Consider the following 72,089-nt stretch of genomic DNA (forward strand, 5'->3'; position numbering starts at 1 on the left):
TAGACCAGGTAAGCTTCTAACTCAGAGATCCTCCTGCTTCTGCCTCTTGAATGCTGAGATTAAAGGCATGAACCATTTTTTTTGGTGGGGGAGTCTGAAAAAACAAACAAACAAACAAAAACAACAACCCAAGCAGTCACAAGAGTCAAGCAAAGCAAGATCTTTATTTGAATTAGGCAGCAAAAAACTGACCAGCCTGAACAGCACAGATTCAGGAACTGACTCTTTAAATGTTCATTTTAGGATTTAAGCAGATGACAAAATCTTATTGTACTCAGATCACTACTGGATGATCAGGGCCATAGAACAGACCCAGGAGCTGAACTGTGACCCTGAAGAGAAATTGTACAGCATTTTTAAAGGATGGAACCCCAAAGTGAGGGGAAACAGGGTGGGCTGTAGCACTGTCCAATCATATTTTGATAGAAGGGGTTGAGTAAGTGTTGATGACTGGGCCTTATCTGGGTCACCTGTTTCAGGGTCCTTGATTCAGCTTTTGTAGTCAGGTCCCCTCCTGGACTCCTGGCCCAGAATTCAAAATGATAAGGGAACAAGCTGCATAGAGTCAATTTATGTCACGACGAGCAATACATTTATGACTTGTGTGCCTTGGTTTAGATAATCAGCAACTTCCCTCTTTACATCCTTTACTGGTTACCAAACAAACATGAAATGCTTGAAGAAGCAGGAAGGGACTTGGTTCTGGGGCCTGGGAATATGAACTCAGTTTTGACCTTATCAGGAAGATGGAGGTTGTTCCTGAGATGGCTGGACTCTGGTAACTCTCCTAACAGTTATCGCTGACTTCTTGACAGTGATTCTCCCTGGTTTTAGGCCCCTGAGCTTTTTGTGCCTTCTTTTTATCAGCAGTTAATCGTGTCACTAGGACCAGCCAAGTATCTGAACCACAATACCCTGACCACACTGATTGGTTTAGAGACAGTTATCTGGCCTAATTCCATCATTCATTCATTCATTCATTCATTCATTCATTCATTTAATTAACTTATTTGAGAAGCCATCTGTAACTGAACCTGTGGAATTAAGTCATCTTTCTGCATGAGCCTCCAGAATAGGTGTTGTGATTTGAATGAGATGTTCCCCCCACAAATCTCAGGAATTTGAATATTTAGTCCCCAGGTGGTGGGTATATTGGGTATTTTTTAGGAGGTGTGGCCTTGCTGAGCAGGTATGTCACTAGGGCCCAGCTTTGAGGTTTCCAAACTATGCTAGTATACCAGCTTTCAGTTTTTAGTTCAAGATGCGAGCTCTAAGCTGCTGTGGCAGCTGCCTGCAGCCTGCTACCATCTATCACCATTGTGGACCATTATCCCTCTGAAACCTTAAGCCCCAAGTAAGACCTTCATTCTATAAGTTGCCTTGGCTATGGTGTTTTATCACAGCAATAGAAAAGCAACTAATACAGTAGGTTGGACTGTCAGTGTGATGAGAACAGGAGACAGGATCTGGCTGGGCTGTTGGGGGAGTGCTGGGAAAGGAGTAGTTCTGCCCCTGTGCTTGATAATCAGCTCTGTCTTGGCCAGAAGCCTAGAATGTTCTTGTTTCTATGAGAAGTTGTGCCCCAGTCACAGGTCAGAAATTCCAATAATGTTTAAATGCACTGGTTTGTTTTCTGGTTTCCTGTTTTTATCAGGAACTTAATGAGCACAGCTGCCTGGAAGGTCTGTGTGGTCAGATCTTCATTATCTCTTGAAGCTTCCAAACTCGATGCAGACACTAGGATGGAGAGGCACACGAACACCTCCTGGTGGGTCAATTAGACTGACCAGGTCATCCACCAGACCTCTACCCAGGAAGTCCCTCAAGTTAATAAAACCCTTAGATAAAAACCATCTTTTAATGAAAGCTCTGGCCAACCCATCCATGCAGTCAATGAATAAAAATGTAATAAATTCAAATTCTAACTCGATAGTGGAGAAATGAATAATGTTTTCCCTCGGTGAAAGGGGAACCCCAGACATGTTAATCATAGGATACACCATCTCAGGTAGGTAGAAGGGACACAGCCCAAAATCTAATGTGAAATTGGTAATTGTAGTTAAAAAGAGTTAATGCTATACTTGCCAAAAGTCTGGATTTTAAGTGTTTTCCCTGAAACAGGCACTTAGAAGCTTCTTTTGCTAAAAAAGTCCCCACCTGGGCCCTGTCTTAGTTATTGTTCTATTGCTATGAAGAGACACCATGACCAAGGCAACTCTTATGAAAGAAAGCATTTAACTGGAGGCAAAGAGAGAGTAAGCTTTGGCCTGGCATGGGCTTTTGAAACCTCAAAGCTATCCCCCCACTGACATGCTTTCTTCAGTGAAGTCACACCTCCTAGTCTTTCCTAAACAGTCCACCAATTTAGAAACAAACATTCAAATTTTCATTCAAACTACTACAAACACCAAATGCACAGAGGCTTAAGTTATTTAGATAAAACGGGATAGTATTTGCATATAGCTTACCCATATCCTCCCATGTAGGTTGTGTGTATGTGTGGTGTGACAAGGTTTATAGCCTAGGCAGGTCTTGGGCTTCTTATGTAGAGGAGAATGACTTTGAACTTCTGGTCCTTCTGTCTCCACCCCCAAGGAATAGGATTATAGTTGTGTACTGTCATATCCAGTTCATGTAAGCTGAGGGAGGCTGTAGGCATGGCTCAGCAGTTAAGCGCTTGTACTGGTTTTGCAGAGGACCAGAGTTTGCTTCTCAGCACCCATGATGGATGGCTCACAACTCTTCCCTGCCTTCTTCTGGACTCCAAGGGCACATGCACTCACACTTGCACTCACCTACCACATATGTAATTAGAAATAAAGTAGGCTTCAAATATAAAATAATCAAGTTGATGGCTGAGGACGTGACTCAGTAGTAGAGACTGCCTGTCTCGATTGCCCAGCAATGCAGAAAGCAGTAATGCAAACTACAGAAGCTGTGCTATAACAGACCAGAAGGGGGTCGGAGCACTTAAGACAATGTCATTGTTCACTCAGGTACTGAAGGCACATGTGGAGACAGTCATCTCCACATGCTGAACACACAGGAATATATGCTTTTACTGTCAGGTGTTTTAGTAACAGCCCAAATTAGGTAGCACCATCTGACTAAACTGAAATGTTGCTTTACAGATTTTCAACCTTCCTAATGCTGTGACTCTTTAATACAGTTCCTCATGTTGTGGTGATCCCCAGCCATAAAATTATTTTTGTTGCTATTTCATAACTGTAAGTTTGTTGCTGTTATGAATCATGGTGTAAATATTTTTGGAGGTTTGCCAAAGGGGTCTAGACCTACAAGCTGAGAACCACTGCTTTAGAGAAAGTGCAGTAACTGCTACTTTCTCTTGTTTCTACCTGATCTTTAGGAGGGTGCAGGGAGATGGCTCACAGCGTCACCAGGAGTCATAGGTGGCAATCTCCACCCAACCTGTATGGCCCATTGTCTTACTTTTCCTGTTGATGTGATAAAATATTGTGACAGGGGCTGGAGAGATGGCTCAGAAGTTAAGAGCACTGGCTGTTCTTCGGGAGGTCATGAGTTCAATTCCCAGCAACCACCTGGTGGCTCACAACCATTTCTAATGAGATCTGGTGCCCTCTTCCGGCCTGCAGGTGTACTTGCAGGCAGAATACTGTATACATAATGAATAAATTAAAAAAAATATTGTGACAACAGCAACTTAAGAGAGAGAGTGCATGTTGGCTCTTAGCATATGGTGGGGCTGCTGCATCCGAATTCCAGAAACAGAGGAAAGTGAATGCTGCCACTCCCTCTTTTTTTTTTTCTCCTCAAAAACGTTTAGGTGTGTTTATTTTTTTTTAACTTTTTATTGATTCTTTGTGAGTTTCACATCACCCCGATCTCACTCATCTCCCCACTCCTTTGTATCAGCCCTCTGCCCTTGCAACCCCCCTCAAAATAAACAAAGCATAGAAAATAATTCATTCTGGAAGCTGTACCATGTTGCTGTGTGCCACGTACACACAGGCTTTTGTCTATACAGCTTACTTGCAAATGTTCATTGCAATGAGTCATTGGTCTGGTTTGTCACCTCTGGCTTCTGGTACACCAGCAATACTGGATCCTCACTGGGACTCCTGTCAGGTAGTTATTGCCTTGTGTCATGGAGATCCTGCAGCTTTGGATCTACAGGACCATCCTTGCCACATGTTCCAGCAGTTCACGGATGGGGTACATGTTGGGGTGGGTCGGGTCAAAGCCTTAGATCTGGGCCTGGGTGGGAGCTGAGCTGGTCAGCCCACCAGCTTTCCTGATCTCACAGCACCAGAGCAAGCTCTCCAGCACTGCTCCAGTTAGCTCACCCAATGCTGCAGCCAAGGGGCAGGGGCAGCACTCTAGCTCAATGGCACCCTTGCCACCCTCCCTGCAGCTAGTGAGGGGCAGGATCAGCCTCTTGTTCTCTTGACCTGGGCCAGCTCTCCCAACTGCTCCAAGTGGTGAGGGGCAGAAAAAGCTCTCCTAACTGCCACAGGTGGTGAGGAGTGAAGCAGAAGGCATTATCCCCATGCTCCATGCCACCTAACAGCAGAAGTATTCCTTCTTTTTAAACAGTTACAACCCTAGAATAGGAAATGGTGCCACCTTCCCTTAGGTACTACTTTTAGGAGGGCTTTTCCCATCTCAATGAACATAACCAAGGCAATTCTCACAGGCACCCAGTGGTTCACCTGCTAATCCCTCACAGGCATGCCTGAAGGCATGTCTCCTAGGTGATTGTAATATAATCAAATTCACAATCAATAATCACCATCACTCCTATAATACATATAAAAAGTCTACAAGAGGGCAGCTAGAGAGAGGGCTTAGCAATTACTAACAGAGCACTTACTGTTCTATTAGAGGAGCAGAGTTCAGATCCCAGCAGCCAAATCAGGTAGCTTAAAAATGCCTGTAACTCCTGCTCCAAGGGATCTAGTGCCCTCCCTGGCCTCCGCGCATACCTGCTTTAACATACTTTCATATAAATGAAGAGACACATAGTTACATAAATACACTAAAACAAATCTTTTTTAAAGATTTATTTATTTATACATATGAGCATTCTATTTGCACATAGGACTGCATGACAGAATAGAGCATCAGATTCCATTATAGATAGTTGTGAGCCACCATGTGGTTGCTGGGAATTGAACTCAGGACCTCTGGAAGAGCAGACAGAGCTCTTAACCACGGAGCCATCTCTCCAGCCTAAAATAAACCTTAAAAGGAAAGAAAAAAGGCCAAAAGAGAGGCCTGGTGTGGTGGCTTATGCTTCCAATTCTCACACTTAGGAGTATGAGGCAGGAGGATGGTTGAGACTTTAGTCTGTGCTGCATATCAAGGGCTAGCCTGGAATATGAGTGAGAGTTGTCAAAGAAAAAGAAAGGAAGGAAGGAAAAAAGAAAGGAAGGAAGGAAGAAAGGAGAGGAGGAGGGAGGGAGGAAAGGAAGGAAGGAGGGAGAGAAGGAAGGAGGGAGGGAAGGAAGGAAGAAGGGAAGGAAGGAAGGAGGGAAGGAAGGAAGGAAAGAAAGAGGGAGGAGGACATCTAGGGAGCAGTAGATAGAAGAGCTAGACCTTAGTCCTCTCTCATGGCAGAGCGGGCCTGAACCAACCCACACTCACTTTTAGTTGTTTGTTAGACTTCAAGGCCTGAAGCAGCTTGTGAAAAAGCTGTTCTGCATGCTGTTGAGGGGAGGCTTGGCTATGGAAAGTCTCATGTTAATACTTCATTAGAGATTTAAATTTATCTCTGTCCCCATGGGCCTTGTTTGTTCTCTCCTCCTCCTGCCTCCACCTCCCAAGTGTTGGGACATCTGAATGGTTTTATGGCTGGGGATGGAACCCAGAGCTTGCTGCAAGGCAAGCAAGCATTTCATTTAGCTCATTTGTTCTCAACAGCAAATTATCTTTAATGTTCAGATTCTAATCACAAAGTTAAGAGCCATAGCATATTGCATTTAGGCTAAAAGATATCAAATTGTGAATGTAATCAGATTGTATGCAGTCTTACTTTAGTAATTGGAATGATTCTTGGATTTGAACATTGCTGTTGTTCTGCTCATGATTAGAAGCTTATATTTTAATAGTGGATACTATTGTCAAGCACACCTTTCCCCCTTTAATTGTATGAAAAAAATTCAAATTTACTTAATTTAAAAACAATTTAGGGAACAAAATATTCACTGAAAAGCTGTCTACTAAAGTCAAACTCTAAGGGCAATAAGCATTATATTTTGTGAAATATATCCTATAGACATGCTTTATCACTTATCTGTTACACTGGATGCTTACTTTTATATATTATATGAGTAATACATATTTCATTGTAGCAGTGGCATCAGATAATAAATTTTTTTCACTTACAAGATGTATTTATTTATTATAATAATGCAGCATTCTACCTTCATGTGTGCCTGTGCACCAGAAAAGGGCACCAGTATCACTATAGATGGAAATAAATCACCATGTGGTTGGTGGGAGTTGAACTCAGGACCTTTGGAAGAACAACCAGTGTTCTTAACCTCTGAGCCATCTCTCCAGCGCCAGTTAATAAAATTTATACAACAAGAGAATCACTGTGTATACCACATTTTTGAATCAGTAAGCCTCAGGGACAATATTATATACATGTTAGGTGAGTCCAAGGGCTTGAATGCAGGTCATCTAGCAGGCACCTTTAGGTGCTGAGCCATCTTGCTAGCTCAATGACCAAATACTAAACTTGTAAACAGTAGATATCAACAATGCGGACTTGAGTTTAAGTAGTAACATATGTAACAAAGCTGAATTTGAAAACTTTTGCCAGTAAGATTAGGTAGGGTATCTTTTATATTCTAGAAGCTTAAGGGAGCGGTAGGCCTAAAATTTAATTAAATAAAACACATTATCATCTTGCAATTTATATTGTGTAAGATGATGGAGCCTTGACAGGAGGAAATTAAAACAGCAAAAGCTTCACAAATGCTTATTTAATACTGAGTACCACCACCTGCTTGTCTGTGCACATAACAAGCCGGGTCTTAGAACATGGGCAATCACAAAGGAGACACATAAAGATTACAGATAAAGAGAACCACATGCTCAGGAGCGCTCATTTAATACTAAATAGCTACCACTGAGCTGATGCTTGCTCTCTGCATAGAATCCTCACGACCACCTGAGCATTTAGAGGCTTTTATCCCCTCTTCTGTCCAGAACAGAATCAAAAGTTGTGCAGGACATGATGGTGCATGCCTTTAATCCCAGGACTGGGGAGACAGAGGCAGGCAATTGGAGGACAGTGTGCTCTACACATTGAGCTCCAGGTCAGCCAAGTGTGAGACTGAAACAGGAACAACACACCTTGCAAGTTAAGGTTTCTGTTTGCAGTAAGATAGTTAAGAATATGTTCTTGTTGGTCCTGTGTTAAGTCCTTCCAAGTTAAGTTTCTACACCAAGCTTGGGATTCACATGACACACATCCTTACCCTTGTTCCTTCCCTTTCATTGTATCTGACAACGTGTAACAGCCAGTTCTCTGGACCCTGAGAACAACTTATCTCTCCTATAAAAGGAATTTCAAGAGACTGGCAGGGGCTGCTCTCTCAAACCCTGAGTTAGCGTGAGGCAGCTGGCCAACCAGTCCCTGTGCACCCCAAAATAAACCTTGCTCTTACTGAACAATCATGGATTCTCAGGTTTAACACAAGATTAGACAGTGAGACCCTGTCTCAGAAAACAAAACAAAATTAAAGTTAATGAATGTGTTGTGCGTGTCCAAGACAGGATTTCTTTGTGTAGCCTTGGCTGTCCCATCAGTAGTTTAGGCTGGCTTGGAATTTACAGAGATTCGCCTCCTTTTACTTGTGTGCTGGGATTAAAGACGAGTGTACCACTGCCCTTCTCTTTCTTTCTTTCTTTCTTTCTTTCTTTCTTTCTTTCTTTCTTTCTTTCTTTCTTTCTTTCCTTTCTTTCTCTTCCTTCCTTTTTTCCTTTCTTCCTTCCTTCTCTCTCTCTCTCTCTCTCTCTCTCTCTCTCTCTCTCTCTGTCAGGGTCTTGCTTTATAGCTCTGGCTGGTCTGGAAACTCGCAATGAAGACCAGGTAGTTAGTTCTGCCTGCTTTTGCCTCGAGTGCTGGGATGAAAGTCACCATCCCCGGCCTGGAGTTGTCTGATTTAGCACTTATCCTTGTTTCTAAGAGACGTTACGGAGGATCTCAAATTTGAGGCCAGCGAGTCGTAACAATATAGCGAGTTCCTTTTTGAGAATAGAAAAGAGGGAAGTGGTGAATGAAAGAGAAACGAAAGCATCCCGCCGGGCTTCTGGGGCTGCAACTGGACACACGGAATAAAGGGGAGATTTGAAACAGGTGTAGGTGTATCTAAGGCCTAGGAGCAATGACAAATCAAGCCTCGGCACCTCCAGGTGGCTTTCGGTCTTCGCTTCCGGCTGCCCCACCCCTCCCCACTGCCATACAACCGCACACCCGCCGGCCTTCACCTGCAGGCCACTACAACAGCCGTCCCGGCCGCGCCCTAGGTCCGGAGACACCTGGGACAGAGGCACCGCCCAGCACCCCTTGCGTAGCGCCGGATGCAGAGCGGGCGAGAGGGCGTGTCCACGCAGGCCAAATCTCATTGGCCTTCTCGGCTGCCAGTCGCATTCGCCTTTTCCTCTGCGCCCTCCTGCTTGGCTCGGCTGCCGGGCGGGGACTTCCGGCTTGGGAGGAGCGACGGTCCGAGGGCGGGGCCGTGTGGAGGAGGAAGCAGGCCAGGCCGGGCGGCGGCTCTCCGGGGCGAAACCATGGACAGCCAGGGCAGGAAAGTGGTGGTGTGCGACAACGGCACTGGGGTAAGACCCCGCGGGCCAGCCGCGTGTGTGTGAGGGGTGCGCGCGGACCCTCGGCTGAGGGGCTGGGCTGCGGGGGCTCGGACAGGCGCGCGGGCGGGCTCTCGGGGGATGCGGGCAGGCGCGCGGGAGGGCGCTCGGGGGCGCGGGCCGGCGCCGAGTCGGTGGCTCGGAGCTAGGTTGCCGGGAGTGCACCCGAAGGCGGCGAAACCTGTCCCCACGCGCCCCCGACCATCCGCCCACGCTCCGCGTCCCGAAAACCGTGGCCCGGTGTGGGTCTAGGTTGGCAAGAGGCCCCGTTCCTGGGTGGTGAGGAGGTCTCCATTTCCGAGCCTCGCCCGTGTCCATCCAGGACCCAGCGGCCTTCCTTTTCCTGTGTAGCTGAAGATGCCGAGTGCGAGGCAGGAAACGGGTTCCGCAGAGAAAAGGGGAAGTGCTGTCAGGCCCTGGGCCGCGGCCCCAGCTCTCGGCTTCGCGTCTGCTTCAGGAGAGTGTGTGGGCCGTCAGTGTTGCCTGTGGTTTTGAGAGAGGGGGATGGTCGGCGGCTCCTGGTTCACCTTTTGCTTTGCTTGCATAGACCTTCTCTGTGGGAAGACTGAGGAGACCTAGGACCTCTCCTGTTGTTACTTCTAGTGGGAAGTAGGTCAGTTCTGGTTCCTCCTCTCTGCCTCTTTATTCTGTTTAAGTGCAGGATACAGACGTTGGTCTTGAAGATCCTAAAATTTTCAAAATCAGACTAAAGAGCTGATTTAGAAACTCTTTGCAAGTGGTTTCTATCCCCATTCAAAATGTGTTAGGGGCATTAAAGTCCCAGTTTTGAAGATGAAAATGTTTCTTTAGAGTGAATTCTTTAGTGATACCTATGTATGCGAGTGCTGCAACATTTGTGACTTTTCTCATCACTACCACAAAAATGACACACAAATTAAAATAGATTTTCCTTGAACTACCTCTTTGGAGCCTGATTGTTGAGGGGGGGGGAAAGCAGCTGATATTCACTGCCATTCTACTGCCCTTGATTGAATTTATTACGAATTTTGACAATTATTGTACTAGCTTTATTTAAACTAAGTTAAAACTGGACTAGAATAGGATAAGTGTCAATACAAAGGGACATCCATGCCATTGTGTGTAGTAACATGCCAAAGATTTAGTAACTTAAAGTTCTTTTGTTTGAGCGTTTGTTTGTTTGTTCCTCTGTGTAGCCTTGGCTGTCCTGGGGTCACTTTGTAGACCAGGCTGGCCTCGAACTCACAGAGATCCACCTACCTCAGCCTCCCAGAGTGCTGGGATTACAGGCATGCACCACCATGTTTATTTAAACAACAACAACAAAACCACTACCTTACTACCAAAGAAATGTGTCAGCAGTTAAGAGCACTTGTGCTCTTGCAGAGGACTTAAGTTTGATTCCTAGCATCAGTGTGGCAGTTCAAAACCATCTGTAGCTCTAGTTCCAGGGTGTCCAATGCCCTCTTCTGGCCTTTATGGGTACTAGGCACACCCATGATACACATACAAACATGCAAGTAAAATACAAATCACCTAAAATAGCAGTAAGTCGTAAAAAGGACCGAAGTGGTGGCATACTCCTTTTAGGCCAGCACTTGAGAGGCAGACACATGGCTACGTAGTGAGACTCATGTTTTTTTTTTTGTTTTGTTTTGTTTTTTAAAATTCTATTTCTTAGGCCAAAAAGATTAGTCACTATGGCGTAAATGAAAGGAGCTAATTCAAACAAAAAGTTTTGTATTTGGTATTATTCTTGTAGTTGCTTATAAATGTTATCCACTTTTTCTGTAGCCATGATTGGCTTGTGAATGAAATAGTTCGTTCATTCATTCATACACACACATGCACATATATATTCATAGATATCTGTGACTTATATCACAGGAATATTGTGATGTTTCTAAAAAATTTTGAGACTAATAGCTGTTTTGTTTCTTAACTACTTACTGTTCTGTAGTCATCTTGGTTTTATTTGGGTACTTAAAGTTATAATGATGTTTTTACAATTAAATATTTAAAAAGACAGCAAGATTGAATTTTTTTTTTTTAATAATGGAAAAAGGGTTAGAGAGATGAGTCAGTGGTTAAGTACCCGACCTTGAATCCCCAGAACCCATATGAATCTTGGACTGCAACACCAGTGCTTCCCCCACAAGGTAGGAGACAGACAAAGCTTTTGAGCTAGCTGGCACTGTGTGTATGCAGAAGTGGACAGGAAAAGAGACACCATGTCTCAAACAGGGTGAAAGGTGAGGACCACCACTTGATATTGGCCTCTCATTTCTATATGTACACCATAGCATGCATTCACCTACCCTTTTCACCCATGAGCCTTCACACCCATACACTCACACACTCATGGAACTCATTTCCTAGAGTGCTTGTCTGATGTTTGAGAAACCAGAGCGTCTATCCGCAGCACTAAACAACCAAATGTGCTATATACCTGTAATTCTTGCACATGGGAGCTAGATGCAGAAGTATCTTAAATCGCTAGTCAATAGTGGTTTCATTTACCTTTTGTATACTAGATTTTAAAGTGTGGGCTATTTGAGAAGTTTTTTAGGTATGGTGCTGGGGATAAAATCCAAGGATTTGGACATGGGAGGTAAATGTACTTTCTGAGGTGTATCCCCAGCACTGAGAAGTTAAATTAAAAAAAAAAAAAAGCTTTGTTATATTTATGTGTATAGGTATTTTGCCTACATGTATGTATGTGCACCATCTGTATTGCCTGGTGCCTGTGAGGGTTCAATCTCTGGTAACTGACTTATGGATGGTTATAAGGCACCATGTGGGTATTGGGATTGGCAAGAGCAAGTGCTCTTCATCCGCATCTCTCCATCCCCAAGAAGTCAAGTTATTTTTTTTTGTTTTGTTTTTTTTTAAGATTGTGTGTGTGTGTGTGTGTGTGTGTGTGTGTGTTCTGCCTGCATGTACACCTTCACACCAGAAGAGGGCACCAGATTTCATTATAGATGGATGTGAGCCACCATGTGGTTGCTGGGGATTGAACCCAGGACCTCTGAAAGAGCAAGCAGTGCTCTTAACCTCTGAGCCATCTCTCCAGCCCCAAAGTTAAGTTTTTAAATCTGACATTCTCATAATTGGATACTGGAAGTATAGGTATGTCCTTTTTATCAACTAGATGTTACATTTGCACTATTTTCCCATTACCCACCACTAGACCCTTGTTTCAGCAGCCCAGAGAAAGAAACCTGCTTTTCAGAATAGGCTTCTGAAAGTAGCCATTTGGGCAAAAGTCTGGATACCTCTTAGCTGGGAATTTTGATTCCTTTCAAATTGGTTTTATCAAACATCAATAAGACCCTGACATGAACTCAGTGGTTGGTTCTTTGATCACCTCCCCCCTGAGGGGGGAGCAGCCTTACTAGGCCACAGAGGAAGACAGTGTAGCCAGTTCTGATGAGACCTGATATGCTAGGGTCAAATGGAAGGGGAGGAGAACCTCCCCTATCAGTGGACTGGGGGAGGGTCATAGGAGGAGATGAGGGAGGGAGTGAAGGTGGGATTGGGAGGGGATGAAGAAGGGGGCTATAGCTGGGATACAAAGTGAACAAACTGGAATCAATAAAAAATAAATTAAAAAAAATCAATATGAACTCACCAGCAGTGACTTCATTCACCAACAAAGTGTAGCTTTCCCAATGTTAAATATATTTATAATGCTAAATGAATGTTTCACTTAAAATTCCTCACTTAAAATTCACAATTATAGTTGATTGTAGTCTATTTTATCATGCTTCTGCCAGCTTATATGTTAAATTTAGTAGTGTTTTAAGTAAAAACACAACTTCATTTTCACCTTGTGAAAGGCATAGGTCTAATAGAATAACCATTGGCTTCAAATAACGGTCAGTGAAGTTGAAATACAAGTACCACAAATTATTAAGGGAAAGGATACAAAGCAAATGAGCTCAAATGGGAGTTTAAAGATCTCAGTGAGTGTGATGGAGCATGTCTGTAATTCCAGTGCTTGGGGCCGGAGGCAGAAGGATCAGAAATTTGAGACTGGCTGAGGCCTTGTCTCAAAAGACAAGAAAATCCTGCTTGGTGCTACTTCTAGCACTTGAGACTAAAGCAGAAGAATCACCACATTCAAGAGTAGCCTGGTCTACATTGGGACATCCTGTCTCCAGAGGCCCAGGGATGATTGCACAAGAGGTGGTAGAGAGCATGTTAGAGCCCAAAGCTGTGGGTGAGCACAAAGAAACGGTGCTGCTGTACTCTTAGGATCTCAGTGTTTGTGACAGCAAGCACACAATCAAGTTCCAGCCTGGAGGGGAGTTGGGCAAGAAGCTCCATCCTAGCCAAAGGGCTATTGGGAATTCTTTTTTTGTTTGTTTTTTAAATTTTATTTATTTATTTATTTATTATTTTTATCAATTATACTTTATTCACTTTGTATCCCCCCCATAAGCCCCTCCCACCCCCTTCTTCACGGATGCACCTCCCCAAGTCCACTGGTAGGGGAGGTCCTCCTCTCCTTCCTTCTGATCTTAGTCTATCAGATCTCATCAGGAGTGGCTGCATTGTCATATTCTGTAGCCTGGTAAGGCTGCTCCCCCTTCAGGGGGAGGTGATCAAAGAGCAGGGGAATCAGATTATGTCAGAGGCAGTCAGTCCCTCTTCCCATAACTATGTAACCCACTTGGACACTAAACTGCCATGCGCTACATCTGTGCAGGGGTTCTAGGTTATCTCCATGCCTGGTACATGGTTGGAGTATGAGTCTCTGGGAAGACCCCTGGGTTCAAATTTCTGGTTCTGTTGCTCTCCTTGTGGAGTTCCTGTCTTCTCCAGATCTTGCTATTGGGAATTCTTAACTGCTGGGAGTTGGAGGAGAGAGACAGGCACAGAGAGACAGAGAGAGCATTTCCTCTACTAATGTAGCCCCTGATAAGTCTGCATACCACACTCCTGTGGAAAGCTGCATTCCCCAGAAATTTTGGCCATACTGGCCTTGATGGGAAAAAAAGATATTTGAGTGGGAAGGGAAGGGGATGGATCCCCAGATCCCCAGAGTTAGGGCAGGAGGGTGAATATGATCAAAACATATTGTACAAAACTCTCAAAAAACTAATATAAATATTTTAAAAATAAAACGAAAGTCTTTGGATCTTTATTTAAGGAAAAAGTTGCCATAATATCCAATATAGACAGGTCTTTTGTTCCTTTTTGCCTTAAGGAACATTGTACCTCTTACCATTTGATGACTCAGTAGGAAGTAGAGTGCCTGCTCAAACCACAGTGCTACAAGGAAGAAACTATATATGGTAAAATCTGTTTCTTGAACACAGTCTGATGCACACAGTGAGAAAACTAAACCACCAGTCTGAAAATGATTGATGTGCAGGAGGAATTTCAGTAATTAAAATGATACCAAAAGGGTAGCTAGAAAAGAAAATTTTTTTGTATATTGTTATATCATGACTCTTAATTTTTTTGCAACAATTAGCTTGCCTGTTAATTTTATGTTGTTGAATTGGAATATTGTAATATTGGATCCAACTGCATTCAGATTTGAAGTAAGGTAAGATAGTATCGTTTTTACTGTTCTCATGGAATGTGTGGTAGCTTGCAGAAACGCTGGCATTGGACTGTAGTAAGACATTGTCTGCTTTCACCAAGCTGCTGCTCAGGCAGACTAAGAGTGAGTGCACATAGCAGAGGACAACCTTGAACTTGTGATCTTCCTGTCTTCACCTCTCTGTGCTAGCAGGCTTGATTTATGGATGTTGGGGAATGACCCCAAGGCTTAGTGCATGATAGGCAGACATTCTATTACCTGAGCTACATTCCCAGCCCCAGGAATAGTGTATTAAGTATTTACTTCTTTTTTCTATTTATAGTAGCTTTAATTTGAAAAGTCTAGTCCCCCTCCCTTCCTCCTCTGTTTGGTAAAGCAATGATAGCAGTTTATAATTGTTTGCTCCTGCAGTTTCAATGATCTCTTTTTTTGTCTACTTGGAAAACTTTTTTCCACTGAAAATATGCTCAAGAACTGACCAGCAGGTGAAGCTTCTTGTCACCAAGCCTGACAACCAGAGTTTGATTCCTGAGACCCATGGAGGGGGACAATGTGCCAGGAAACTAAAGTGTGTGTGTGCGCGCACAGTTTTTTTAAATGTAATTTAAAGTTTAAAAAAAATTTAAAAATTATTTTAGCTGGACATGGTAACGCACGCCTGTGATCCCAGCACTTAAGAGGCAGAAGCAGGTGGATCTCTTGTTAGAGGCCAGTCCAGTCTACTAAGCGAGTCCAAGATGGCCAAGGCTACACAGAGAAACTCTGTCTTGAAAAAAACAAAAATTATGTATATGGGTGTCTGCTGCTTGCCTGGTGCCCATGGAGGCCAAAAGAAACATTAGAGCCCCTGGGACTGGAGTTACAGACAGTTGTGATCTGCCATGTAGGTGCTGGGAATTGAACCCAGCTCTTCTGGAAAAGCAGTCAGTGCTCTTAATTCCAGCCCCTCAAAAGAATTTTAAGATAGGGAGTATCCATCTGCACAGTTGTAATTAAAAGACATTGGTGTGACCCTTTACTTTGCTGTTATGTATATGAGTAACAGGTAGACCTGTCAACCTTAGCTCTGCCTCCTTGCACTAGGGTCTACTTTATCCCTTAGCAAGGCCCCCTCCCCTCTTCATTTCTGATTTCTCATGTCACAGATTTATTCCTTTACATTTGTTACACAGAAAATGTTAAACGCTTATAGAGTAGCCTTTCCTTCATACTCTGTGGGGTTTTTTTTGTTGGTTTTGTTTTGCTTTTTTGGTAGTGCTGTGATTTTCTGCCCACTGCCCTGTGCAAGCACTGTACCACTTAGCTAACCTGCTTGTAATTTTCTTTGAGACTATTTATATCCATATAAGTGGGTGTTTCATCCTGATAAATGGGTACTTTTGACTTGCCTAATGTCTGTATCTGTTAATTTCTGTTTTTTGTTTGTTTTTTTTTAATGTTTTGATTAGCCTATGTTGGCCTTGAACTAAGATTTTGCTCCTCAAAAGTACTGGCTCTATAGGCCTGCTCCTCTTTGGCCTTTTTTAAGGTTAAACATAAGAATTTTTTTTTTTTTATTCAAATAGTATTTTAGCTTTGTATATTCAGAATGTATGTGGAAGTTATGACAGCAGGCTGGATGATAGATTTTATACTAAAATTGGCATATGGTGGGGATATGATGAGAATATTTCCTCTGTATTTTGGTATTATTTCAACTCAGTTACTTGGTAAGCTGGGTTTTGACTTGAGGAACAAAGAAATGTTATGATTTTGGAAAAAAAAAGTATGAAAGATTGTATATATTTGTTTTGATTTGGGTTTTGATAGCCTGGGTTGGCCTTGAACCTGCAACTTTTGTTTCAGACATTTTTCATAATTACATTTAAATTATAATTTTAGCATAGTTTTAAAGTTCTGTTTTTCAAAAAAGACAGAATTTGCTGGGTGTGGTGTAATCCCTGCACTCAGGGAGACTCCTTCCTTCCTTCCTTCCTTCCTTCCTTCCTTCCTTCCTTCCTTTCGTTTCCTTTCGTTTCCTCTCTTTTCTTTTTCTTCTTGATTATTTATAGTGTTCTGCCTGTATGTGTGCTTGCCCACCAGAAGAGGGCACCAGATCTCACTATAGATAGTTAATGTGGTTGCTGAGAATTGAACTCAGGACCTTTGGAAGAACAGTGTTCTTAACCTCTGAGCCATCTCTCCAGCCCCCATCTTTCCAGCCCCCAATTTTTATTTTTTTCAAAGATAAAAATTGAATTAAACTATCAAAATGACGTAGCTATACTACTATGAGTATTCACCCAAAAGACAGTAAGTCAACATCCCACAGATAAAGAATTATTTATTTCTGCTCTGTTCATAACAGCCAGCAAATGAATTAATAAAATGTACTGTATAGTCACAGTAGAATTTCAGACATAAAGAATGAAAGAGCACTAGTTGCTCTTCCAGAAGTTATGGTTCAATTCCCAGCAACCATATGGTGGCTCATGACCATTTATAATGAGATCTGGTGCCCTCTTCTGGCATGCAGGTCTACGTGCAGATAGAACATTATATACATAATAAATAAATAAAACTTTAAAAGAGAAAGAAGAATGAAATTAGGTCATTTGCAGGAAAATGGATACAACTAGAGAATACATTAAGTGAAAAGGTCATTCAAAAGATAAATATCATGCTTTCATTTGTGGATCACAGATTTTCTTATAGATATACAAAATCATTGTTTTACATGTCATGAAAGTAGAAGTGAAACTCTGATCCAAGAAAGGGCACTAGCTGGAGGAAGGGAAAAGGGGAGGATATGGAAGGAGGGTGTGGTTAAAATACATGGTATACTTATATGATAGTGTTTTGTGAACCCACTATTGTATGCATTGAATAATATAATATTTTCTGTTTATGTTTAGGATTTCTTTGGTTTGCTTGATGAAGAGTCTCATGGTGTAGCACAGACTGCCCTTGGACTTGTAAACAGTCCTCTTACCTCAGCAGCCTGGCTTTCTGTCTACCTTCATATTATTACTGTGTGTATCACTTCCGAGTACTGTTCTTCATTTAGTCCTTCTAAAAGTATATGGTCCCTCATGCCATGAAATAGACTTTTTCTGTAGGGAATTGACTCACTCCATTCCCCTGTATATGTCTATCATTTTCTTTTTAAACAAATGTCCATATACCCACTTGTAGCTGTTCATAAGGAAGCATAATATCTGTGTATGACCTTGGTTGATTACCTAACTCAGTGTCGTCATAGTAGTTTATGATTTTGAGACAAGGTCTCGTGTAAGTCCAGGCTGGCCTTAAACTCTGTATGTTATGTTTGGCCAGTTAAGGCTGACCTTGAACTCCTAGCCTCCTACTGTCACCTCCAAAGTGTAGGGATTATGGGAGTGTAGCATCATGCATAGTCTAATGCAATGTAAATGTTATCTAAATGGTGTTTAGGAATAATGATAAGGTGAAGGTATTTTCAGATATGATTTAAATATTTCTTTCCTCATTTATTTGTGAATAGGTGGGCATGCACGTGCTACAGCATATGTACAGAGGCAAAAGACGGATTTGTGGGAGTTGATTCTTTACTTCCCTAGTGTGAGTCCTGAAGATTGAACTCAGGTTGTCAGGTTGGACAAGAAGTGCCTCCTCCTAAGACATTCGCCCTGCTTCAGATATTTTGATCCGCTATTAATTGAATCCACGGATAAGGAACCCATTTCAAAATAATTACAATCTCATGCTTATAAATGAACAATTCTTTTAAATCAGTTATTTAATATGCACTTCTTATATGTCAAACCCTGTTGTAGATATTCACAAAATCCTTGTAATTTAGCATGCATTAGATGAAGACCTTATTAATGTTGAGATTTTTACTTTTTTTTTTACCCTGAGACAGGGTTTCTCTGTGTAAACCTTGGCTGTCCTGGACTCACTTTGTAGACCAGGTTGGTCTTGAACTCACAGCAAACTGCCTGCCTCTGCCTCCCTGAGTGCTGGGGCTAAAGGCATGTGCCGCCACCACCTGGCTAATCTTTTCTTTCTTGACACAGCATCTTCCCGTGTATTAGTTCTTTTTCTGGTTATTAGATCAGTACCTCATCAAAGTAAGTTAGAAGGGCTTATTTTGGCTCATAGTTCAGAATATAATTCTGCCCATTGTATCAGGGAGTGTGGGATAGCAGGATCCGTTCCTTTTTATGGCAGAGGTTACTTACCCACAATTTGGTGGACCGGGAAGGAGGGAGAGAGAGAGAGAGAGAGGTAGCCAAAAACAAGAGTGAGCTCTAAGACCTGCCTGCACTTCCTCTGACTAGGCCTCTACCTATTAAAGTGTACATATCTACCTCAAAACAGCTCCGTCAGCTGGGGACCAAGCATTCAGCCACATGAGCCTATAGAGGTATTCCATCCTCAGACCGTAACATCCTCCTATACTAAAGTTAGTATTAACAGGCCCTGGCTGGCCTGGAGGTTGCTATGTTTACCAGGGTGCCCTTGAACTTGGAGTAGTTCCTCTGTTTCTGCTTCCTGAGTGCTTAGATTACAGGCGTGCACAGCCATACCTTGGTGAAATGTCTGTTCTTGAAAAATATATTGAGGATGGGACTGTGGTTCAGGGATAGAGCATTTGCTTAACATGTATAAAGCCCTGTATCTCAAAAAAGAAAAGAGATTCCTTGTCAAGCATGATGGCACATGCCTGTAATCACAGCATATGAAGCACCACACCCATCTTTCCATTTATAGTTACTAAATCTCCTCGAATGCAAAGTTTCTAACATGTAAAATGAAATAACTATTAGAATTCCTGCTGTACTCCTTAGAGAAGGTCCCTATTTGGTTATGAAACTGTTACCTGATATTGCTAAATATATGTACCTAATATTAAAATAAAAATAGCTAAAATGACCATTTTACATGTGAAACTGCACATGATGCTCTAGTCCAGATATGTTTATTTTTTCCTTTTTTCCATTTTGGGTAAATGAGGTTGCTTAAGCGAACAGCTATGTAAAGGCCTTATTTTGAATCCGAGCTTTTATCTGTTCATTTTCTATTATTTCTCTTTTTAAAAAGTGCTTAACATTTGTTGGGTGAATGTGTCTGCTTCCAAATACTGCCTGAATGAGCCCTGTGTGCTAAAGCTCTTTTCAGCATTAGGCTACCACTCAGCTCCCTACTCAAGCAGCTTTCCCACTGGGGACACTGAGGTGCTAAGGAAGCAGCTCTTCTGAAACTAAATATGAACTCTGTTGCATAGTTTTATGTCAACTTGACACAAGCAGCCATTTGAGAAGAGGGAACCTCAATTAAGAAAAGTGTCTCTATAACAGGTGGATGAGGCTAGCCTGGTCTACAAAGTGAGTCCAGGACAGCCAAGGCTACACAGAGAAACCCTGTCTCAAAAGACCAAAAAAAAAAGAAAAAAATGCCTCTATGAGATCAGGTTGTAGGCAAGGCTTTAGGGCATTTTCTTAATGGTAGAGGGTGCAGTCCGTTGCAGGTGGTGCCATCCTTGGGTTGGTGGTCCTGGGATATATAAGAAAGCAGGCTGTGCAAGCCACTAGCAAGCCAGTAAGCAGCACTCCTCCATGGCCTCTGCAGCAGTTCCTGTTTCTAGAATCCAGTCCTGTTTCAGTTTCTGTCCTGACTTCCTTCAGTGATGAATATGATGTGGAAGTGGAAGCCAAGCATACACTTTTCTTCCCAAGTTGATTTGCATGGTAATACAAGCTCTGAAAGTACTTGGTACCTGGGAGAACTTAAAGAGATGATGCTATGTATAGAAAGGGTAACTACTTCAAAATGGAGTTTTCTGATACTGTTTTTTGTTGTTTGGTTTTCAAGACAGGGCTTCTCTGTGTAACAGCTCTGGCTGTCCTGGAACTCAATCTGTAGAACAGGCTAGCCTCAAACTCACAAAGATCTGCCTGTCTCTGTCTCCTGATTGCTGGGATTAAAGGCATGTGCTACCTGGCTCTGATACTGTTTTTGAGTAACTGTAGTAAATGCTTGGTTACTAACCCACTTTTTACTGTTTCCTTCCAGTTTGTGAAATGTGGATATGCAGGCTCTAACTTTCCGGAACACATCTTCCCAGCTTTGGTTGGAAGACCTATTATCAGATCAACCACCAAAGTGGGAAACATTGAAATCAAGGTAATGTTAATTCATTGTTAAATAACCATGAGGATGTGTGAGGTGATCTTTAAATTAAGTAATATAAAGAACAGTGTCAGGAAAAGCAAAGAGGAGAACTGAACTCGTAATTTTAACATATAGCAACACCTTAACAAAGGCAAAAAAGATCCCTAAAGTTAATTTTATCTTGTTTATGTGTAGCATGGTACCATTATATGGAGTATAAAGCATAAGTTTTAAAAATTAGGTACAAAATTGATACATATTAGTGCCTTAAAGTCTTTTTGCATAGTTTAATTTGAAAAAGAAATCAGTCCGGGTGGTGATGGTGCATGCCTTTAATCAGGGGGCAGAGGTGGATCTCTGAGTTCCAGGCCAGCCTGATTTACAGAGTGAGTTCCAGGACAGCCAAGGATACACAGAGAAACCTTGTCTCAAAAAACAAACAAACAACGACAACAACAAAAAAAAAAAAAAAAGAAGAAAGAAAGAAAAGAAATTAACCTGGCAGTTTTATGTCTTGCATAGTTGTTGTGTCTTACTGGCTTTGAGACTTTAGGTTTTCTCTCCTACTCATTTCATACAGCCAGTCTGGAAAACACGGAAGTCTAGACCTCGGTTCCTCTTCTCAGTGTGACAGTTGATTTTCATAATGTGCTGGAGGAAGCCAAGTAGATCTTTATTTGGTCGTACACTGTTTGTCTTACCATAACTGGAAGGGAGGTCCAGTTGTCATTAGCCAAAGTATTTTACATGAGAGACTCAGCACATTTTTTTCTCTCATAGAACTAGAAATCAAGCAGGAACTACATTATTTTATAAGAAATAGAATAAAAGATCACCAACTGACTTTACTTTCTTCAGGTGGCCAGGGTTCAAATTATGTATTAAAAAAACAAAACAAAACACAGAAATTAGGGGCCTTTTAAAATGAGGTTTTGTTTTGTTTTGTGGATAGTTAACATTGTTGGTCCTGTTTGGACAGTCTTTGATGAGACTTAGGGTGCACATTTGTTTGAGGTACTGAGAAAGGTGATAGTAATCAGTGATAGAGATTTGCTGTGTTCTAGGTCTGTACTATGGGTGCTAGAGACTTGAGTTATATGATGAATAAAAATATACATGGAAACTTAGCTTTTGTGTTTCTTTTAAAAACCTAAAAGTGGGCTGGAGAGATGGCTCAGAGGTTAAGGGCACATGGCTGCTCTTCCAGAGGTCCTGAGTTCAATTCCCAGCAACCACATGGTGGCTCACAGCCATCTGTAATAAGATCTGGTGCCTTCTTCTGGCCTGTAGGCACACATGCTGATGAAACACTGTATCTATAATAAATAAATAAATCTTTAAAAAAAAAAAAAACCTAAAAGTGAATTCTGCCCTTTGGTAGGTTTCTAAAAGGAAGTGGCTCACACAGTATAAAGCATTTTAGGAAAGACCTTGAGGGAAATTTTGTTGGATTCCTTTCCCTCTTTTCATAAATTCTTACCTTTTTTCCTTTTTTGAAGACAGGGTCTTATTATGTAGCCTCAGCTGGCCTTGAACTCAAAAAGAACCTGCCTCTGCCTCCAAGTGTAAGATTAAAGGCATGCATCAGGACACCTGTCAAATTCTGTCTTGAAAAAACTTCAGCTTGAAGCTTAGCTAGTAATATGAGTAAGGAAAACTGAGTGGCAGTAATACTCAGTATCTGACTTTTAAGCATTTTTATGGATGATAACATTTTTGAGGTTCAGAGAAATATGTAGCCATTTTATTTTTCTGCAGGACAAAAACAACACATTTCTTCACACCTACTTTCTTGCTTTTTAAGGCCACATAATAGAAATCAACAGTTTTCTTGAAGCATTTTTCCAGGGACTACCCCAGTATCATTTACTGATACAGTTTCTCATTCTGTATTCTATTACTTTAGTTCTTTTCACTCTGCTGTCTTTTAAGCCTTTCAAGTTAAGTTGCGTTTCTTTCACTTGGATACCAGGGTTTAGATAAATGCTCCTGAACTAACTCTTACCTACCTAGATCTTTGCTGATACCACATATTTTCCTTATTATGTTCTTAAATTCAATAATGAATTAAAGAAGTTTGACATTTTGGGATTCCTGTGCTTAGTGAATTAACTTATATTTATATGTCGTGTTAGCTAAAATGTGATGGTAGACTAAGACAATGGAAATTTAAATCATTTAGTTAATTTTCACTTAGTAATTACTGTCCATGTTCATTTGGCCCTGATAATTAACACCATAAGTTATACTAGTACTGCATCTGACCTCAGCCTAATTTGTCTCTGTTGCTTGTATGTTTAAACATTTCAGTGAGGATTTTATGTAGGCCTTTTCTGACTCTTGCTTCTACCTTCTCTTTCTTCACCTTTCTTGACCTGTTGAAGTAGAATAACAAAAAGATGGTAAGTGAGGTTACACACATGCTCTGTTTGTTTTCCACTTTTGCTTGGTGGGACAGTAGTTGTTGTTTTGTGCCCCTTTAGTATTGGGGAGGGGGGGATAGCCTTGTTTTTGTTTTAGTACTTTAATTTTTAACCCTTTTCATTTCTTCAGTTTGATAGCAACTAATAAAGTTCTATACTTTCCTGATTGCATACTACAATGAACCAAACAAGAACTAATTACTAACATAGTTTTGAATTGTTTTCCTTATTTTTTTGTAGATGAATGCTATAATTAAAATGGAATGTTGTGTGCGTAATACAGAAATGAAGTAGCTATGGGTACAGACAGGAAACGGGTGAATTTGTTATGTTGGAGACTCAGTTTATTGATTGATGTTATATATTGCCTATAATACTGAGTACATATGTTTGCAGCCAGTACGATATCATATATGTAAACTGAGTAAAATTTTAATGTGCAAATGAATCATAAATGAAAAAAGTAACAAAAGAAAATCTTTTTCTGTGCCATCTTTACTGATGCGTAGATTTTTTGACATTATCTAAGAATATAAAAAAAAAATATCTGAGGTTTTCCCCCAAATAAAAGGCCACCGATACACATACAGACAAATAAATACCATTGTGTAGTCCTTCCCATTTTTCAAACAGACAGACAAACAAGAGGCTTGCTGGGCCTGTCCTAGATATTTGACTGTGGTAGTCTTTCATTCTGAAAATTCTGATTTTTCTGAATAAAAAAACATGCATTTGTCTTAAATACTAAAAAGATTATTAGAAAGGGTGTACCTGTAGAGAATAGTATAGGCATAATTTTAACGTTTTTTTTCTATTAGAAATAGAATGTCTAATTGGTATTAAAAATGTATTTGTTCTTTCAGTATAAAAGTAAAATTCTCAGTGTATTGGGTGAAGAGAAAGAACATCTTTTGAGAAAGCCTCACTCTGTAACCTGTGCTCCTACCTGCATTTCCTGGCTTCATAGAATTTCCTTCTAGGGATGTAATTGTGATTTAAAGCTTGTATTTTTTTTTTTTTTCTGTTTTATAGTTCAGAGTGACATTGTTCAGAATCATCCTTGGCAAATATAATCTAACTGTATAAATGGCTTTAAGCAGTGTCTTAGGTACTATAAGTTTTACTATGTCTTAGTTACTATGAGTACCAGGAGAGGCTTAGCTTTGAAGTCCAGTGGTGGGCAACAGTAAAAACTCAAACTCAAGGCTGCTTTGAGCATTGCCTGTTTGGTTCTGAGAGGAGGAGGAAAAGTCACTTAAGGTTGTTGACATTTTTGACGTTTGAAAGTTGAAAGGTTCTAGGGAAGAGTTTATATGTTCGAGGTTTTGTTTGGGGGTTTTTGTTTGATTGGTTGTTTGGGTTTTTTTCTCAGACAGGATTTTATATAGCCTAGGCTGGCATCAGTCTTGTTGTGGAGCCTAGGATAGCATTAAGCTGCTGATCTTCCTGCCTCCCCCTCTTGAGTGCTGGGGTTACCACGTGTGCCAGCTCCTGGTTTAGTGTTTTGATCTGTGGTCTCCCTGTATAACCCATGCTGAGCTTCTTCATCTTTCTACCCTAGGCCACAACATACCTGTCAGTGTTGCTTGTTGTTTTCTTTCCTTTTGTAGACAAAATTTCAAATATCTCAAGCTGGCAGACACTATACCAGCTGTGCAATGTCTCCACCTGTTCAGAAGGCTCACTTGTTTTATTTATTTATTATTAATTAATTATTTATTTTTACAATTTTTTTCACTTTGTATCCTGGTTGTAGCCCCCTCCCTCATCTCCTTCTGGTCCCCCCCTTCTCCCTCCCCTCCCCCATCTTTCTCCCCAAGTCCACTGATAGGGGAAGTCCTCCTCCCCTACTGTTCAGGTCTCATTAGGACTGCCTAGATCCTCTTCCTCTCTGGGCTGTTTAGGTTGCTCCACCAGGAGGAAATGATCAAAGACCTGGCTACTGAGTTCATGTCAGAGACTGTCTCTCCTCCCCTTACTGCATGGAGACTGAGCTGCTCACAGGCTACATCAGAGCAGGAGTTCTACTGTTTCAGGATTTATAACAGTAGTTCTCAGCCTTCCTAACACTGTGGCCCTTTAATATAGTTTCTCATGTTGTGGTGACCCCAGCCATAGAATTATTTTCATTGCTACTTGTAACAGTAATTTTACTACTGTTATGAATCATAATGTAAATATCTGATATGTAGAATATCTGACATGTGACCCCCAAAGGGGTCATGGTTCATAGATTGAGAACCACTGGTTTAAAACCAAATTTAGCAACAAATTTTTTATAAAACCCCTGAACTCATACACATGCATTTTTAAATGTCTTTTTTGTTCCGAGGGAAGAAAGGATACTCATTGTCAGATTTCCCTTTTAATTAATATTTAATAATATGTATGATCCTAGAAGATTCATGAGGCTTTGATTTTGATTTTTTGCCCTAAGGTAAGGCAACTATAACTCCTGTTCTTAAGAGGAATAAAAACTAAATATTCTGTTGAAATCGGATCATACTTACTCCAAATTGATTGAAATAATAGTGATTACTAGCCAATTACCTAAGTCTTATATAATACAATGAAAAATACATTTCTTGTTGGATCAAATAACAAAAATTGGTATGAAATTATACTTGTTAATAGCCAAAAGTAGCATATATATTTGCAAGTATAGATTTTTTCCTACTTTTTATTAAGAAATGTTTAGCACATACAGCTGTGTTAAACAGGTTTTATAGACCCTTCATACATGTACCACCTAGATCCAGTATTAACATTTATTCTAAGCCAGGTGTAATGGCACACACCTTTAATTCTACTTTAATTCTAACACTTGAAGGGCAGAGGCAGACAGATCTCTATGTGTTTGAGGCTAGCCTAGTCTACATAGAGAGTTCCAGGGCAGCCAGGGCTACATAGAGGGACCCTGTCACAACAACAAAACATTTATTCTGGTTAACTACATATCTATTTAGACATCAAAATGCCTTGGTTTTTGTTTGTTTTGATGTATTTCTTCTTCTTCTCTCTAAATACTTCACCATGAATACCTTTATCCAGGGTTCACAGCATAGATCTTTCCAGTTTTGAATTTTCTTCCTGAAGATTCTGAACAGTTAATAATCAAGAAATTTGAGTGTTCATTTTGGGGAAATTGACTTTATAAGAAATTAGTTGCAACACAAAGTTTTAGTGAACTTTGTTTTCCTTTTGCCATTAGTATATTTTCCAGAAGTTTGGCTTTTGATAGGCTTTTCATCCTGGTTTTCAAGTTTAAAAATACTTTTCTGGGACATTTCTAGTTTTTTTTTTTCTTTTCCCCAGTGCTACAGATTGAACCCAGGGCTTTACATGTGCTAGGCAAGCACCCTACCACTGAGGTACATTCGTACCCCTAGAGGCCATGGTTTTTAAAGCTACCTTTACATCTTCTCATGTTGGTTTTGTGGGTTTTTCTTCATTTCCCCATAATTTGAACTTGTCATTATACCAAGTAGTGGCTATTTTTGGTACTAATTTCTAATTGGATTCATCAACATAGAAATAAATTAATGTCTGGATTACTGATTTCTAAAACATTTAAATATTAGACTATTGCTTGCTTTGTTAAGCATACAAAGTTTGATTTTATTAATGTGGCTCACTTTAAATATGCTGTCATTGGAGACAGGTTGTGAGTATTGTGCTTCATGAAAGGTATCATTGATTTTCAATAAAGATTTCAAATGTTCCCATGAGATAACTTTAAAGGAGTTGTTTTAATGCATACACATATAGATAGACATTTGTGAAGTCTGTTAATTGTGTGTGTATGTCTGTATATGATATATTGTTATAGAGGAATGAAGAATCATGATTTTTACATCTACATTTATATAAGTCATTTTGATAGTAAAAGAAATGTGCTTGTGTGCATTGAGCATTTTTCAAGCTTTTCCCCCTGATGTGCTATTTCACATATCACAGGACTTATTTTTTGAACATTTGAGCAAAAGAAACAGATGAAACCTCATACAAACCCTTCAAAATATGAAAATGTGGGGTTTATTTGTGTTAATGCTCTTCTTTTGGAAACATGTATTAAAGGTAAGGTCAATTTATTGATTCAAACACATAATACATAAAAGATTGATTAAACTTTGTAAGCCTTTTGTTCTTGAAAGAAAAGATTTTTAACTTTGGAATAAAAAACTTGATTTGCAATTCCCAGAAAGTTTAAAATTCAGTTATTCCCGAGCTTTCTGAAATTCGGGAATATAATTTTCTAAAGCTTTTTTACGTAAAGCTTTGACCATTTTAAAGCAGTGACATCCATCTTCTAGGATCTTATGGTCGGTGATGAAGCGAGTGAGTTGCGCTCCATGTTGGAAGTTAACTACCCTATGGAGAATGGCATTGTACGAAATTGGGACGACATGAAACACCTGTGGGACTATACATTTGGACCAGAGAAACTCAATATAGACACCAGAAACTGCAAAATTTTACTCACAGAACCTCCCATGAACCCAACCAAAAACAGAGAGAAGATTGTAGAGGTAAAGTTTTGATTGGCTGGATAGCCATGTGTATCTCTGTGATAGAACATTAAATCAAAAATGTTTTCTTCTTGCTACTTCTGCTAAGGATAAATGAAAGCAACCATTTCTCTTTTGATCCTAGTTATTTACTATAGATTAAGGGTTGCTCATCTGAAATCTGAAATGTTTTGATTGAGTTAAGTAGTTTATTAGAAAGTAATAGATCTGATGAGAAAATAGTGAAGTTAGGAGAATGAGAGGTGTGTAGTAATAAGGCTTTGTGTGGCCATGATGTATAAGTAAGGCAGGCTAAGGAAGCTGCAGGATAGGAGAAAGAACATTCAAAGAAAATAGCCAATGTGACATATATACTTGAGAGTAGGCAAGGAGGCCACTGTGGCTGGAAGGTGGTATGGGTAATAGGAAAGCTCAAGAAATAAGCTAGATTAAGTAGTATTAGTGCCTTGCCAGTTTCAGTAGGGAGCTAGCTAGCCTTGTATTGTGGGTGAGATGTGGGTCTGCTGCAACAGGGAAGACGGCTGTGTTGTTAGTATGCCACTGGGAGGCAGCAGAAGAGACACCAGTTTAGCCTTTGACAGTTATTTATATGAAAGATGATTGTTAAGATCAGGAATAGCAGAAAAAATGTGAAAAGTGACCAGATTGTGGGTTTACTTTGAAGGTAGATAGGCCTAAGGATTTTTTTTTTCCTGAGAGACAGGCTCTTCATGTAACACTGGCTGTCCTGGAATTCTCTCTGTAGACCAGGCTGGCCTCAAACTCAGAATCGACCTGCCTCTGCCTCCCAGGTACTGGGATTAAAGACGTGTGCCACCACACACAGCCCAGCTCTAAAGGATTTTCTTGTGATTTAAATATGGCTAATAGAGAGGGGTCACTTGGGAAAGTCTTGGCTTGAGTAATTAGAAGAAGTAAGGAAAAAACCAAGACTAGTAGAATAGGGTTTAAGGGCAGTGATCAGGAGGAGTTCATTTTAGATATGTTCAAGTTTGAGGTCCTCATTAAACATCCACACCAAAATGACAAGCATGTAATTGTGCGCATATATATATATATATATATATATATATATATATATATATATAATTATAATTGAGTTCAGGAACACAGTGTGGAACTCAAGATAAAAACTTGAAAGTCTTTGGGATATAGAGGATACTTTTCACCAAAGCAGTGAGAAGAGACAGTGGTGAGAAGGCAGGGCTAGAGAGAAGAACCTGCGTAAGAGATTGGAAAGACTATTGAGGTGAGGGCAGGCAGGGGAGCTTCAGTCCTTACATGATGGATTTTAGAGGACTTTTCATTTTGTTGTATATGCACACACAGCAGTAGCACTTCTTATTAAAGGGATGCTGCAATAGAATGTTAGAAGATCAAGGTAATTGATGAATATGTATTCCAAAGTTGTAAAATTGAAGTTCTGTGCAGTTCTCATTGCAGTCAGTTAGTTGTTCAACATCTAAATATTCAGAGTGAGTGATTTGCCCTGTCTATCAAGGAGTGCTTACAGTGGATGACTAAAAGACATCATTCAAGATTTTGATCTGACTGCAGAGAATGAGCATGGACATGCCCAGAGAAGGCTCAAGGAAATGCCTCCTCCCTCCGATGTAGTTCATTGTGAAGTGGAATTAAAGTCTCAAGTCAAGTAGAGGCAGTGGGCTGGGCAGCTGAGCAGTCTCTATATCTGACAACTTAGTATTTTTGTCTTCACCTTATTTTTCCATCCCTTCCTCCCTCCCACTACTGGGGAATCAGACTCAGATGCATTCAATCTAGAAAGAACTCTTCTACTGAATTACATCCCCAGTCCTGTTGTTTTGTTTTGTTTTTTTAACTGCCTGGATGCAGGAGGAGTTGTGGGGAGGGGGAGGTAGAGCCAATTTTGACCCTGGTTGGGCAGACAGTTTTTCTTTTTCTTTTCTCTTCATTATTTATTTGGTGTGTGTTTATGTATATGTGCGTGCACACTGAATGCCCATGTATGGACAGTTGTTGGGGAGTAGGGTTTCCTTCTAACATGTGGCCTCTGTAGATTGCAGTTGGGGCATCAAGCCTTTAGCTGCTGAGCACTATTTCTCAGGTTCCAAGAGGATCTCTTTTTATTTCTTGATTCTGATTTCTTTTACATTTATGTTTTTATTTGTGTGTATGTGTGAGAGTGCATAGGATGAACAAATGCTATCCTGTGAATGTGGAGGTGAAAGGGTGCCAATGAGAATCAGTTTTCTCTTCCTATCATGTGGGTCCTGGGGCTCAAACTCAGCTTATTAGACTTGGTGGCAAGTGCCTTTACTGGCTGAGAAATCTTGCTGGTCCCAGTCACATAATTTTTTTAGGGGTTATCAATTTAGTAAACTTTATGTGAAGCTTTCTTTCATATTGATTAGCTACTGACTGAAATATATTCAGAAATTCTTGCAGTGTAGCACTTTTGAATGCTCCAAGACTCAGCTCAGAAGTGTATATGTTCTTGCAGGTAGGCAGGCATATATCCAAAACTCTGCCTTAATAATAGGAATTAGAGGTAGGTTTTATAAGGGCAAGAACTAGAATGGATGCTCAGTGTCCTTTGGCTGCATCTTCATTAACTGATCTGTGTGGAAGAATGAAGGAAGTATATTATTATGTAGAGTTTCCTACATAAGCCACATCCCTTTTTTCTTCTCTTTCCATTTTCAGGTAATGTTTGAAACTTACCAGTTTTCTGGTGTGTATGTAGCCATCCAGGCAGTTTTGACTTTGTATGCTCAAGGTAAGTAAAACTTAACTATTAGGAAAATTAGTTCAGCCAAAGCACATTACGATAGGGGGTTGGAGAGTTGGCTCAGTGGTTAAGAGCTATTCTTGTGGAGGACCCAGATTCCTCCATGTGACTACATGGAGCCTCACAGCCATCTGTGACTCTACTTCCAGGGATCCAGTACCTTCTGCTGGCCTCCAAGGGCACTTGCATGCACTAGGTACATAGCCATTTACAGATAAACAGTATTACAGATAAAATAAAAGTAAACAAAATGTAAAAAACAAAAACAAAACCTGACAAGTTTGTTTCTTCTGTAAAATCACACTGCAAAACTTTAGAATTATGGGGGCTGGAGAGATGGCTCAGAGGTTAAGAGCACTGGCTGCTCTTCCAAAGGTCCTGAGTTCAATTCCCAGCAACCACATGGTGGCTCACAACCATCTGTAATGAGACCTGGTGCCCTCTGCTGGCATGCAGGTGTACAGGCAGATAGAACATTGCATACACAATAAATAAATAAATAAATAAATAAATCTTAAAAGCAACAACAACAACAAAAAACCTTTAGAATTATATGTGTCTGTCAGTATGTCTATGTGGCATATGCGTGTGTGTACGAGGATGCATACTTTTGGAAGCCAGAGGTTGACTCCAGGTGTTTTTCTAATTCTCTGCTTCCTTTTTAGAGAGTGTCTCTCTTAATTGACCTGGAGTTCACTGATTGACCTGGATGACTGGTCATAAGCCTCCAGGATCCTCCTGTCTCCACTTTCCATTGCGGAGATTACAGGCCTGGTTTTTATGTGGATGATGGGGGCCCAGATCCAAACCCTCATGCTCATGTAGCAGGCACGTACCCACTGAGACCCTCCCCAGCCCAAATTTATAATTTCTGTCATTTGACAGAAGTGCCATATACATTTTCACTTGTTTCATTTATAAGAATCTAAGCTGAAAGTGACAACAGTTCTTTTTAAATAGTATAGTTTTTCTTTTAAGCTGATTTAAATTTTTATACACTAAGAAGAGCTACAGATGGCTCATGAGTTAAGAGCACTGGCTTTTCTTCCAGAGAACCCAGTTTTCCAGTTTCAGTTTCCAGCACCCTATGGCAGCTCACAGCCGGCTGTAATCCCAGGTCTGGTGCCCTCTTCTGGTCTCCTTGGGCACTTGCAGGCATGTGGTGCACAGACACATATGCAAGCAACACATCCACACACAAAATAAAAATCAGCAAATTTAAACTTTTATTGAGAATAAACATAGAATTTGTCCCCAGCATTGGCTTGAGGGTTTTTTAGTTTTTTGTTTTTATTTTTTTATTTTGCTAGTTTCATTTTGTTTTTTTAAAGATTTTTAGTTTTGTGTCAGCTTGACACATAAGGGAACCCCAGTTAAGAAACTGTGGCGGTGCGTCCCTTTAATCCCAGCACTCAGGAGTCAGAAGCAGGCGGATCTCTATGTGTTCAGGGCCAGCCTGGTCTACAGAGCAAGTTCTAGGACAGCCAGGGCTACACAGATAAAGCCTGTCTGTGATACCAAAAAAAAGAAAGAAAGAAAAAAGAAAATGATTCTATAAGATGGTGTTGTAGGCAACCCTGTAGGGCATTTTCTTAATTAGTGATTGAGGTAGGGCTGGCAGCTCACTCTGTATGTAATAGATAGACAGTTTCTTTGCTTTAAAGTGTTTATAGTGTAACTGTAATTTTTCATTTGAAGGGAAAAAAATCTTGTGTTCTGTCGACTGAGAGAAAGTATTTGTCTGGATAAGTCCACATCTGATATTCTACTTCTTGAAAATTTGTTTTTTTTATTTGTGTGGGTGGGCATGCATGTGTATGACATAGTACCTGTGTGGTGATAAGTGGACAACCTGGAGGAGTCAGTCCTTTCTCTCTACCCTGGGAGTCGTGTGGTAGACTCAGGTCATGAGATTTGGCAGCAAGCACTTACTTCCCCTTAGCTATACTGTAGGCCTAATCTTCATTTTCCCTTCTTCCATTCTTCCATTCTTACTTCATTTTAAACTACAACTTTAGAGGGACTTACTGGCTGTTCTCCCAGAGGGTTGAATTAAATTCCCACCATTTGGGTGGTGACACACAGCCATATGTAACTCTAGTTCGAGATCTGATGTCCACTTCTGGCTTCCACAGTCACCAGGCACACAAGTAGTGCATAGACAGACATACATGCAGGCAAAAGACCCACATAAAATAAAATTAGTCAAAAAATTTTTAATCACTTTTAGATATTATTTTTATATACAAAGTTCACTAACTTTTAGGAATGATTTTTATATACATCAATTTTTGAAAGTTTAAAAGAGGTTTAGTCTAAGCTTTAACCTGTAATAACAATTTCATCTTGGTGTTATTTTATGTACATCAGTGTTCTTGCATGTATGTGTGTGTTCTGTGTGCTCCCTGGTGCTCAGAGAGGCCAGAGAAAGGCATAGGATACTATAGTGCTGGTTATAGTTGTGAGCTACATTGTGGGGTTGGGACTCCTCTGGGTCCTGTGAGAGCAGTAAATGCTCTTAACTGCTGCGCTATACCTTAAAAGAATATTTAGGAAAACTGGTCAGTTTATTTTCCTAGTAACATTTATGAATTAATCTCTGACACGAGGATAACCTATTTTAATTGCTTATATTTAGCTTATTTTGTTGTTGTTGTTTTTCAAGACAGGGTTTCTCTGTGTAGCCCTCACTGTCCCAGAACTCAACAGAGATCCACCTGCTTCTGCCATCTGAGTGCTGGGATTAAAGGTGTGTGCCACCTATGCCAGGCTGTATTTAGCCATTTTTATGTAACTATTGACTCCTTAATTTTTAGAAGCCTATCTAAAAGAAAAGTGAGTCTTGGAGCGGTAGCTCAGTGGTTAAGCTGTAGAATCACGAGTATTAGACCTCAGATACTAGCACCCATGTAACAGGCCACATATTCCTGTAACTCCATTTCTGGTGGATGTGGAGACAGGAGGATTGCTGACACTTGCTAGCCCCAGGTTCAGGAAGAGACCCTTCCTCAAAGGAGTAGGTAGAGAAAGATACAGAAGGACATCTGATGCACACAAATGCATAGACACAGAGAAAAATAAACAAGCAAGTAAATCTTTGAAAATATAGTAAGGTGGAGAAAAATTGAGGAAGACAGCCAATATCAGCCCTCAGTCCTCTGCAGGTCCATGAGGACACACATACCAAAACAGTCTCTTTGAAAGCTCAGGATTGAAAGGCAGCAGTAAATAGCTTTATGAGGCTATAACATTAATCAGCAAAAAACCCCCAAATTTTATCAACTTAAAATGAGAATGTTTATACTTATATTCATTTTTGTCAGACAAACAAATATGACAGTGCATGCAAATTTATATGTAAGATGAGATTAAGAATGTTTCGGGTAATATGTCCATAGGCAAATTTATGTAATAAAGTGGAAGGAAGAGAGACTATTCAAGAGAAGAGAAAATAATAAAATATATATTATGGTTTTTAAAAAATATGTAAGTTATAATAGACTGGAAGGTAAAGAAGTTTGCTACAGAGCCTGAAGATCTGAGTTTGATCCCCTGGTCCCTAATGGAAAGAGAGATCTGACTACAAAATTGTCCCGTTCTCTACATGTATATTGTGGTATGTACATATAGACTCAATATTAATACATTGAAAAATTCTTTTTTTTAGTGTGAGATTTTGGGTCTGTTTTCTCATTGTTTTTGAAATAGTGTCTCATGTAGGCCAGGTTGGCCTTGAACTCCCAGGATAACCCTAGAATGACCTAGAACAATCACTACATTATTTTTAGTCAGGGACTCACTGTGTCGCTGTGGCAGTCCTGGACTGCGCTATGCAGACCAGGGTAGCCTCACTTGCCTCTGTCGCCAAAGTGTTGGATTAGAGCTGACCTGACCTAGAATTTCTCACCTTTATCTTCCAAGTGGTGGGATTACAGGCTTTTCCCAGTATGTCCATCTAGAAAAGGTTTCTTTTCCCTCAGGATTGACTTGTGGCTTTTTTCAAACATTTTTATTCTTTTCAAAATTTTATTTTGGGCGGTGATAGCACACACCTTTAATCCCAATACTTGGGAGGCAGAAGCAAGTAGATCTCTGAGTTCTAGGCCAGCTTGGTCTACAGAGCGGGTTCCAGGACAACCAGGAATACACAGAGAAACCCTGTCTCATGTGAGCACCCATGTTTGGTGGCTCACAATTGCCTGTAACTACATGCCTTTTGTGGCTATGGCAGGCATGCGCACAGATACACAAAAAATATAAACAATTTACTAAAAAATTAATACTGGTAGCAGTGTTTGTATGTGTGGGTGGAGGGTGTGATATTCAGGCAATGCATACACTTATAGGTCAGGACAACTTTGTGGAGTTGTTGCTGTCCTCTCACCTTATATGGATTCCAGAGCTTGGACACAGGTCAGCTGGCTTGTTTTTCAAAGTGCTTTTATTCTCTGAGCCACTTCACCAACCTCTTATTCCATGTTTCAGTAGCACAAGCCAGATGCATGCACACCTGTGATTGCAGTATGTAACTCCATTGCTCAGGCTGCTGAAGGCACTGTGGTTATGATTTCTTGGTTAGGATGAGACTTGGCCTCAATAACAAAAATAAATGAGTCTTTTTGGTGACAAAGAGGAAACACAGTGGCTTGTTGTTGTTATTGTTGCTGTTGCTTATAGGGTTTTGGTTGGGTATCCCACCCAGGCCCTACACATACTAGGCTTACACATTTCCTTATGATTACAGGCTTTTGTTGTTGATGTATTTTTCTTTTGTTTTGGGGTGGTGTTTAACTATAGCTCTAGTTGCCAGAGAACTCTAGTCATCCTGTAAATGGGGTGGGGGTAGGGTGGATAGGTCTCAGTTGGTGAGCTTGCTTTTAGGTTTTTAAGATATGTGACCTAGGGCTGGAGAGATGGCTCAGAGGTTAAGAACACCAGCTGTTCTTCCAGAGATCCTGAGTTCAATTCCCAGCAACCACATGGTGGCTCACAATCATCTATAATGAAATCTGGTGCCTTCTTCTGGCTTGCAGGCACACATGTAGGCAGAATACTATAAACATAATAAATAAATCTTATTTTAAAAACTTTAATTAAAAAAAAAAAAGATACGTAACCTAGAATTTTTGGTCTTTTGATCACAGGCCTCCTATAAGCTGTGTTTCAGTTTTGTGCTACCAGGCCTAACCAGATGATTTTAGCAGATTCATTTACCATCTTGTGACTGTGTCATAGTCACTTTTCACAGTTGTTTCCATAAGTTGTTCATTATACTTTAGAAAATTTCACTTTAAGGGAATTTGGTGATTAGGTAAAAAAGGAAACTGTAGCAGGGTCTTTCTTCCCAGGCTCTTAAAGAAGCACATGATTGAACTAGAAACCCCAGGGCAGAGTGACTGTGGGTAATGGCCCTTACCACCAACCCAACAACCTGAGTTTAGTTCCTTGACTCTATATGGTGGAAGGAGAGAACCAACCCCCACCACCCCCACACACCATAAATTGTCCTCTGACCTTACATGTGCTATGGCATGCATGTGCCACTTGCCTTCACATGTACAGCCCTACACAAATAAGAGTGTAAAGAAAGGAAACCAGGGAGCTGGAGAGATGGCTTAGTAGTTAAAAGTACTGTCTGCTCTTCAAAAGGGCCTGGGTTCAATTCCCAGCACCCACATGGCATCTCACAACTGTCTGTACCACCAATTCTAAGGGATCTGACACCTTCACACATAAAATAAAATTAAATAAATTATTTTTAAGAAAGAAAGAAAGAGAGAAAACCAAGGAATAGACACTTATGTCTTTGATTACAAATGAAGTGCTAAAGTTGGGCATGGGCACATGCTTTTAGTTCCAACACTCAGAGGCAGAGGCAGGAGGATCTCTCTTGAGTTCATGGTCAGCCTGGCCTACATAGCAAGTTCCAGGAAGCCAGAGCTACATAAGGAAATTCTGTCTTAGGGCTGGAGGGATGGCTTAGAGGTTAAGAGTATTGGCTTTTTTTCCAAAGGTCCTGAGTTCAGTTCCCAGAAACCATGTGATAGCTCATAATCATCATATGATGATATCTGGTGCCCTCTTCTGGCATTTAGGCATACATGCAGCAGAATCCTGAATAAATAAGAAAGAGAGAGAGAAAAAAGAAAGAAAAAGAAAAGAAGTGCTGGTTCTGAGCATCACTAGCTGCTTGATTTTGGGGGGTGGCGTCTACAACATTTGAAACCTGCTGGCTTTGGTTTTTCTGAGCTGATTCTCAAGAACTTCTGGTATTTGTGCAGGGTTACTGACTGGTGTTGTAGTGGACTCTGGAGACGGGGTGACTCACATTTGCCCAGTGTATGAAGGCTTTTCTCTCCCTCACCTTACAAGGAGGCTGGATATTGCTGGGAGGGATATTACCAGGTACCTTATCAAGGTAAGTAAAAGAAAAATATTATAAAAACTAGTTTTTTTTTTAGTTTACTTACTGACTTAGACAAAAATCTGTGTCTGAAACAAGGGGCTAGAAAGTGGGCTTAGCAATCAGGCACACACACTGCTCTTACAGAGAAACAGCTTGTTGCTGTCTTGGCCAGCTCTCTACTGCCTGTAAGTCTAGCTCAGTGGAATCTAATGCCTTCCTCTGGACCTTCAGGGACCATTTCTTGCATGTATATACCCACACACAGATGCACAATGCACACTGTTTAAAACAATAAAATAAAATTAAAAATCATTGTACAAGGTTTCCAGCATCACCCCCATGTACCATTATTGGCCTTGTTATGGGTTCTAAGAATTGAGTTCAGGGTGTCAGGAATGGATGGCAAGGGCTTTTTACCTGCCAAGCCATATTGGCAGCCAACAAGGGTTTAACTTTTGTACAGTAGAACTCAGTGGCATAGATTATTAATTTACTACCTTTTTTTTTTTTTAAAAATACCAGCTGCTGCTATTGCGAGGATATGCCTTCAACCACTCTGCTGATTTTGAGACAGTTCGCATGATTAAAGAAAAACTTTGTTATGTGGGTTACAATATTGAGCAAGAGCAGAAGCTGGCCTTAGAGACCACAGTGTTAGTGGAGTCCTATACAGTAAGTATCCTGTGTAAAATAAACTGTGGGTTGAAAAGGGCCATCTGTGTTCATTAACGTCACTGAAGAACTTCTAGAGGTTTGGTTTGTTTGGTTCTGTTTGCATCCCTCCACTCCACACACACTTTATAATGTGCTGGACATTCTACTGAGGTCTTTTGTGTGTTCACTAGCTTAGGCCCTGGCATGAGTATTTTTGGTTTGAATCAAAGCAAGAATTAAATTAGAATGTAATTAGAAATGGAAGTAGTATTTGAGATTATAGCATCATTGGGATATCATTTCTCAATGTGTTTTGTACAGTGTTTTTTCTCTGGGATGATACTTAAGAGTTAAAAAATAGAACACAATTATAATTGTCAAATTATGGAGATAATTAATATCTCTTTGCTGCATGACTTCTAGGTCCTTTGATATGCCAGTGTATAGGCATTTGTGAAAATTTTGTGTACTTGTTTCTCAGACTGATGGATTATTCTAAGACAGGATCTTCTTGCCTCTGCCCCCCAAATGCTAGGATTACAATCCTGAACTTTTGAATGGACCTCGAGATTTTGTAGCGTGTTATTGGTCTAATCTAAGAAATGCATCTTGGGAAATGTTTTTGCTTTGATTTTTCTTAGACAGGGCCTCACTGTAGCTGGGTTGGAACCCAGGCTGATTTCAGATTTACTTTGAAATCCATTATGTTGCACACATTTGTGAATAGTGCCAATATCAGTCACAGGGTTTTAGAACACTTGTTTGGCTGGGCATGGTGGCACATGCTATAATCTCAGCACTCGGAATTCTGAGGCAAGAGTACCACATAAGTAATGAGACCAATCTGATAAGGCCTCCAAAATAAGCCAAAAGAGCTGGGTGTGCTGGTTTTCATGAGTTCTAGGCCAGCCAAGGGTACATAATGAGACCCTATCTCAAAAGACACAAGAGAGAAGAAAATATTGTTAGAGGCCAGCTGTGCTAGCACATAACTTTAATTCCAGTACTTGGAGTGGGGGGCAGAGGCAGGAGGATCTCCTAGTCTACATAGTAAGTCCCAGGACAGCCAGGACTAGAGAGACCCCCTGCCTTAACCGCACCCTCCAATAAAAGATACCATCCTAAGCATACAATAAAACCTACTTTATAACTTCTAATAACCGTTAGGTTTGTCCTGGTGGTTTCTGACCCAATTTTCAATCTTAATTGTTTAGAAGGAAATTGCATAAAATAAACCATGGGAGAACTATTGTTGTAAATAAAAATGAGTGTTGGGCTATATAGTGTTTATTATTAGCCCTATAATTATTGTGGCAGTATAATTTAACCCGCTATCACAAATAATAAGACACAGACACCTGTTAGATTTTATAATTGCCTGTTTACCGTGCGCTGGGCAGATATTTCCACTTACGCTCTCTCAATAACCTCATCATCATATCCCAGTCCCTATCCAATGCCATCTGCCTTAATCATCCTCATCTGGTCTACCTTCCATCCATAATCCCAATCTACTTGCTTATATTTTTCATCTTGGTGTTTTTTCCATTCATGCCATCCTTGGAGTCCTTCCTCCTAGTCCACTTGGTTCCTTCTCCATGCTAACCCATTGTTGCGTCCTCTTGCCTCCTCTCTTCCTGTGTGTCTGTATTCATTGATTGTCTTGAACCAAAGCCCAAGGACCTTAGCCACGCCTGCCTCATTTTGCCCTGCCTAGGTATATGCCATTTAATCAACCAATCAGGGATAATGTCTTAGGCAGGTTTACACAACAAGGGTAGGTGTTATCAGAGAGTAACCAGATCTTGAGGGCCAGTAACCAGCATCCAAATAAAGCATCAGAACACCCCCAACAGAGAACTAACAACGTTAAGACATTATTTATGTTGGTTGGTGGCTGAGACGGGAGTAACCATTGAATTAGTTTAAGGTCAGCCTGGACCATCCTAACCCCATTTTTACCTCCTCCAACATCCCCTAAAAACCAAAAGGCCAGATGTAGTGGTGCCCTTTTATAACTTCAGTAAATTCCATATGGGGCAGAAACGTCACTGAGTTTGAGGCCCATCTGTATCTATCGTTTAACCTCAAATTCTCCCAGTAACAGCCAGGCAGGGTGGTACCCACCTGTAGTCTCAGCACTTGGATGGTAGAGGCAGAAAGATAGTGGCACATGGTCCATCATAGCTCCGGCACATGGTCCATCATAGCTCCGTGTGAGATCCTGACTTGGGGGTGGGGGGAAGTAAAAACAGAATACTCTTATTTCTTCTCCCTTTCCTTAAACAGTTGGAGATAGCTTTCAAAAATATATTCAAGTGAAACAAACTAATGAATAAGTGGAGAGGAACAAGTGTGGGCAAATGTAGGCTAGAATAAGATAGAAGAAACTCAGTACAGCTGGGTACATTAGGGAGTACCTGTAGTCCTAGCTAGTAAGGAGGCTGAGGAAGGAAGATTGCTAGAGTTCAGGAGTTCAGGACCAGCCCACGTGACATAGTGAGCTCCTGTGTCTTGGGAAGAAGGAGGGGGCTCAGTACAATATAAAAAGGTAGTTCTGATGCAGTTTTCTTTTACATAGCCATGAATAATTTCAGCACACATAGAATCACTGTTTTTAGGAATGTGCTTTGTAAATTTTATTGTTTAAATTTTAAGCATTGTTATGTGAAATTAAATGCCAACATACATAAGAACGCTTGTTACTTATGTCAGTCCCATTAATTATAAATTGATGTGAGGAAATTTCCACTTGACATCTCTCAGTTAAATACAAACATTAATTGGCCAGGTATTCTGGCATATTGTAATCCTAGCACTTGGGAACCAGATGCAGGAGAACAAACCACATACAATAGATTTTAAGCAAGTTAGGGTTTTCTGTGTAGGTCATGAGAAAACGTTAAACTGTCCAGATCTTACTGGCTTGTGTTAAAGTTATGCTTACCAGTTAGATAAAGTTTTTAAAGACATAGTAACATAAAAATTATTCTAAATCAATGTTCCCTAAAAAAATTTTTTTGAGATAAGGTTTCAATATGAAACAGCCCAAGCCAGCCTTGAATTCATGATCCTCTTGCCTCAGCCTCCAAGAGTGTTGGCCTTGCCGCTTCTACGTCTTGTCCTACTGCTGCTGCTGCTGATGGCTGGTTGGCTGTTTTTAAGAGAGAACGTGTGTGTGCCCTGTGTAGATCAGAGGGTAGGTTTTGCAAGGTCAGTTTGTTTTCTGCCTTGTAGAGATGCTGCCTCTTCTTAAGAGCATTGTGTGCCATTTTTTAAAAAAACAAAACAGTATGATGTTAATGAGAACATCATTTGAGTTATTTTGTTTCACCCAAGAAAACATTTGGGAAAGGTTATTGCTTTTAATAATTTTGATGACAGAAAGATGCATTTAAAAGAATCAGTTACAGAGAATCCTGGGAAGTTGTCTTGCTTACTCGCACCTGGCTATTTTGTTTCTAGCTTCCAGACGGCCGCATTATTAAAGTTGGAGGAGAACGATTTGAAGCACCAGAAGCTTTATTTCAGCCTCACTTGATCAATGTTGAGGGGGTTGGTGTTGCTGAATTGCTTTTTAACACAATCCAGGCAGCTGACATCGATACCAGGTATAGTAGACAGCGTTTCCAAGTCATTTGTAAGAAGTACATGGGCCATATAGATGCTCAGCAGTTGCTGTTCTTCCAGTGGACCTGACTTCAGTTCTTAACACCTATGTCAAATGGCTCACAGCTCTCTGTAACTCACAGCTCCAGCCTCTGTGGGCACTGACATTCATGCACACATACTGACATGCAGACACACACACCTAGACATGGTTTAAAATAGTAAGAATATAATCTTTTTTGCTTTTTTTTGGGGGGGTGGTTTTGTTTTTGAGGCAGGGTTTCTCTGTATAGCCCTGGTGGTCCTGAAATTTGCTCTATAGACCAGGCTGGCCTCAAACTTACAGAGATCTGCCTGCATCTGCCTTTGAGTGCTGGGATTAAAGGTGTGAATTATTTTTCCCCTTAACATGTATCTACTTTTTGGATAGAGATAAAATTTAGTTAGAGTACTTGACTGTCAAACATGAAACCCTGGTTTTGATTCATAGCAGTGCATGTGTTTTAATTCTATTACATTTTATTAGTTAGTTTGTTTGTTTGATGTGCATGTAGTTTGGTGGGTGAGGGTGCCATGGCACACATGGAAGACAGGATAACTTTTGGGAGCTGTTTTTTTCCTCCTACTATTTGTGTCCCAGGGAATCAACCTCAGGCCATTGGGCATGCCAAGAGATGCCTTTCCCCGCTGAACCATCTCATCAGACCTTTAAATTTAGTTAGCTAGTTTTCCTCCCTCCCTCCCTTGTGAATAAAATTGCAGTGATGCAGGAGTGCAGGTATCTCTTTAGCATTCTGGCTTTTAGTCTTTGGATTGATGCATCATTTGATAAGTCAATCTTTAGTTTTGGGGAGAGTTTCTATACTGCTTTCTGTCATGGTTATTATAATTTATATCAGGGCTCCTTAAACTTTTTACTTATGATACTCCCACTATTGGGGATCTCTAGAGTAATAGAACATACGGGGTAAATGTCTCTCTCTCTCTCTCTCTCTCTATATATATATATATATATACATACATATACACATACATATATATAATATATATAGAAATGATTTATTAGATATATATGATGGCAGATGTCTTTAATCACAGCACTTTAGAGATGGAGGCAGGCAAATCTCAAGTTTGAGCATGCCATACATAGTAAGTTTCAAGCCAACTAAGGCTACATAGTGAGATTTTGACTCATTAACACAGCAAAGCTGAGAATATATCTCAGGAAGAATACTTCTCTAGTGTATGTGAGACATTAGCTTCAGTTCTCAGTACTACAAAAAAAAAAAAAAGAACAAAATGGCAAAAGTATGTTTAATGCCATTTCAGAAATTATTAGAGAATCTGAGCTAATCTCAAGTCAGAATTCACTTAATGATTTTTTTAATGGAACTCAAAAGTTAGAAATTCAAGTTTTTGATTTTGTTTTTCAAGACAGGGTTTCTCTGTGTAGCCTTGGATGTCCTGGCACTTTCTCTATAGACCAGGCTGGTCTTGAACTTATGTCTACCTGCCTCTGCCTCCCAAGTGCTGGGATTAAAGGTATGTCCCACCACAGCCTGGCATAACATCAGTTTTTTAAATCAAGCATTCTAGTCCAATATAATTAAAACATATACTGATGTCATATTTAGTATGCCAAGAAGTGATGGTAGAAAAAATATCGTATTTACTTTCTGTAATGTTTTTGTAAGAGAAAGCTGTATGTGCAATAAAAATGCCCAGTTTTCTAACATACCATGGTCTCAAATTTGAGGCCAAATGCTGCATGGCATGGCTACATTTGCATTGCAAGGTAGACAATGAGTTCAGAACACAGACCACAGTGAAGTTGCATGAGGAAATGTGGGTGAGGAAACTGCCACCACCAACCTTAGATTGATTGCACATTTGCTTTTGAATTAGGCTTTAGCTGTTGCATGTTAGGGAACCTTTTACTGTTGTCAAGTATTTCACTACCCCCACATTCAATTATATGACCCTGGGTGGGTTGGAGGCTGTGATTTTTTTAATTTATCTGTCAGTGTACAAGGCTTCCCTTTCTGTACATCTGCCCTTTTTTGTTCTAACAGGTGTACAAAGATCACTCATTGCCATTTGATTTACATTTCTTGATGATTGGAGTGTTTAGCTTTTATGTCCTTCCACTCCCTTATGTCAGCAGGGTATTGACACATCTTATTTGTTGCTGCTGTCATTTGTGACAGTCTCATCCAGCAGAGACTTACGCTTTTCGATCCTTCTCCCTCCACTTCATAGTGTACCTGGCATATGTAGTACTGGGTTAGAACCCAGGGCTTCATGCCTGCCAGGCAAATGTTCTGCTGAGCTACAGCCCTAGCCCAAAAATAAAAAATAAATAATTAAAAATAAGGTACCGTTTTCATGCAAATATTCACTGTGTCTTCCTAGATCTGAATTTTACAAGCACATTGTGCTTTCTGGAGGCTCTACCATGTATCCTGGCCTGCCATCAAGGTTGGAACGAGAGCTTAAACAGCTTTACTTAGAACGAGTTCTAAAAGGAGATGTGGAAAAACTTTCTGTAAGTATCTAATTACTGTTTTAAAACCCTATAAAGTAGCGTATGGATCTTGACAACCACTAGAGGGAGCAAGAAGTCTTGAAGCAGATGTCTGTGCAGTTAGGCTCTTGAAGACTTGCAGAGCTCAATGGAAATTGTCCTGGGGTAGTGCTCCTACTAGGTTACTGCTCTATTGGAAGAATGCAGGTCACTGAGTCCAGTGCCCTTGATGATCTATAGTGAGCAGCCTGGGCTCGCACACTGTGTGCAAGTGCATGAGGAGAACCTGCTCTGCTGTGGAGAGAGGGGAAGGGGAATGTCCTGCTTTGGGGGCTTTTTACTTTGGTCTTTTTGTCTGCCTGACCCCCTCCCCTTTTATCTTTCTGGAAACAAACTCATACTATGTAGTCCTGGCTGCCTTACTATGTTGACCATACTGGCCTTGAACTTAAAGAGAACCACGTGCCTCTGCCTACTAAGTGTTAGGATTACAGATGTACACCATCAAACTTGGCTTTGGTTTTAACTTTTTGAATATGTAATCAGCCTTACTTACAGTCTTTCAGAATTCTGGTTTTAGACTATTTTTCATGTCTACTTGTTGTTTGTCTTTGTTTTGTTTGGTTTGGTTGGTTGTTTAGGTTTTTCTAGACAGGGTTTCTCTGTGTAGCTTTCACTGTACTGGACTCCCTTCGTAGACCAGGCTGGCCTTGAACTCACAGCCTGCCTCTGCCTCCCTGAGCACTGGAATTAAAGTTAAGATATACTTTGTTGTATGCCTTAACTCCTCAGGCGTGTTTGTGTTTCCAGAATTATCACAGCTCTTTAAATAGATTTTATTGGTAATTGTTGCCATGTACTAGAATGTAATTGCTGGTGGTTCTTTTTCCATCTGTGAACTGTGTAATATGATGTCTAGAGAATGGATGCAACCAAGAGTCCTTTAATAATGGCTTTATTCTTTGGGTTACCTGCTTTTTAGATGATAAGATTACACATTTCAGAGGACTGATGTTATTGGCCTTTCTCAGTATTTCACTCACATGCCTCATTTCATTAAATTATATAGAGAATTTAAAATCTATCTCTGGTGATCATTTATTTATACAAACTTTTTTGAGGTGAGGAGTCTGATTTCCCCTTCCTTTGCAGGTTTGAAGTGCTAGGGTTTGGATCCAGGTTACACATACTAGGCAAACACTAGCACTGAGCCACACCCTAAGCCCAGGAAACATCTAACACTGTGCCAAAACTGATTTAGACCATGGAAACAAAACATGGCTAAACAATAAAAATTGCTGCTGTGAGTTTAAGTAACTTACTGGTGGTAATAATAGTGTAGAGAAAAGGAAAGGAAGACTCGGAGAAAGAAAATGGCTGTTGTTGGTAAGGGCGTGTGCCCTCTTCACGCCTGATCAGAAAAGGCCTCTCATGAAGTGCCTTTGGATCAGAGACCTGTGTCAAGTTAGGAAGTTAGCATTTCTAGTCAGAAATAATGCAAAAAGATGCGTTGGCAGAAATGTCTCCGTGTGGCTGGAGCAGAGTAAGCTAGAAAGGGTAGAAATTAGGTCAGAAAGCTAACGAGCAGACAGGTCAGTTATGGTGAAGATGAAAGATCTTGAGGGTTCCAAACAGAAAAACAATATGATCTGACTCAGCCATAAAAGAATCCGTAAGCCCTGTGGGTTGGAGAAGGATCCAAGAAGGGTAAGACAGGAAGTGATGAGGGGGAAAAGAGCTGGTAGTGGCTTAAAAATGGAGTTGGGCTAAAGTAATCATCTTCGAGAGTGAGTGGAAAGTGGGAAAATGTCCTAAAATAGCATGAAGGCCCAGGTGAGGTTGGTGCCACATTTAAAGCAAGGTATTGAACTTCTGTACTGTGTGCTGAGCTGCTTGAAAGCAGGTTCAGACTTGATTACCTGAGTTGATACTTTGCCAGGTGAATGAATGTAAAGGAGGAGAGAAAAAGTCACTGAGGATAATAAAATGAAATGGAAGGAAGAGGGCTGGAGAGATGGCTCAGTGGTTAAGAGCACTTGCTGCTCTTGCGGAAGAGCCAGGTTCAGCTCACAACCATCCGTAACTCAAGTTCCAGGGGATCCAGTACCCTCTTCTGACTGCAGTGAGCCAGGCATGTACATGGTGACAAAAGTACTTGCAGCCAAAACTCAATGCCCTTATCAGGCTTTTAACAACTATAGGGGATTAGACCCCCCTCTTTTGAGTACTCTTTGTGGGTACTGCAGTCACATACACATACCCATATACAGCTACACACATATAATATTCAGGCTGGAGCTTGATACACTGCAGACTCTAAGCACCTTGGACCTGAAGATTCATTCTGCTTGTCCTGTGGGTAATGTCAGAGCATCTCAAGAATGTTCAGGTTCCTTTGTCAGCAGCTGCACTTCTATACAGTGTTAACGGTTTAGTAGTAAAGCTTTGTGAATGGGAGTAAAGCTCTACATGGCCAACAGGAGTAAAAGGATTTTGGTAATAAGGGATCCTACAGGTCCATTCTCACCTCTTCTTCCCGCCTCCCCCAAGTTTCCTGGACTTACTTCGTAGACCAGGTTGGCCTCCAACTCACAGAGATCTGCCTCCCTCTGCTTCCCAGAGTGCTGGGATTGCAGGTGTGCACCACCGTGTAGGTGGCACTCCTGTTCTCTTCTCCCATAGGCTGTAGCTTGTTGTCTTCCCAGACTTCCCATCTCATTGGTTTAGGACACACAGCCTTATCTAATGAATAATTTGGAATTTGAGACTGCCCCCTTTTTTTCTGAGGGTGATTAGTCATATATAGAGATACATATAGACAAGCAAGTACCCAGTGCTAGCTAAGGAAGAGAGGGATCTAGCCCTCCTGCTTGTTAGGTCTCAAACCTGGAACAAACTGGCTAAAATGCCTGGTTAACATCTCAGAATGGACCTGCTGCCAGGTTCTCTCAGCATCCTTCAGTCCCTACTTGTTACAGGGTATGGCTGGCATGCCCTGCCCCTACCCTAAACTTCTTCAACATAGGGGCTGGCCTGCCCTTCCCCCAGCTGCCCTTCTTTATATAGTGCAGTATTTTGGTTACCTAATCCTTTCTTCTAGCCTTTACCCTTCTGACCTCTTGGTCTGGCCTTCCCCCTCTCTTCTCACATGGCCCATCCCAGGATCATGTCCACTGTGGACTCTCCCAGATGTCCCTGCCTCTTACTGTACTCTCCCTTTTATGTACAATAAACCTTCTCCTCCACTAGGAGGAGACCTAGGAGCAGTCATGTCCTTCCATTTTTATTTTTCTTTCTCATTCTTCTGGTGCTGAAACCAGGGACCAGTCATGCCCTTTCCTTCCTTTTTTTTTCATTCACTTATCTGTAACGCTGATGAACTTTAAATATACCTTGTATTGAAAATGGACAGTAGCAGCTGGGTGGGTGTAGTGGTACACTCCTTTAATCTCAGCACTTGGGAGACAGGCAGTTTGAGGCCAGCCTGGTCTGCATAGTGAGTTCCAGGACAGCCAGAGCTATATAGTGAGATCCTGTTTTGAAAACAAACCAAAAAAAAAAAAAAAAAGAGAGAGAGAGAGAGAAGAAGAAGAAAATGGATCAATGTAATCTATAACAAACATATCCAGCCTTGCTTGTTTTGAATACATTTCACTTGAATCTAAGACAGTAGAATGTCAGTTTTGTATATAAGGAACTGGAGGTCTGGGGTGGAGCTAAGCTGTAGTCCACATCATAGGTGTGGATGAATCTTGAGTTCAGTCCTGTCTAAGGGCTACTGTGGTATGATAAAACATCGTGATCAAAAGCAACTTGAAGAGGGAAGTTCTTTGGCTTACATACCTTGAATCAGTATATTGAGGGAAGCTGTTAATTCCACTGGGTGAGAATAAGACCAATACCACAATTTTGAGCCAAATTTGAAGCAAGCTTTAGTTAAATGTTGGCCAGGATTATGGACTATGGCCAAGTCCGTTTTTGTTTTCCCAGAAAGTACAATGAATCACATTTTTCGGAAGCTTATAACATATTTCTCACCTAGTCCAATACCAGAAAAATCAGTTTTACTGTGTTGCACTGAGCTAGAATTATGGTGGTGTTAGACCTTGAAGAACACTGCTCAGGAACTAAGGAAAACCTGTTCCAATCTTGCTTCTGGTTCTTGGGCTGTTAGCATAGTGATCGTTTGTGCAAGTTACTGCAAATCAGGGTGACAGGTGTGAATTAAGATTCTTGCCTCCTAATCATGCGTTTGGGAATTAGTGAATGTTTCTGTGTCTGAGGTAACAGAACCTGTTGTGTGTGTGGATTGCAGATTGTGGAGAGATTCAAGAGTACATATGCAGAAGTCTTCCTGAAATAGAGCACTATGCATACATGATCTCTTGTTCTCTTTCTCCTGTAGAAATTTAAGATCCGAATTGAAGACCCACCCCGCAGAAAGCACATGGTGTTCTTGGGTGGCGCAGTCCTAGCAGACATCATGAAAGACAAAGACAACTTTTGGATGACCAGACAAGAGTACCAAGAAAAGGGTGTCCGTGTGCTGGAGAAACTTGGTGTGACTGTTCGATAAAATGCCAGGCTTGTTTCCATCACGCCTGTAAATGCTTTTTTCCTTTTCTGTTTTTCAAAAAAAAAAAAAAAAAAAAAAGTTTCTTTATTGCCAATCTTTGAACTCATTCACCTCCAGGACTGAAAGAGGCCTCTCTGTCCCCTTTGACAGGAAAGGTCAAGTTTTGTTCTCTGTCTTGGGGAAGCATTGTTAAATTCTTGTTAATGTGGGTAAGTCTGGTTGTTTAATGCAACCAGTTCTCTACAAACATAACCAGAGGGCAAAGGGTCCCTGCTGCTTTGTTTCTTTCTATGTAGGCATTTAGATCATTCTTATAGGCTTCCTATTTTTGCTTTATTTCTCTAATGCTGCTAGTTTTAGTTTTAGCACTATAGGTGGTATGTCTTTATTAGCTTAAGAAAAAACTTTCACAGGAGGTTTTACATATTCTGGGTGGGGGTGGTAAGGGATGGGTGGGCAGCCCTGAGCCCTTGAGGGCCTTTCCTCTGTAGTGTTAGCTTTCAGCAGTTAACTGCTGCCACTTTTTAAATGCCCTAAAGCATCTCCTAGTAACATCTTAGGGAAATTTTGAGCTCAGAACTAAGGTGTTTGGGGTAGGTTTTTGTGTGATGAACAAATTGGTAGTCTTTCTCTTGTGACTTTTGAGGTTTTCTGCTTCTGGATACACAAGATGAACCTCATTTACAATACTTTGACTTGGTAGGTTTTCTTCTTTTGGTCTGTGTGGGACTGTTTCCATACTATAGAAAAAAGCAAGCTTAGTGTTTTATTACCATGAGGTTTAGGGATCGTTTATTCTTTATGTCAACCTATCGGCTGGGAGTATATTTTCTAGACTGTATCAATAGTGAAAAAGGAACATTTTAAACAAAATGCTTTTGTCAAGTCAAATTACGGTTAGAAAATTGCTTACGGGCTGGTGTTCTCTCAATGCTGTTGTTTATTCTGGAAGCAATGAGGTAATGATGCAAGTACCATTCTCGAAAGTTGTACTTTTAGGGTCCTGGTGCTTCTTGACTAAAACAACTATATACAGAAATAATTACTGGCAGTAGGTTATAATTGTTATATTAATATTAACATTAGGACTTGTTGCCAGTCTTTTTGTTTTTTTCCATGAGATCTGCCACTAAAATTTTAGCGGCAACAACCAATAGAAAAGTTTACCAGGAGTCAACTTTGTGTCTGTACTAAAAGCCAGTCCTGGCTGCTACTTCCCAGCCATCTTTTTTGTTCTTGGAGGAAGACTGATTTATGGTTTTGGATATGTTTGCAGACCTGTCAGGAAATCCTATTTATGAGTCCTCTTGGTATTGTTTGTTATCTCAGAAAATACCAGGTAGTACCCAGGTATGAGTTCTTTCTAATATTGAAAAATGAAATAATGAAAAGTTGTATCACAGAGTATTCAAAATGATGATCCTGGGAGAAATATTTTCCTTCATTTCAAAATAGTCTTTACTAATGATGAATTTGAAAGAATAGCTTTTTTCCTTTTTGTATGCTTAATATCAGAATTTTTTTTAGTTAACTTTAAAATTAGTTTATGTAAAATCAGCAGCAAAAAGAAGTTAGTGTTAATTATGCAGCTTCTGTGATATTAAGTATTTTTGCCTGTTTTACCTCAATTTGAAAAAATAGGAGAAGTCTGTTTGCATGCTGGCCATGCTCAGTACACACAACAGCCCGCCATTGCCGGCTGGTCGGTGTTGGGTGCGTGACTCAAGTCACTTTGGAATTCCTAAGCGTTCCTAAATCATGTTGTCAAATAGCCCAGTCTTGGGAGTCCTGAGCCCATTGCAGGACACCTACTGTATATAGGACTGGTACCAATGACTATTAAGTGTAGAAAATGATCGACTCTTGGCTTTGACCATGGTTTTAAATATAGGGTAGAAAACAAGGAAGAATAGGATGGACTCTTAAATAAAACAGTGAAAGAACTTTTTATCATTCATACCTTGAATGTAGACTTTGTTTTATTTCATAATTCTGCTAGCAAACATGACTGTTAAATGTATTTATATATGTAATAATTTAGAAATTCCATTTTATAGTTTTCCTATTCTGAGGTGAAATAATGAATTTCATAATTTGGGAGCTGGGACATACTGTATTCTATTGGAGGTGTTAGGTTTGAGTCCTTCAAAAATGAAAAAAAGAATCTGTTTTTTAAAAGATCTGATTTTTAACTCTTGAAACCCATTGTCGCTTAGATTTCCAATGCTAATTAAAATTCTTTTATTTTTAAATTAATATCACCAATGCCTTGGGGTACTTACTGGAAAATGTGGTATTGGGTATTAACTTTCACAGTTCTGAGCACTGTTAGTGTCTATCTGGCAAGTATTGGAGAGATCAATGGAAAGCTAAATATTCTAAATTTAACACAGATATACTTCTTTTTGATTAAGAAAATAAAATCAGATTTTTTCAAAGTAATTTGAATTTTGTCTGTTTTTTCTTTTAGTTTTTCTCTTTAATTTCATTATTTTTAGTTGTACTTTCAGTTTTGCTATACAAGATGGGTTTAGAACTTTAAATCAGTTAGTCCAAAGTCATTCAGTGTTCTGTTGCTGTTGTGTTTTACCTTACATGGGGTGGAGGGTTGAGACACAGTATCATAGCCCAGGGTGATCTAGAACTAGCCATGTAGCCAAGGAGTACTTGAACTCTTGATCTTCTTGCCTCTACCTTCCAAGAGCTGGGTTTATAGGTGTGTTCCCCAGTCCCAACTCTATTTTAGTGTTTGTTATTGACAAAACTCACTTATTTTTATTGAGGTTTTTATTTACTTATTTTTATTATGATTTATCTACTTACTCAATTATTTGTGTGAGACAGTCTCTCTCTATGTAGTCCCAGCTGTCCTAGAACTAGCTGTGTAGATCAGGTTGTCCTCAAAGTCACAGAGATCTGCCTGCCTCTGCTTCTGGAGTTCTGGGATTAAAAGTGTGCACCACTACACCCAGCCCTTCTAGAAGGGTTTTAGACACAAGAGAGTGAATTAGAGCTACCTTAGAATGTGTTTTATTTTCTTCTGAGAGACTGTTTCCCAGGAGATTAAAGAGTACTTTTCAGAATCAGTTCTAGATAAACTTGTATGTAATGTGTCCCTGTATGAACATTGTAGCTTGATCTGCAGGAAGATTCTTAGGCATATTTTGTTTTGTTTTGTTTTTTCTCTTTATTTTCATTTTATATGTATGGGTATTTTGCCTGCTTGTATGTCTATACACAATGTGTATAGGCCTGAGGCCTGAGACTGGAGTTACCTAACACATGGGTCCTGGGAATTGAACCCTGGTCCTCTCAAAGAGCAGTCATTGCTTTTAGCCACTAAATTGTCTCTCTTGCGTAGGTACATTTTTTTTTTTTTGACAAAGTAAAGCAGGAGGAAAACTAAGTGGCCTTTTCTTGTCTTTACATTGAGAATGAGAGCTAGAGAATGGGTATCAGTGTTGTCTTTTCTATATATTATATACTTAAGTTTCATTGTCCTTCCATGGCCAACATCCCTCAGGGCATCTTGAGGGTTGCATCTGGTGCGTTACCTAGTCTGTTGAGTTGCCAGAATAATGTGATGGTATCTGTTGTCCCAGAGTGATAGAGAAAGAATATTCCTGCCGTTTTGTACTGTCACCATTGATGGAGTGAATTAATACCTTTGTATTCTTCATTTTTTCCTCCACCCATAAACTTTGCTGTATGCTTGAGCTTATTAACTTTGCTAATTTTAAGTAAATTATTATTAAGACAAAGTCTCTGTCTTAGCATTCTAGAGACACCATAAAAAGACACTTATAAAAGGAAGCATTTAATCAGGGCCTTGCTTACAGTTTCAGAGGGTTGGTCCCAGAGCATCATGGCAGGAGGGGTGGCAGCAGGCAGGCATGGAGCTGAGAACTTACATCCTGATTTACTGGCAGGCAGAGAGAAATGGCCTGCTGTGGGGTTTTGAGACTCAAAGCCCAGATGATCTCAAAGTCCACATCTTACCCTTCCCAACAATGCCACTAGTTGGTGCCCAGGCATCCAACTATTCAGTGTATGGGCCGCATTCTCGTTCAAATCGCCATATTCCACTCCCTGGCCTCCATAGGGTTGTGGTCATATCATAATGCAAAATGCATTCAGTTGAACTTCAAAAGTCCCCATACTCCATCAGTCTCAACAATATAAAAGTCTAACATTCAGAGTCTCTTGGGAGACCCAAGGCAATCTCCCAACTGCAGAATGGCAGGAGTTCTCTATCACCTAAGAACAAAATAAAAAAGCAGATCACATGCTTCTAATATATAATGATGCAGAATATACATTACCATTCCAAAAGGGAGGAAAGGAGGCATAGTGAGGAATTCTGGACCAGATCAAGAACAAAACCCAATCAAGCAAATTCATTTCTTCAGCCCCATGTCTGATGTTAAAAGGCTTGTTAGATGGCTCTTCCCTTCCAGCTTTGCTGACTACATACCACCTACTTTTCTCTCATGGGCTCGTTCCATACCCTTTCTGCAGCTCTCCTTCACAGATATCCCATGGCTCTGGCATCTCCAACATCTTGGGTCTCTGACACATCCAGGCTTCACTTACACATGTTGATGTAGCCTCTGGGCCTGTGTGCAACGACTCCCCTGCCACACACCTGGCTTCAGCTGCTTTCAACCATAGAGGGAGTTTCCACAGCTTTCCTCCTGGATCCTTAAATCCAGAACCATGTGGCTAAAGCTGCTGCGTTTTGCTGTCTGCTGGAGCTGGAAAATACTGCCAAGGCATCCTGGACTACACACGATAGATAGATAGATAGATAGATAGATAGATAGATAGATAGATAGATAGATAGATAGATAGATAGATAGATAGATAGATAGATAGATAGATAGATAGATAGAGTTTTCTTCTGAAGCCTCTTGAGCTGTGCCTTCATAGCTCACATTTCCCTTGGCAGTACTGTCTTTTTGTTCCTGCTAGGATGGTCCTTTAAGCCCTACTTATAGTGTTCAACCACTATTCTAGCCCAGGATCCCAAATCCTTCTATATTTCTCCAAGAAACAGTGTGGTCAGACCTGTCACAGCAATAGTCAGTAATCTATACTTGTCTCAGACTCACCAAGTAGCTGAGGATAATCTTGAACTTCTGATCATCTTGCCTTTATGTCCCTAGGGCTGTGATCACAGGCAAGTGCCTCCATGCCTAATTTACACAGTGCTAAGGGACTGAGTCTAGGGCTTGGTGTATTCTAGGTAAGCAGTCTACTGACTATACTCCACTCAGTCCTCTGATGCTCCAAATATTGGAAAACAATTCGTGTATAATACACATGATCCCATAATGGCTGTTTGTGGGTTCTTGCTGTCTTAAAGGATTGATACAAGTGCTCACAGATTTGCAAAGTATACAGGAAACCTATTCAAAGCATAGATCAGGGTGCACTGAGTAGAGTGGGGGGACACATGCATGAGAAAGTACTCTGCTCCCCAAATGTTTGGGGCTTCCTTTTTTGGGCCCAAGAGAACTTTGGTTGTGAAGGCACATACTGTGGGTAGTTTTCTACCTTAACAGATTAAGTCATAACTTTCTCTACCATTCATGTCCCTTCCCTAAGGTACCTTGTGGGGCATGTGGACTATGCCACCAGAGGAACTGGCATGGAAGTGTTGAGATAGAGCATGTTCAAACCCTGGAAATCTCAAAATGTAAAACGTCATCCTGAGACCATCAGGAGTGGGGCAGCTCCTTTCCTGTTTCTGTGCCTGCCTGTGAGCTCATAATCTGGTGCCCCCAACTCTGTGGTCACAGGTAGTCACAGGCGAGCACCTGGATGCAAATAGAGAATAAACAGCATGTCAGCCCCAAACAGTAGGTTTTCACCCCCCCCCAAACCCCTCCCTACTTCCCAAGAACTTAAGCTGTTTCACCAATAAAGGAGCACAAGCTATTTCACTGAAGATTGAGAGTGGCTATTTTAACTGAGCTGTAATGCTTTTGAGATCTCTCAAAAGCGTTACAATAATCTACTGATCTAAAAGAGCTATAATGCAAAAATCCTCAGAGAAGACCTTCTCCCGAAGCACCCCAAGCTGGACTGGAACCCTTCAGAGCCCACCCACTCCAGACTGTTCCCTCCCTCCTGGCTTAGTGTTCAGCAGCATCTAGACATTCCAAGGGATGGATCCACAATACTAATTTAAATCCTGAGTGCCCAATTATGCAAAGGCATAAAATGATAAATAAGATTCTCCCTAAAGGGGGCTAGAGAGATAGCTCAGAGGTTAAGAGCACTGGCTGCTCTTCAAAAGGTCCTGAGTTCAATTCCCAGCAACTACAAGGTGGCTCATAACCATCTATAATGAGATCTGGTGCCCTCTTCTAGCCTGCAGAAAGAAAACTAAATAATAAATAAATCTTAAAAAAAAAAAAAAAAAGATTCTCCCTAAATTCACTTAGAGGACACAGCTTGCCTCGTTGTGCTTAAACCCCAAACAAGCTCAGGTCACACTGGCCCTCCTACTCTCATACCCAGATGTCCTGGGTATATATTTAGATAGAATGTGTCAAAGCTAGTGGTTGTTAACAGGAGGAGAAATGTACTCTAGTGCTCAGAGGGCAGTATATGGGGAGCTTGATGTGGGTGGGGCTCTCCGTTGGCTAACAGGTTGAAGAAGCTTGTGCATGAGGGAGGGGGCTCCAGTTGGGATATAAAGTAAATAACGTGATTAATATAAAAAGTAAATAACCTGTGATTAATATAAAAATATTAAAATTATTAAAAATACGTGAGAAAAAAGTTAGGTTACACATATGTTAGAGAACATGTGCTGTTTAGCTGTCTGAGCCTGAGACACCTTTCTCAACGGCAAGTTCTCCAGCTTCATTTATTTTCTTGAAATGTTTATGATTTTATTTTTCATTAAAGCTGAATAAAATTTCATTTTATATATGTACCACAGAAGAAGAAGAAGAAGAAGAAGAAGAAGAAGAAGAAGAAGAAGAAGCAGCAGCAGCAGCTTGCGCATACCCCAAGCCAAGTGGAGTCCCACATTGCTAAACTATGCCTTGTGCTTTCCCGCCTCACTTAGGATAGTTTATTTTGGCAGTTTTTGTAGGAATTGAGGCAGATACTTATTGAATTTAGAATTATTGAATTTAGTGCTTGGACTGGTTCTGTAACCACTTAAGACTCTTGTTTGGGAAGCACGCAGCCCTACATTCAATCCCCAGCCCAGCTGAAGTTCCATTCATGTTGGCCAGCTGTGGCGGCTCCCACCTGTAATCCCAACACTGAGCAAGGCTGAGGCAGGAGGATGGATGTGAGGGAAAGGCCAGCTGGGGCTAGTCTGTGGCTCTATCTCGAAAACAAAACAATCATCCTACAAAGCTCTGGGGCGTGATGCTAAAATGAAGTCAGAATGGGTTGGAAGTGCATAGCTAGCTCGGGGAAGAATGTGCTTTATATGCACAAGGCCCTGGGTTCAAAACTAAGGTGAAATCAGAAAAGGATGCTGCAAGGGAGAGCAATGGGAACTGCAAGTGAAGCACTGCTCCTAACGGTCCAGAATAGCAAGACCGGAAGAGGGCAAGGTGGACTTTGGAGTCTTAAGAGAACAACCAGGAGGTGACCTTTCTTTGTGTGTGGGTTAGGGTTAGGGTTAGGGTTAGGGGTTGGGGTTGGGGTTCAGGTTCGGGTTCGGATTGGGGTTAGGGTTGGGGTTGGGGGTTAGGGTTAGAGGGATAGGATCAGGGTCAGGGTCAAGGTTAGGTCAGGGTTAGGGTTGTTAGGGTTAGGGTCAGGGATAGAGTTAGGGTTAGGGTCTTTCTCATAAAGGCCTCATTTAACTTTAATTACCTCCCAGAGGTCTCCCAAGTAGAGTGAGATCAGTACTGCACCCTTTCTTTCTTTCTTTCTTTCTTTCTTTCTTTCTTTCTTTCTTTCTTTCTTTCTTTCTCTTTCTTTCTTTCTTTCTTTCTTTCTTTTCTCTTTCTTTCCCTTCCTTCCTTCCTCCCTCCGTCCCTCCCTCCCTCCCTCTCTCTCTCTCTCTTTCTCTTTCTTTCTTTCTTTCTTTCTTTCTTTCTTATCTTCTGTGTGATCCTTCTGTGTGTTGAACATGTCTCATTTGGGGGGGGGGTTCACTTGGGCATGCACATACACATTTGTGTGGTCACACTAGCTGCCTTCCCTCACCACTCTCTTCTCTATTTCCTGAGGGAGGGTCTCTCAATGGACCTGGAAGATCTGATTCAGCTAGTCTAGCTACCAATTTACCTCAGTGGCCCCCAAGCATTGGGATTCTAGGTGGATCTACATATCCTCCTGACTTTTATATAGATGCTGGAGATCTGATCCCTGCTTCTCATGCTTGAAGAGTAAGCATCTCCTCTACTTGACTGTCTTCCTAGCCCAGTATCTCACCCCCTTAACACCTCACAATGGAGACTGCATCTCAAGATGAGTTTTAGTGTGAACATTCAAACCATAGCAAACACATATTATATTGATATTTGCTTTATTCAGTTTTAGTCTGTTTGGTTCATGGAGACCCTGGTTACAAAGTGTAATGAAACACAACTGTAGTCCTGGCTACTCTGGAGTCTGAGACAGGAGGATCACTTTAGCTTGAGGCCAGTCTGTCTCTAAAAACAAAATACAGTGGAAACCATTAAGGTGACTCAGGCCTGTAATCCAGGAATTAGAGAGGTAGAGGCAGGAAGTTCCAGTTTGAGGCTAGCCTGGAGCTACATAGGGAGACCCTATCTCAAAAACAAAAACCAGCTGGGTATGACAGTGCAAGCCTGTTGTCCCAACACTTGGAGAGGTGGAGACAGGAGAATCTGGTGTTCAAGCTTCAGCCTCAGCTACAGAAACAAGTATAGAGGCCAGTTTGAGTTGTTCAAGACTCTCAAAAAACAAAAAAGATGAGCAACTTTTGGTTATTCTATCGCTTAATGAGAGCTCTCCTTTTATTTTGTAGAATGAAAGCTACCCCAATTCATAAATCATCAAAAGCCATTTAGTCTAAAAAAAACTTGTGATTTTGTCCTTTGGCAAAGATAAACTGTTCATATAGGATACCATGGAAGATAGCAAGAAAGTTTGAATGGATAAATTAAGGTAATAGACTGTTACAGTGAAAGTGAACTGACTGAGATGAAATACAACCAAGTAAATAAAACCTCAAAATATTTAAGCTGCCCAGAGCAGCTCTGAATTATTTATTCTGTTTATTTGAAGTTGCTTTTTAATTTGAAATATAGCTAATTAAATCTATCCTGTGTACTTTTGCAAATATAAATGGTAATCACCATTAAATCTCTAACAAAGTGAGGCTTTAATTTAATTTAGTGTCTTTCAGATGTTTCTAAAATCTTGGCTTAGATTTTAAAAACATGGGGGCTGAAGGTACAGCTCAGTTGTTCAGGTGCTTGCCTGGCATTTGTGGGTTCCATCTCTAGTACCATTAAGCAAATCAAAACAAACAGGCAACCCAGAAGATTGATGGTATGTTTGCATACACCTTGTGCACATATACATAAAATGGTAATGTTTGTATATCCTCTATCCACATTTTCTTGTTTATTTATTGTTGCTTTAATTTATTTTGTGTGTGTACATGTGTGTGTGTGAGTGCAGGCATGCCTGTGCTACATGAGTATCGAGGTAAGAGAACAAGTTTGTTGGAGTTGGTTCTCTCCTTCCACTTTCCACCTTGTTTTAAGGCAGGCCTTTCTTTCTTTCTTTCTTTCTTTCTTTCTTTCTTTCTTTCTTTCTTTCTTTCTTTCTTTCTTTCTTTCTTTCTTTCTCTTTCTCCCTTTCTCTCTCTTTCTCTTTCTTTCTTTCCTTCTTTATATCTCTCTTTTTCTTCCCTTCTCTTTCTTTCTCTCTTTCTCTCTCTTTCTTTCTCTTTCTTTCTGTCTCTTTCTTTTTCTTTCTCTCTTTCTTCCTTTCTTTCTCTATCTCTCTTTTGTTCTCTCTCTCTTTCTTTCTTTCTCTCTTTCTTTATATCTTTCTCCCTCTCTTTTTCTCTCTTTCTCTTTCTCTCTTTCTTTCTCTCTTCCTCTTTCTCTCTTAATCTCTCTTTCTCTCTCTCTTTCTCTTTCTTTCTCTCTGTCTTTCTTTCTCTCTTTCTCTTTCTTTCTCTCTCTGTCTTTCTTTCTCTCTTTTTCTTTCTTTCTTTCTCTTTCTTTTTCTCTTTTTCTTTCTTTCTCTCTCTGTCTTTCTTTTTTCTCTTTTTCTTTCTTTCTCTCTCTGTCTTTCTTTTTTCTCTTTCTCTTTCTTTCTTTCTCTCTCATTCTCTTTCTCCCTTTCTCTCTCTCTCTTTCTTTCTTTCTTTCTTTCTTTCTTTCTTTCTTTCTTTCTTTCTTTCTTTCTTCAGGATTTCTCTGTGAAGCCTTAGCTGTCCTGAACTCACTCTGTACACCGGGCTGGCCTTGAACTCACAGCGATCTGCCTACTCAGAGTGCTGGGATCACAGGCTTGGGCCACCACACCTGGCTGAGGCAGTCTTTCTTGTTTTTGCCATTGTTCTGAGTACTCCAGTCTATCTAGCCCAAGAATATTTCCATGATCCTGTCTCACCTCACGTAGGAGTGATGGGATTATAGATGAACAACACCTCATCTAATTGGATGTATTCATTTTTATTTTATGTGTATGGATGTATTACCTGCTTGTATGTTTGTACACCTTGGGCATGCAGTACCTAAGGAGTCTAGAAGAGAGCATCAGGTCTTCTGGGATGGTAGTTCTGATCAATGGTAATTAATGATATAGGCCACAATGTAAAGTGTATATACTGCTGCAGATTGAGCTCAAATGTAGCACTGTTTTTGCTGTTTTTTTGAGGCAAAGCCTTACTATGTAGTGTTGGCTCTGTGAGAACTGGCTATGCAGTCCAGGCTGCCCTAAACTCAGGAGTTCTGGGATTACAAGCATGTGTCTCTGTGCCTGGCATGTCCACACCTTTCATAAGTAAATTTTTTGTCATAGTGATATAAAGACCATGTAAATTGTACCCAACAGTGTTTAGTCTGTATGCATCTTTCTTAAAATGTAGAGTAAGGATGTAACTCCTGTAACTCCAGCATTGCAGGGCTGACAGGATTGTGATTTGAAGGGGTCTGTCCCAAAAAACATTTTTGAAGTCTGACTGCAAAAGTGTGGATGTGGTGTGTCCTCCAAGGTTCTTGTGTTAAAGACTTAATTCTCAGTATGGTGAGGAGACCTTCCAGAGGTGGCATACAGTGAGAGGCTGTTACCTCACTGCTCTGTGATATCTCACACTGTTCTAGTGTTACCCTCAGCTAGATTTTTGCTACAACAAGTTGTTATAAGAGCCAGCTGTGGCAACATGGATGAGTCATACTGACAGTAATACCTTTCAGTAAAGTTTAGAAGGAAAGATTAAAGAGTAGTACACCATGCCTGTGACCACTTGAGAGGTAGATGCTGGGGGATCAGAACTTCAAGACAACCATCAGCTACAATACAAACTGAGGTCAAGGTCAGCCTGGGCTATTATGCGATCTTGTCTCAAAACCCAAAAGGAAGGTGGGGGAGATGGATCAGTAAGTAAGCTGTGGAAGCATGAATACCTTAGTTCCAATTCCCAGCATCCATGTAAAAGTGGGACAGGCCTCAAGTGCCTGTAACCCTAGAGTCTGGGATGAGGGTTAGAGGGGCACAAACCACACTTAAAAAAGAGCTACCAAACCTTTAGCATAATTTAATATTTTCAAAAATTACATCCACATACCAAAAAAGGAAAAAATTTTTTTTAAATTCTATCTCCTTCAAGTTAAAGACATTTTGTTATTATGACATTTCTTTTTTTCAGTAAAGCTAGTACCATGAGGAATTATTATTTGAAGCTGTATTTTTGTTTCTTTTCTTTGTTTTTCTTAAGCCGAGGGACAATTTTTATTAGAGTTTGAGAGAAAGCAACGGTGAAGATAAACTGTGAGTCTTGATAGTGGAGTTCAGCAAGCAGGGGCCTGGTGGAAGGAGAGCTTCCGAGGAAGCCCAGAGTGCCAGCAAAAGCATTCCTGACATTGGCCAGCATTGGAAAGAAAAAGAGAAAAGAGAAAATGCCGTTAATAGGCTTAGCTTAGAAACAGCATATTAGTAAGAGGAACTTTAAATTAAGACTCCACAACAGTGGGAGTTTTAGCCATGCCTGCTGGTACTAACTTGTAATTGCAGCGATTGAGAAGCTGTGGCAGGGAGATCACAAATTCAAGCCCTGCCTGAGCTACAAAGTGAGTGAGTTCAAAGCCAGCTTGGGTAACTTAGTGAAACTCTATCTCAAAATAAACAGTGAAAAGGAATAAACCAGACCTGGTATGGCACATGCCTATAGTCGCAGAACCTGGGAGGTAGAGGCAGGAGGACTGGGAGTTCAAATTCAGCCTCAGCTATATAGCGAGTTGGAGGCCAGGCTGGGCTAAATGAGACCTTATCTCAAAAACTTGGGTCACTGTAACAAGGAGAGTAATTTATGCACACACCTGAGTTCTGGATGCTTTTCTGTTGCAGATTTTCATCAGTACTAGCATGTACCTGGCATGACAACATTTAAAGTGTTAATCAAAATACATTTTACATGGCTAAAACTATAGAAAAGTATAAAGGTCATGGGTGATATAGCTCAGTGGTAGAGGTGCTTGGCTTACCCAGAAGGCACAAAGTGTTAGGTTCAATCCCATCACGATAATAAGCCACAAAAAGGCAGAGGAACTGGGGGCTGTTGGATGAATTACAACCATGCCAGAAACAGCCAGGCTCTCCAGCTCACTTTGTGTCTCTATCCCAACAGAACCTGAGTTTCTTAATTTTTGTTTGTTCAGTTCACCTTAGATTCAGTAGGAGTTGTTTACTTCTTTATATTTGTTTATTTAATTCTTTGGATAAGATAGCACTGTGTTCTCACAGTGGGCCTCAAGCTCCTAATCTCTTCTTCCTTTCAGCCTCCCTTGTAGTGGGGATTGTAGCCTCCTGCCCAGCTTGAGCTAATTTAAGTAGATTCTGATTTTTTTTTCTTTTCTCTTCCTTTTTGATCAGTCATGCATCCTTCCTTCCTTGTTTTTCTTTTTTAAAATTAACTATATTTACTTAAGATTCATTTAGCTTTATGTGCATAAATGTTTTGTCTGCATGTACGTATGTGCATCACTTGCCTGTCTGGTGCTCTCGGAAGCCAGAAGAGCACTCCCAGGAGCTGGTATTGTGGCACAGTTCTTCCTCTGCAGAAGCAGGAAGTATTCTTAACCACACGCCATCTCTCCAGCCTCCTGTGATTTTGTTCTTGTTTTGTTTTGTTGTTGTTGTTTGTTTTTAAAGGAAGGGTTTATTTTGACTTATCAAGTTTCTTATCTGTTACAAACCTATTCATCATTTTATGTATTTTACACACAAATAGTTGTCTGGGAAAGCTCACTTGTTGTGGTACAAGGGTCAGAGAACAACTTTGTGGGGCTGGTTCTCTCCACCTTTCTGTGGGTCATGGGGACTCCAGCTCAGGTTTCTCAGCTCTCAGCTCGCACACAGGGCATGCTCCTTCACCTGCCGAGCCATCTCTCTGCCCTTTGTTTTTTTGCTCTCCGAGAGAGGATCTCACGTAGCTTGGACTGACCTCATGCTCATGTAGCCAACCATGGTGTTTTGTCTTCTCTAGGAGGTCCCACCTGAGCTCTGGCATCACAGGCACACACCAACCCTCTGCTTTGGAAGGAGTCTTACAGAATACTTAAATCACTGTCTCAGGAAACAGAGCAAAACAAAGCAAAACAAAAAAATTAAAAAAAATACTTATAAGTAAACAAAAAATAATGTAGCGCTCCCTTTTAAAACTTTATTTGGAGTGTTCAGACCTCAACCTCCCTTCCAACCTCCCAGCTCTCTGTAGGAGAGAGAAGGTAGTGGGGAAAGGGAGCTCCTTTACTTATCCTGGCTGTTTAGGGATATCCCAATCTCCATCAAGAGCAGACGCAGCCAGCAGTCTCTGCTAAGAAGAGCTACTCCCCATCTTTCTACTCTAAACCACCATACCAGCTGTCTCTCTCTCTCTCTCTCTCTCTCTCTCTCTCTCCAGTCTCTCCAAACTGCTATATGCCACACGACAGCACCTAAGGGCACACCACTCTTTCTGGGCTCTCAAATTTAAATTCTCAAAGTCTTAGGCCAGGCCCCTCTCTGTGCAGTTACCAGCTAGAAAAAACCTCGCCCCAAAGGCTACAATTAACAGCTATGGACACCGATAGTCCAACCAAAATCCTACACTTGGGATTAAAACAAAAACATATTTACATAACATAACTGACTTTACAAAGAAACCAAAACTCCCATTACAGGGCTTTTCTGTAACCCTGGCTGTCCTGGAACTCTCTGTGGACCAGACTGGGCTCAGGGATGTGATCGCCTCTGCACCACTACCACCTATTGGTGTTGCTGTATTCTTTTTGCTTTCTCTCTTCTGGTTTTTTACTTGGTTGGGTTTTTGGTTTTGTTTTTTTGTTTTTTCAAGAACCGGTTTCTCTGTGTAGCCTTGGCTGTCCTGGACTCTCTTTATAAACCAGGCTGGCCTCAAACTCATAGATATCTGCCTGCCTCTGCCTCCGAGAGCTGGGATTAAAGGTGTGTGCCATCAAACCCGGCTTCTTGTTGGATTCTTTCCCCCACTCCCCTCACCTCCACACTTCCCAGGCAGGGTTTCTCTATGTAGCCTTGGCTGCCCTGGACTTGCTTTGTAGACCAGACTGACCTCGAATTCACAGAGATCTGCCTGCCTCTGCCTCTCTGAATGCTGGGATTACAGGTGTGTGCCACCATGCCAAACAAACTAGAAGCAAAAAAACAAAGGGCATTTCTTTTCTTTCTCTCTTTCTCTCTCTTTCTTTCATTCTTTCTTTCTCTCTCTCCCTCTCTCTTTCTTTCTCTCTCTTTCTCTTTCTTTCTTTCTTTCTTTCTTTCTTTCTTTCTTTCTTTCTCTTTCTTTCATTCTTTCTTTTTTTCTTTCTTTCTTGAGACAGGGTTTCTCTGTGTAGCCTTGGCTGTCCTAGAACTCAGAGATCTGCCTGCTTCTTGTTGTTGGATTCTTTTTCTTTTCTTTTCCTTTTCTATTTTGTTTTGTTTTATTTTTTGAGACAGGGTTTCTATGTGTTGCCTTGGCTGTCTTGGACTTGTCTTGTAGACCAGGCTGGTCTTGAACTAACTGCCTGCCTCTGCCTCCCTGAGTGCTGGGATCAAAGGGAAGTGTTACCATGCCCAGCTTCTTTTCTTTTTTTCTTTCTTTTAAAAAAAAAAATTATAAAATTACATTTAGTGCCAGGTGGTGGTGTTGAAAGCCTTTAATTCCAAAACCTAGGAAGCAGAGGTAGGCAGATATCTGAGTTGTGAGACTAACCTTGTCTATAAGAGTAAATTTCAGCACAACCAGGGCTACACAGAGAAACCCTATCTCAAAACAAACAAAAATATGATAGACAGTGGGCTGAGAATGTAGCTCAATGGCAGATCATTTACCTAGGGTATGAGTTAAATTCCCAACACCACAAAAAGAAATCAAAAAACCCTGATAGACAAAATCTACATCTAATGAGATAAAATACCTAGTAACTACTGTGAGCCTGCAGCTGAGATTTACAAGATTGACAGCAAAACAGAGAGATAATGACAGATATACTCTGATACCGCATGGACCCCTGGGGTAAAATTATAGCTCAACGGGGAACTGAGAAAGAACTGAATGACTATCATGAAGGGAGTCCAGTCCTTCTACAGCTGCTGCTGCTTCTTTTTTTTTTTTTAAGAGACATCCAGAATGTCTATTCTTTCCCCCACACAAAATAGGGGCAGGACTAGGTGGGATGTGGGTTTCTCCATTTTGCTGAATATTCTTTGCCAATGAGAGATCTCATCCCCAGTGGGACTGTCCCCCCAATACACACAGACACACACACACACACACACACACACACATACACACACACACACACACACACATACACACACACACACACAGTCACCTTCCTCTGATGTGGGCTTTCAGTTAACGCTGAGTTGCCTGAGGAAATGGTATAACTGTCCAGAGGCAATAGACAGATCCAACCCTACCACCACTCTTGCTGCTAGATCTGTGTGCAGATTCAAGTCCCAGCAGGCTCCAGAGTGAGGTTCCAAGTGAGACCTGTGAAGAGGTATACAGGGCTTGGAAAGAATCACTTGAATAAACACATTAATATAGTTGGAGATCCAGGAAACCTGTGAAAAGGACTGTAAAAGATATTGGATAATGGTGAAGAAAATATAAAACTGAATCTGGCCTGTTTATAAATACAAACCCAGTAACAAGATTCTTCGTTTAATGTCACCACAAGAGTTCCAAAAGACCTTAAAGATAGGTGCAGAAGCACATGCCTCTAATTCTGGCCCTCATGAGTCTGAGGAAGGAGAATCTGAGAGTTTGAGGCCAGCCTGGGTATTGTGGGTCTGTTTTGTCAAACATAGATGGCCATGTCTGTGTCTTTCCACAATGTCAGAATTTATTGAGTTTACAAGCTATAGTGATTTTGTTGGCTGGAAATTGCCAAGTTGTCCCAAGTTCTCTTAACAGATGATTATTGACAAACAGAAGTTCTTTTATCCTAATCTTTTTTTTTTTAATTTTGTGTGCGGTATTACACGTTTGTGTTATGCACACATATGCCTGTGTTTGGAGGCCTGAAATTGTTTTACTCTCCACTGGGGCTGGATAGATGGCTCAGGGATTAAGAGCACTTGTTGCTCTTGCAGAGGACCTGTGTTCAACTCGAGCACCTACATGGTGACTCACAACCATCTATAACTTCAAATTCAGGGGATCTTATGGGCCCCTTGAACCCCCAACACACACATGGTACATATACATACATGCAGGCAAAACACTCATACACATAAAATACAAAATTAAAAAATTAAAGCATTATTTTTAAATAGGTGTGTGTGTATGTGTGTGTGTGTGTGTGTGTCTGTATGTGTCTATGTATAGGTATGTGAGCATGAGTACAAGGTCCCACTAAGGTAAGAGGTATCAGAGCCCATAGAGATGGAATTACAGGTGGCTGTGAGCTGTCTGATGTGGATGCTGAGAACAGCTTATGAGTAGTATTCACTTTTAGCTGCTGAGCCATCTGTCCAGACCCTCCTTATTGATTGATTGATTGATTGATTGATTGATTGATTTTTGAGGCATGGTCTCATTATACATCCCTGGCTGGCCTGGAACTAGCTATGTAGACCAGGCTGGCCTTAAACTCACAGAGATCTGACTGCCTCTGCCTCTTCAGTGTTGGCATTAAAGGTGTATTCATTCTCTCATGCCTGGCAGCCACCTTTATTTTTTGAGATAAGGTCTTAGTTAGGGTTTCTATTGCTGTGATAGAACACTATAGCCAAAATCAATTTGAGGAAATGATTTATATGGCTTATACTTCCATCATAGCCCATTATCTAAGGAAGTCAGGACGGGATTAAATAGGGCAGGAACCTGGAGGCAGCAGCTGAGCAAAGGCCATGAATATGCTGCTTAAGCACTTGATTCTCATGGCTCATTTGGCCTGCTTTTTTGTAGCATCCAGTACCCCCAGCCCAGGCATGACACCATCCATGGTGAGCTGGGCCCTCCCACATCAATAATCAATTAAGAAAATGCAGCCTGACATGATGACCCATACCTGTAAGCCCAGCACTTTGGGAGGTAGAAGCAGGCAGATCTCTGTGAGTTCAAGGCCAACCTGATCTACAAAGTTATTCTAGGACAGCCCAGGCTACACAGGTGAACCCTGCCTCAAAAAACAAAACAAAACAAGCCAATACATTATCTCTCACTAAATCTGGAGCTTATTCACTCGACAAGGTGGTCGGGCCAATGAGGGTCAGAGATCTGCTTGTCTTCACACTGGAAGGTTGTCTCAGGGACACACTTCACACCTGTCATTTTGTGTAAATTCTAAGGATCCAGGTCCTTGTGCTTGAGGCAGGTACTAAGCCATCTCTTAATCCCTTTTATTCCAATTGTAACCACTAATATTAAGTCTCATATCACAGTTACTATATCTCTATGTATATCTGTTGGTTATAAAAGGCTATAAAAGGTTATAAAATGGCTATAAAAGGATTAAAGAGGCTTTATTCTAAGCAAAGGCTGATGGAGACACAGGGCATCTCAGGAATCTCAGGCTCTTAGTTAATTTATTAACTCTCTCTCTACTGGAGAGCTGCTGGAGGGCTTGCCACATAGTAAAGCCAAAGTCACAAATTGGAGCCAAGACTCAATTTTGAGCTGGGCATGATAGTGGCACACACCTTTAATACAAGCACTCAGGAGGCAGAGGCAGGCAGATCTCTGAGTTCTAGACCAGCCCAGTCTACATAGTAAATCCCAGGGCAACCAATATCATAAGACCCTGGGTCAGAAAATAAACAAGACTCATGGTTGAGGGGAGGTGCTCAAATGAGGTGCAGGACTGAGGTAAGGGGGCCAATAAGCCATCTCTGCAGTGTAGACCAAGCTGAGCTGAAGATACTGGACAGGCAGATCTTGTCTGTCGGTCCTCTGCATATTGGTTCCTTGACATGACACATATACTATGTGGTCAGATGATAGCTAAGTAGGGGCTGTGACCATCAGAGTGTTAGATTTTTTTTTCTTGTGTGTATGTGTGTGTGTGTGTGTGTGTGTTTGTGTTCAGACATGTTTGAGTGTGTACATGTAAACGTCCAAAGTTGATATCTGGTGTTTTCCTCAGTTGTTTTCTGCCTCTTCTTCTTCTTCTTCCTCATCCTCCTTCTCTTCCTCCTCCTTCTTATTATTATTTTGAAGCAGAGTCTCTCACTGAACCTGGTGTTGGCCAGAAAGCTCCTGTTTTTTGCCTCTCCATCACTAGGATTACAGGTGTGAACTACTATACAAGGGTGCTAGAGATTGAATTCATGCTTGCATGGCAAACACTTTGCCTACTAAGCCATCTTCCCAGCTCTCTAGTGCCTCCTCTGTTTGGAGTTTAAGTGTTAATTCTGTGTCTTTCTTCAATCTGGTGGGTCTGATCATTCCTCTGTCTGGGTCTTCCTGATATCTTAATATGCCTTTGTGATCACCTGGGCTCAGTGTATTTTGATAACTTTATGGTATGACATCCTTTTAAGGTGGATGTGGTGGCACATCCCTTTAATCCTAGTAGTCAGGAGGCAGAGGCAGATGAATCTCCATAAGTTCAAGGACAGCCTAGCTTACAATTATTTATTTGTTTGTTTGTTTATTGAGACAGGGTCTCAGTATGTAGATGTAGCTATCCTGGACCTCACTATCGTGACCAGGCTGGCCACTATATCAGGTCAAGGACATTCTTTTGTTTTCTCTTTTAGACTTACTCAATTTTTTGTGGATGAGTGTTTTGCCTACATGTATGCATGGGTACCACATGTGTATCTGGTGCACAGAGAGGCCAGAAGAGGGTGTCGTATCCCCTGGAACTGGAGTTACAGACAGTTGTGGGTGCCAGGAACCAAACCTGGGTCCCCTACAAGATCAGCAAGTCCTCGTAAACAGTGAGCCATCTCTCTAGCCCAAGGAATGAGATAATTTTAAAGATACTTGTGCCTTTCCCTTTGGCTATTAGACTGTTAAAAGAACACCCCTCCCCCCAAAAAAAAAAGAACACTCCCCAAATCATTGGAATTTCTCCAGGAATCTCATGATGGGAGAAGGAAAAGTCTCTGAAGCCTGGTGACAGCCATGGAGAAATTTGGAAGGAAAATTTCAGTCTGACAACTTGTCAGGTCACTTTGCAGGAGAGACTGGAGCTGGCCGGCAATGATGGTAAGCAAGGTCACACCTTGAGCAGCACTGCTAAATTATTTAAACTGAAGCCTGGGCTGGAGAGAGAGCTCATAGGTAAGGCCACCTGCCAAGCCTGACAACCTGAGTCAGTCACCAGCATTTGTCTGACCTCCACATGAGTGCTGTGGCCTCTCACAGATAAGCAAATGTAACAGCAGCAGCAGCAACAGTAAGAAGCCTGTTATGTTGGATAGAATACTCAGTGGATAGAACGTTTGCCTTGTAAGTAGGAAGCTCTGCGTTCCATTCCTAGCACTGAATAAATGGCTGTGGTGGCACATGCCTTTAATACCAACACTGGGGAAGGTGCAGGAGCAGAAGTTCAATATCATCTATGGCTGCATATCAGGTTGAGGCTAGCCCTTTCTGTATAAGACTCTGTCTTCAAAATAAATAAATGAAACAGAATAAACCTAAAACTCAGCTGGGTGCAGTGGCGAATGTCTGTAATCCCAGCACTTGGGGAGGCAGAGGCAGGCAGATAGATCTCTGTGAGTTTGAGACCAGCCTGGTCTACAAACCTGGTCTACAGCCAAGGTTACCTAGAGAAACTCTGCCTCCAAAAACCAAAACCTAAAACAAACAAACACAACCCTAAACCTCAAACACATGTCACGACCCCAAAGATGGATTTGGACTGTTTGTGCATGCTTGCTTGCTTGCTTGTATGTGTGTGTGTGTGTGTGTGTGTGTATGTATGAGAGAGAGAGAGAGAGAGAGAGAGAGAGAGAGAGAGAGAAAACTTTTGTTCTTCACAGTTGATTCACACTGAATAGTTATCCTTTCTCTATTTCTTGTCTATTTAATTTGCCTTTCAGGATAGGTGGCTATCTTAGAATTTCTATTGTTGTGATAAAACAGCATGACCAAAGCCAGGTGTGATGGTACACACCTTTAATCCTAGCATTTAGGAAGCAGAGGCAAGTGGATCTCTGGGATCTCTGTGAGTTTGAGGCCAGCCTAGTCTACATAATGAGTTCTAGTACAGCCAGAGCTACACAGTGAGACCCTGTCTCAAACAAAGAAAAAACAAAAACAAAAGCAAAAACTGTGACTAAAATCAGCTTGGGGAGGAAAGGATTTATTTCGTCTTACATTTTGTAATCCATCATCTAAGAAAATTAAGTCAGAAACTCAAGCCAGGAACTGAAGCTGAAACCATGGAGGAAGGCTTGTTACCCAGGGAATGAAGAGCTTAAGATAGCCTGAATATAACTCCATTTTGAAATAAAGATCTTGACTGGGAACTGAATTCAGGTACCAGGAAATGTCACAGAATGTACACCTGGCAGAAAACAAAGTTAACTCTCCTAGCAATAGCCTCCAGGAAATATAACAGAATAAATGCTTCATAGAAAATAGAGACAAACTCCCTGTCAATAATCAATGAGAATTGGTTGAGAATTGGGTGGGAAAATTCTCCCCAATGTTTCAGATATGGTTTAGAAAAATAGCCATTGTGATTATATGCCTTAGCCATTGTGATTATGTGCCTCAGAAAAGGTCACCCCACCCTGCTAAACTTGACCCAATTCTGTAATGCCAAGGCTTGTGCCCCCCTGCTTGCTGCCATGGAAACTCCCTGCTCACAGACTTTCCCTTTAAAAAACCTGTTCACTCAGAGCTCGGAGTCCCACTTCTCTACTGCTGCGCCAGTGAGACTTGGGTCCTGAGTTCGATCGCTCTCGTAATAAAGCTCTTTTGCAATTGCATCGAGTCATCTCCTGGTGGTCTCTGAGGGTCCCGTGAACCTGGCATAACAGGATGTTTAGTCTGCCTTATCATACACCCCAGGACAACCTACCCAGGGGTGGCACCACCCACAATGGGCTGGCTCTTCCTACAGCAATCACTCATAAGAAAATGCACCACAGGATAATTTGGTGAGGCATTTTCTTAACTGAGGTTCCCTCTTCCCAAATGAGTCTAGCTTGTATCAAGTAAACATAAAAGTAGCTGGCACAGGCTCAGGCATTAACTCCAGTAACATTATTTCTTTTTACTAGGAGAGCCAAGAAGACTTACTGAAAGGACCAAACTTAATACGGCTCTAAGTTAAAAAACAGCTTTCCTCCAGTCTTTAAGCTGCCTTTCTTTGAGTCTTAGCTGAGTGGAAAAATACTAAGTTCACCCTGAGACGTCAGTCTGCTGAGCCAGATAAGAAACAAAAGAGGGAAATCCTACCACCCTGCAGGCTGCTGCTTTGAACCAAGCAACTGCACTGCAGATGACTTTTAGGAAGCAACTACTAGCTTCCCTCAACCTTATACAAACTCTGGCCCCTAGCGATGGAGAGCCAGTATTTTCCGTAGAGCATTGGCTCTCTCTGTCTAGGATAGAGAACACATGTCTTTGCTTATGATATCTTTTGCTCCATGTGATTTCAGCCTAAGTTTCCACCTAACACACACTTTTTTTGAGAAATGAAATTATTTGAAAATTGCATTTGTGTGAGAAGAACCCCAACATCTCTGAAGAGCTCTGTGATTACTCTTCTCGAAGGCCAGACCTTATTTCAGGAACTGTAGTCACACAATTTAATTAGAAAAACCAAATTCAATGGGAGTGATTAGATGCCAGGATGGCAGGGCCAAGCAGTGGCATCGGATCACCAAAGGTGAGGTAGGCTGAGCCACTGTATATAAATAGCAGTCATTTCAGCAGTCAGAATAGTCCAGTGTCTCCTCCCACCCCCAGCAAGAATGGCTATTATTAAAACGACAGGAAATACTAAACACAGGCAAGGATATGGTTGTATGAGAGCACCTACCATTGTTGGGAATGTAAATTAAATTAGTATAGCCATATGGAAAACAGTATGGGAGTGCTTTTAAAAAATTAAAAATAGAATGACCATTTAATCCAAAATCCCACTACTGGATGTATATGTAAAGAAAATTAAGTTACTGTGTTGAGGCATCTACACCCGTGTTTAATGCAGCACTATTCAGACTAGCAGAGAGCTGCAAACAAATGAAGTGCCTCCCAGATAGCTGATGAATGGAGAGATAAAGATGCAATACACGGAATAGATTATTCTGTAGCTATAGAAAAGATGCTGTACAGTCATTGGCAACAACTTAGGTAAAACTGTGGGGGACTTTGTTTGTTTGGTTTGGTTTGGTTTGGTTTGGTTTCTTTGTGTAACCCTGGATGTCCTGGAACTAACTCTATAGACCCTGCTGGCCCAACTGAGAGATCTGCCTGCCTCTGCTGCCTGAGTGCTGGGATTAAAGGTGTGCACTACCACTGTCCTGCTTGCTGCTGCTGCCTCTTCTCTTCCTCCTCATCTGCTTTAATGTGCAAAGATTTTGAAAGTTTTTATTTTGACAGAGTCTCATTGTGTAGTTCAGGCTGCTCTCAAGTTGTGATCCTCCTGTCTTAGCCTCTCAAGTACTAGGATTACAGGCATGTGCCATCACTACTGATGACTTCATGTTTTTACCACAAGAAAATGACAGCTGGAGCTGGGTTTGGGCAGGAGGCAGAGGCAGGCTGATTTCTTGAGTTCTAGGCCAGCCTGGTCTACAACGTGAGTCCAGGACAGCCAAGGCTACACAGAGAAACCCTATCTTGAAAAAACAAAAAGAAAGAAAGAAAAAGAAAAGAAAAAATGTGGGCCTATTTACTAAGTGATTAAAAAGCTATAAAATTAGAACCACCCCCACCTAACCCCCTTCCGCCAAAAGACTCAGCAACAGGCTTCCATTTAGCTCTGCCCTTATGATGGACAGTGGTACAAAGCCCTTAGACATTTGGGGATTTAGCTGTGGAGAAGCAGAATTTAGAATACATTTATTTGGGATTTGTGTAGTTTCTATTCACCTTTCTGCTTCCTTACAGCATTATGATTTATCTCAGTGTAGGAATGGCTCCCAGGAACTATACCGCAACAGCTCACTAGTGAACAGTGAAGAGTATAGTGCTGGGGCTGGAGATATGGCTCGGGTTAAGAGCACTGGCTGCTCTTCCAGAGGTCCCGAGTTCAATTCCCAGCAACCACAGGGTGGCTCATAACCATCTATAGTGAGATCTGGTGCCCTCTTCTGGCCTGCAGGTATTAACTAACTAACTAACTAATTAAAAAGTATAGTGCTGGCTTAGCACACACAGGACCTTGGTTTGCTCTCCAGCATCACAGATACAAAACATAACATAGCAATGCATAGTATTTAAGCTTTATTACTATCCAAGAGATATG

The 72,089-nt window shown here is 41.0% G+C and overlaps 1 protein-coding gene across 3 annotated transcripts; it reads left to right on the plus strand.

The window, feature by feature from the left end:
- The first annotated feature begins 8,679 nt into the window (after positions 1–8,679).
- Positions 8,680–50,460, plus strand: Actr2 (actin related protein 2). Of its 3 annotated transcripts, XM_021627235.2 has the most exons (10): positions 8,680–8,832; positions 20,429–20,539; positions 22,915–22,929; positions 27,264–27,479; positions 30,165–30,237; positions 36,531–36,667; positions 37,178–37,327; positions 40,775–40,920; positions 43,331–43,463; positions 47,848–50,460. In XM_021627235.2, the coding sequence occupies exons 1-10, from the start codon at positions 8,785–8,787 to the stop codon at positions 48,016–48,018; spliced, it is 1,200 nt and encodes a 399-aa protein (XP_021482910.1). In that variant the 5' UTR covers positions 8,680–8,784; the 3' UTR covers positions 48,019–50,460. The 3 variants fall into 3 exon arrangements, with proteins under 3 accessions (XP_021482910.1, XP_021482911.1, XP_060221185.1); XM_021627236.2 differs by lacking the exon at positions 22,915–22,929; XM_060365202.1 differs by lacking the exon at positions 8,680–8,832 and having other exon boundaries at positions 22,912–22,929.
- Positions 50,461–72,089: the final 21,629 nt, after the last annotated feature.

The sequence above is a fragment of the Meriones unguiculatus genome, chromosome 12 (assembly GCF_030254825.1).
Source record: "Meriones unguiculatus strain TT.TT164.6M chromosome 12, Bangor_MerUng_6.1, whole genome shotgun sequence".
Classification (NCBI taxonomy): Eukaryota; Metazoa; Chordata; class Mammalia; order Rodentia; family Muridae; genus Meriones; species Meriones unguiculatus.

Bases quoted from the DNA above. Each gene is read 5' to 3' on its own strand.
- Actr2 (XM_021627235.2), top strand. From the start codon at position 8,785: ATGGACAGCCAGGGCAGGAAAGTGGTGGTGTGCGACAACGGCACTGGG. The intron at 30,238-36,530 runs GTAAGTAAAACT...GTATTTGTGCAG, and splicing joins TTTGACTTTGTATGCTCAAG to GGTTACTGACTGGTGTTGTA. The intron at 37,328-40,774 runs GTAAGTATCCTG...TTTTGTTTCTAG, and splicing joins TGTTAGTGGAGTCCTATACA to CTTCCAGACGGCCGCATTAT.